Source organism: Apium graveolens, chromosome 8 (assembly GCF_009905375.1).
Source record: "Apium graveolens cultivar Ventura chromosome 8, ASM990537v1, whole genome shotgun sequence".
NCBI classification, from domain to species: Eukaryota; Viridiplantae; Streptophyta; class Magnoliopsida; order Apiales; family Apiaceae; genus Apium; species Apium graveolens.
The window spans coordinates 223,518,101-223,590,189 of record NC_133654.1 but is presented as its reverse complement, the minus strand read 5'-3'; the positions used below and the strand labels follow the sequence as shown (position 1 = coordinate 223,590,189).

The 72,089-nt window shown below is 36.2% G+C and overlaps 1 protein-coding gene, 1 non-coding gene and 1 pseudogene across 3 annotated transcripts; 1 reads left to right on the top strand and 2 right to left on the bottom strand.

Annotated features, from left to right (window-relative positions):
* The first annotated feature begins 34,496 nt into the window (after window positions 1–34,496).
* Window positions 34,497–38,242, top strand: LOC141676770 (putative receptor-like protein kinase At5g61350). Of its 2 annotated transcripts, XM_074482482.1 has the most exons (6): window positions 34,506–35,960; window positions 36,513–36,880; window positions 37,088–37,223; window positions 37,305–37,441; window positions 37,559–37,703; window positions 37,776–38,242. In XM_074482482.1, exons 1-6 carry the CDS (start codon window positions 34,598–34,600, stop codon window positions 38,102–38,104), a joined length of 2,478 nt encoding a protein of 825 aa, XP_074338583.1. In that variant the 5' UTR covers window positions 34,506–34,597; the 3' UTR covers window positions 38,105–38,242. The 2 variants fall into 2 exon arrangements, with proteins under 2 accessions (XP_074338584.1, XP_074338583.1); XM_074482483.1 differs by lacking the exon at window positions 37,776–38,242 and having other exon boundaries at window positions 34,497–35,960; window positions 37,305–37,451; window positions 37,559–37,696.
* An 11,108-nt stretch (window positions 38,243–49,350) lies between these two features.
* LOC141681573 (small nucleolar RNA R71) lies at window positions 49,351–49,457 on the bottom strand. The gene has a single exon (XR_012559001.1). It is a non-coding gene; the product is annotated as a small nucleolar RNA R71 (small nucleolar RNA).
* A 19,024-nt stretch (window positions 49,458–68,481) lies between these two features.
* Window positions 68,482–69,964, bottom strand: LOC141680374 (small ribosomal subunit protein mL103 (rPPR7)-like; annotated as a pseudogene).
* Between the last annotated feature and the right edge of the window lie 2,125 nt (window positions 69,965–72,089).

The window sequence follows — 72,089 nt, the reverse complement described above, 5'->3', positions numbered from 1 at the left end:
CTTATGAAGAATAAATCTAATTCTTTTGAAATGTTCAAAGAATATAAGGTTGAAGTAGAAAAACAAACAGAGGAAAGTATAAAAGTTCTACGATCAGATCGTGGTGGAGAATACTTAAGCCTCAATTTCAAGAGTTTCTTGAAGGAGTATGATAGTGTATCATAACTTACTCCTTCTGGAACACCTCAAAGGAATAGAGATTCTGAGAGGAGAAATCGTAACTTGTTGGACATAGTGCGGTCGATGATGAGTCAAGCGGATCTTCCATTCAGTTTCTAGGGTTATACTCTAGACTCGACTATATATACACTTAACCAAGTTCCGAATAAAGTGGTTCAAAATACTCCGTGTGAGATATAGAGTGATAAATGTCAAAGCATGTCATTTATGAAAATTTGGGGACGTGAAGCGTTTGTAAAACGTTTAGCCTCTGACAAGCTTGGACCAAAATTAGATAGATGCTATTTTGTGGGATACCCAAGTGAGACTAGGGTATAGTTTTTATAATCCTTTCGGGAACAAAGTGTTTGTTGCTCGGGCCGCTGTATTTCTTGAGGGAGAACTACTTTCTAAGAAAATCAGTGGGAGGATAATACATCTTGATGAAGATCGAGAACCACAAGATTACATTGAACCAGAGTTGGAATAAGATCAGGATGTACATCAAAATGTTAAAAGTAATCATGTCCAAGAAACACAGGTTATTCGTAGATCTAGTAGGATTCACCATGAATCCGAGAGAATTATGAATTTCTTTTGACTCAAGATGGTGATGTGATGCTTACGGATAATGATTAGCTTCTCACCTACCAAGATGCTATAAACAGTTTAGACTCCGAGAGATGGCTAGAGGCCATGAAATCCGAGATGTAATTCATGTGTGACGACTGAGAATTTTTCAACGTATTTAAGTCAATAAAGTATGCCTTATATGATGTGATTATAATTAGGTGACTAAGTGCTGATTAATTGTCTTTTCTGTATATTAGAATTTAGGAGCGTAAGTAAAAACGTTCCAATTTAAAGAGTCAGCTTAGGAGTTAAGCTGTGTCATCGGGCCGTCAGGTAGAACGGAACCCGTCCTAATAAGGAGATAAAGAATATAAAATATGAATTATGTGTGATTGAGTGAAATGAATAAAGTATTTCGTCCACAGTGACGTGTCGATTGATAATGATAATGAGAAGCGTAATTGAAACGCTGAGCGTCGGGCCGTCAGGCTGAACGTGACCCGATACGGGTAAAACGGGATAAAGATTAAAGAAGAATAAATTCTATGATCAGACCTGAGTCGTTATGTGATTGTATATGTGTGATTGCTTGTCTGTGTGCATGACTATGTGCTTTGTGACATTTTTATGAATTTAAAGGAACTAATTGATTTAAATAAAGGTTTATTTAACCTTCGCGCATTTTTATAAAATTATCTGAGTAAGATAAAAACATGGAAATTGTTTTGTTATCTTCGTAATAGTCCTAGTGACTTTTTAAAAATGATGAATGGATTTATTTGGTGGTCTTTGCATTTTAAATTGATATTTATGTGGAAAATGTTATTATTAAGGCGAGCTTGCGAAAATCATATAAAATCAACTGTACGCTCAAAATCTTATTATGAGTAATGGTTGGAAAGCTAATTTTGAGATCTACATTTTAAAATCGTCAATCGCTATAATTTCCAACTTTATGAGAGAGATATATTTATTTTTCCACCAATAATCTATGGGAGTAAAAAGAGAAAGGAAAATCACTTTATAAAAGAGAATTAGTAATGTATTAAATTACCCTTGATCTTGAGTGTGTATAAACTCATCCCCCCCTTTTCTCTTTTCTTTTTCCCGAGCACCTCAATCTCTCTTCTCTCTTTCTTTCTCACTCTCTCTCGGCTACTCTCTCTCTCTCTCTCTCTCTCTCTCTCTCTCTCTCTCTCTCTCTCTCTCTCGGTTCTTCTTCTTTTCTCTTGGTAAACTACTTGTTTCTTTGATAACTCTCACCAATCCTTCTCAAAATCTCTTGTTAAACACATATAAGTGGTTATTGGAGTGTGCATGTGTGAATATCGTGTTGCATACAAGCTCGATGTGTGTGTGTGTGTGTGTTCATGCTTGATGCGTGTGTATGTATGTATGTATGGTCTAATATGTGTTTAAGGAGGTGATTTTATGATTGAAAAATGATTTTCAAAGCCAAGTGAGTCTTGCATGTGCCTTGTGTGTGCATAATAGGAGGTTTCAAGGTTGGAAACCCCGAAATGGGGCACCACCGAGAAACCACCGCCACCGGTGATGAACTTCGGTGAACCGGTGGTGAGCAATGATGTTAAAAACTGAGCTATAGAATCTTTAAATCAAATATTTGTGTTTGCATGTGGTATTTTGATAAAAAGGCCGAATAGCCCTTACTAAATTTAGAAAATTATGTTGATTTTGTTACAATGAATGAGTTGTTGATTTGATGATTTGATTATGAGTTGACTTGTGATTTAAGGATTAAGAAAATCATTTGCATGTGTTGTTTTTTTGTAAAAACCCGAATGGGATCTTGGTTTTAAAAGATCAAAAATGATTTTTAGTAATGATCATGACTTGTTAATGTTCATTCTTGGAAATTAGTAAAGATTGGATGATAAGATTTCTTAATGTTTGCATGTACCAAAAAGGGTTATGTTCTTTTGTGATTTAAGTATGTTAACTAAGATTCTATGAGAATTGGACTTGTACATTTGTTTGGATGCAAAATTTGAGAATGCATGGTGAAGGTTTTGGTTCGACCTTGGGTTAATAAAAAGAAGAATTGATTTTTGTGACTTGATTTTGGTATAATTAAGGTTTAACTAGAAAGTAATAAGTTTGCATGTCGATTTAAAAGAGGATTTTTTAATGAATGTTTTGGTTTGATTATGATTGTGGTGAAGGCCGAATAGGCCAAAGAAATTCAAAGTCAAAAATCTGATTTTTGGTAAATGATAAAATGATTGAGTGTTTATGTGTGAAAACCTTTGAATTTTGCTTGTTCGATTGTGTTTTGGTTCGAATTATGGATAAAGAGAAATGGAATTGAGTTAATTGGGGTTAAAAGCTATAAGTAATAGATGTGCATGTCTTGTGTGTTTGTACGAGTTATAAATATTTGATTTGGGAAAAAAATCAAGGTTTAGAGAGTATATGTAAAGTGATATAAGGTTATGAGTAAAGAATGTGCTATGTGCTTATGTGTATAAGCTATACTCGTATATCTGAGACAAGAGTATAATCGAGCTATCGTAATTGAGTGATCGTTCCGGGAACGAGAGTTGATAAACTGATTAAGGTTTTGGTTTTATTGTAGATTCGGAGCGTGAGGGCATTCAGGCTAGGAAAGGAAAGGGTATACTAGGTGTCAGTAGTTCAACCTTCAGGAAAGCAAATACAGGAAAGTAACTCTGATTACTTGGGTAAATGATTATAAAGAGAATGTTGTTCATATCTTGTAGAGTATTGAACTGTTTAATTAGTAAAACCCTGATATTGATTTGAGATACCCTGCCTTTGATCTTGATAAACTGTTATTGTTAAGCTTACTGATTCAACCCCTTTGATAATCTGTCCTTTCTGTTCAAGTTATTTATTAAGCCATGAATTATATTGAACCCTATCATTATCCTTGTGAACCTTGTTTAATGATACCTTATGTTCTGATCACCCTATTGAACCCTAAACAGATGTTGATTTTTCTAACTTAAGTGCCTTGTTATCCTTGATACAGAATCCTTAAGAATTGTTCCTTGTTTATCCTTGAATCACTCCCTGAACTTTGTTTTTCTTAAAATCTGACTTAAGAATGAGTTTCGACTCGAAAGAGTCTGAATGATTTCATATTCTTGGTAATGATAAAATGGATTTTAGAAAACCTATTTGTTTTTCCAACTCAAGGTTTTCTAAACGAATTCCTGATGGATTGGATTGGGATGTAAGAGGCTAGTCGGACTAGTCCAGTCATGGTAAGAGGCTAGCGGGGCTAGTCCAACTTAAGGCTGAAATTATGTCGATTGGTACCTTAAAGACCAGATGAAGGTCGGTACGGGCTGATCATCCGTATTATAGTGAAATGGAAAGATAAAGTGATCCAATCAAGGGTTCTAAATGATTATTTAAAAGGGAACTGAAACTTTCTGTTCAGTAAATTGATTCTTGAAAATGAAAATGGTTTATATTGTTTTGAAAAGAGTTGATTATGTTAATGTGAAGCTTAAAGCCCGAGAACCCTGATTCTTAAATCTCTTGATCATATGATTGATTCCATATAATGAAATGTTGTTTCTTTCCTCTTTTTGAAAGATCTATTCTGATTTGTGATGAATGTCGGCTTTCGTCCTACGTTGAGCCTTGTTCCTTAAAAGCTCCATATTGTTCCTTCAAAACCTTTCCTTAACCTAAAAGCTGGAAATCTGCCACCTAGAACAAATAAAGTAGAATGCCCTGAGTTTGGTAAAGTACATTATGGAATTGATATTGTAGAACTGCTTTATAGTTACTTGTTGAGTTTTATACACATATGTTTCGTTTTAATCTAACCATAGCAGTTAAGCAAGAAGATGGCCAGGCTTAGGCGCACTGCTCATAAGAGCGTACCTGGTGATCCCTACCGTGTTGAGGGCTTCCAGTTGCCAGAGCAGGTAGTGGTATTTTTGAGTGAGCACGCGCCTAGAAGGAATCTGTAAAGATACAATGGGTTATCTGTCGGTTCCCAGCCGGAATCGATATTGTTTATTTAATAATATTTTGGGGTTGTAAGTTATATTTTATGATTGGTAGTTGTAATCTTGTCTCATACTTTATCCTGTTGATCTTGTTAGTAGTTAATTGGGGTTTATGCTTATTTAATTATTAGATTAAAGGTATGTGAGTCCTCATTTCCTAACCCCGAGATTGAGGGCGTCACAAGTTGGTATCAGAGCTACATGATCTAGTCCCTGAGACAAGTTAGGAATAAAAAGGGTATTTCGGGAATATATCTATATCGCGAGAGAGTTCGACTCATATAGAGTTGAGTTAGACTATTAGGTATAGTCTAAGGAAAGTGTGTATCATAGAGTGGAAACTAGAGTTAGGGTGTGAGTTAGCTGGAATCTTTATTTAACCCTAACATTGTTTCTTGGTTGTTGTTTTGTGTTTTCTCTCAGGATCCTAGTAGTGGTAGTGACTCAGACTCAAAGATTAGTTTGATTGGTACCCAAGTGGACCCCATTCCACCCTCTCCAGAGGAGCCTGTGTATGTTAGTTTAGACCCAGAGGAGGACCCTTCTGAGAGTAGTGAGATCCCTATGCAGATTTCACCCTTGAGGCCAGATTCAGAGACCCCTGCCCCTGAGCCAGAGTCTGAGATGCCTAAGAATGTACATGTCAGTGTTGGTGGCAAGTTAGCCCAGGATCGAGACTTTGTTTACTCCCGTATTCCTGAGTTGGGAGCTTTGGTGGATAGGCTAGCCAGAGAGTCTAGGCAGAGTGTTTCAGTTATGGATGATGAGTGGCGAGTTCGGGTGAAGATGGTGGAGCAGGTTGCCGGAAGGAGATTGGATGAGGGATCATCTACTAGTGATGCAGATGCTGAGGCCCGTAGGCTGCATAAGATCATTCGCTGGATGTTGGTTGTGTTGAGAGAGATTCTAGATGATTAGACGGGACTGTTGGTTGAGCCCGTAGATTGTTTTTTTTAGCGCCGGTAGGCTTTGGGATACTTGGTCAGATGCCGGGATCCCTTTTCATTTATCTTGTTGTATTTCAGAACTGTGTTATAGTAGTAGTTTTTGGAAGTTAGGGGTAGATAGGGGGATATTTTCCAGTTTTTCCTCTGTTTAACCCTGCTATATTATTGTACCTTATTTCAGAACTTCTGATAGCCAGACTTTTCTTTATGTACCCTTGTTTAAATAAATCCATTGTCTTGTTTTCCATTGTACACCTTAAATACCTCATAAACTGTTCTCAATATCATGTTTCTATACAACCACGTTTTCGTATGACCATGTTTAAAATTCGTAATACCCTACCTTGTGCCATGATAAAACAACACTGATGCGAGAATTATGAAGTAATAGGATTGCATGTGCAAATTGGGTAAAACTTAAAACCCACAAAAGAGATTTTATAGAAACTGTTGTTATATATATGCCATGCCATCGTATTGCTAAATAATTGCTCAATCAGGTTTGTAAGAAATGGCCAACTCACCAGATCACCAAGAAGAAATTCCCACCCAAGACCCAGAAATAAACCCAGAAACCACCATGATGAGCAGACTTGCTCAGCTTTTGCAACAACCCGTGGCCCCTAAAGTTGGAAATTTCAAACACTTTCAATCTGTTCATCCCCCAGAGTTCTTAGGTTTTCCAGACCCGATTAAAGCGCAGTCGTGGTTGAGAGAAATGGAAAAAGCTTTTGAGTTAGCAGAAGTTGAGGATGACAAGAAGGCTCAGTATGCAAGTTATTACCTGAAAGATGAAGCAAGTTTCTGGTGGGAGTCTTCAAAGGCGTTGTTGGAAGGCAAGGACTTAACATGGGAGAAGTTCACTGAGATGTTTCTGGAGAAGTATTTGCCGAGCTATATGCAAGATCAGTTGGAAATGAAATTTCTGGACCTTAGACAAGAGGATATGTCAGTAGCGGAATATGAAGTGAAGTTTTCGGAATTGTCTAGATTTGTACCTGAGTACGTGAATACGGAAGCGAAGAAGGCTAAGAGGTTCCAACAGGGACTTAAGTCGTGGATTAGGAGTCAAGTAGCATTGTTGGAGATTAAAAATTATGCTGCTTTGGTTCAAAAGGTAATGATAGTGGAAGGTGAGCGGGAAGCTGCAAGAAGAGAAAATGAAGGAAGAAAGAGGAAATTTGAAAGCTCAGAGCAAGAGCAAGGAAGTTCAAAGTTTAGAGGAAAATTTGGAAAGAATGGTAGAGGTCAGAACCAAAAGTTTCAGAAGTTTAGACCTGGTAACGGAGCTCAGAAGAACCATTTCCAGAAAACTGGACAACCGGGGAAAGACAACAGACCTCAGATTCAGGAATGCAAGAATTGTGGAAAGAGACACCCGGGAAGGGGTAATAAGTTGGATGTAACGTGTTTCAAGTGCAACCAGAAGGGACATTACTCTTCAAAATGCCCAAGTGGAGCGAGGAAGCCTGAGTTGGCTTGTTTCAAGTGTGGTAAAGTGGGCCATATGGCCAGAAATTGCAAGGAGCCTGTTCAGAAGGCTAATGTTCTTAGGATTGCTGGACTGCCGTCTCTCCCAGCACCATCAGCTCAACCCAGAGCTAGAACCTTTAACATGATAATGAAAGATGCGGTGCAAGATGTGGACGTGGTAGCAGGTATGCTTGTTATTAACTCAGTAGAAGTAAAAGTATTGATAGATTCCGGAGCAACTAGATCCTTTATTTTTGAAAGTATTCTTGATAAGTTAAATTGTGTTGCATACCCTCTGGAACCTAGTTTGATTATAGAGGTAGCGAATCAAGAGAAAGTTATTGTTAATAAGATTTGTCCCATTGTGATGTGACTATAGAAGATCGGCACTTTTCTGCTGACTTAATTCCCTTTAAGTTAGGAGAATTTGAGGTCATTCTAGGAATGGATTGGTTGTCAAACCATGAAGCACAAATAGAATGTAAAAGTAAGAAGGTGAAATTAAGAACCAAGGATGGTGAAGAGGTGATATTTAAAGGAAAGAGGCAAGAGAAGAAATTCCTAACGGCTATTGAGGTGAGAAGATTAATACGATAAGGATGCAAAGTTTATTTGGCTCATGTCATGGATGTGGAGAAAGAATCCGTAAGGATCGAGGATATTCCGATAGTACGAGATTTTCCGGATGTATTTCCTGATGAATTTCCTGGACTACCTCCAGAAAGAGAGATCGAGTTTATGATTAATTTGGCTCCTGGAACGGAACCAGTGTCGAAAGCTCCCTATCGTATGGCACAGTTGAAATGAAGGAATTGGTAGCTCAGTTGCAAGAATTGTTGGATAAAGGAGTAATTCGACCGAGTGTATCCCCGTGGGGCGCACCGGTGTTGTCTGTAAAGAAAAAGGATGAAAGTATGAGGTTGTGCATTGATTACCGGGAACTGAATAAATTGACGATTAAGAATAAGTACCCTCTACCGCGGATCGATGACCTGTTTGACCAGTTGAAAGGAGTTTCGTGTTTCTCCAAGATTGATTTAAGATCTGGGTATCATCAATTAAAAATTAAAGCAGAAGATATACCGAAGACAGCGTTCCGAACGAGATATGGGCACTATGAGTTTTTGGTAATGGCGTTTGGATTGACAAATGCGCCAGCCACATTTATAGATCTTATGAACAGAGTGTTCAAGCAATATTTGGATAAGTTTGTTATTGTATTTATCGACGATATACTGATTTACTCCAAGACGGAAGAAGATCATAAGGAGCATTTGAGGTTTTCCTTGGAAATTCTGAGGAAAGAGAAGCTATACGCTAAGTTTTCAAAGTGTGAATTTTGGTTAAAGGAAGTGCAATTTCTTGGTCATGTAGTTAATAAAGAAGGAATCAAAGTGGACCCAGCCAAGATAGAAGCTGTAATGAATTGGGAAAGACCCAAGACTCCTACGGAAGTCAGAAGTTTTCTGGGATTAGCCGGTTTATTTAGAACGAGAAGTTTGTCTGGACGGAAAAATGCGAGGAAAGTTTTCAAGAGGTAAAGAAGAGGTTGGTAACCGCCCCTGTGTTACTGTTACCAGATGAAAAAGGGGAATTTGTGATATTCAGTGATGCTTCATATAAAGGACTTGGATGTGTGTTAATGCAACACGGGAAGGTAATAGCATATGCGTCAAGGCAACTCAAGCCGCACGAGCAAAAGTATCTAACGCATGATTTGGAATTGGCAGCAATTGTGTTTGCCCTTAAGATTTGGAGGCATTATTTGTACGGGGAAAAGTGCGAGATTTATACGGATCATAAGAGTTTAAAGTATATCTTTACTCAGAAAGAATTGAATATGCGACAAAGAAGGTGGTTGGAATTGATCAAAGATTATGATTGTGCGATAAACTATCATCCTGGAAAGGCAAATACGGTAGCAGACGCTCTAAGTCGCAAGGAAAAGTTGAATATGTTAATGTCATCAGAAGAATTGATCAAGGATTTTGAAAAGATGGAAATAGAGGTGCAGACTCCATAATTTGGAGGTGAAGCTATTTATGCAATGTCATTTCAACCTGAAATTTTGGAAAAGATTCGATGCTGTCAAGAGCAAGTGATGAATCGCGAAAAGGATAAGTTGACAGGAGATGAAATTAAAGCTCAAAAAGATGGGAAAGGAATATACCGTGTTAACTCACGTATTTGGATACCTAATGTCATGGAGCTAAAGCACGAGATTTTACAAGAAGCGCATAACTCGAGATTTTCAATTCACCCTAGAAGTACGAAAATGTACCAGGATTTAAAAGAAAGTTATTGGTGGCCAAACATGAAAAAGGAAATTACGGAATGGATAAGTAAATGTTATACGTGCCAAAGAGTCAAAGCGAAACATTAAAGGCCGAGCGGATTGCTTTAGCCACTGGATATACCCGAATGGAAATGGGAACATATAGCGATGGATTTCGTGGTAGGATTACCTAAAACCAAGTCAAATCATGATGCGATTTGGATGGTAGTCGATCGGTTGACGAAGTCAGCACATTTCTTGCCGATAAATGAAAGGTTTTCGTTTGAAAAGTTGGTCAAATTGTATTTGGATGAGATTGTGATGCGTCATGGAGTTCCTGCATCTATCGTGTCTGATAGAGATCCAAGGTTTAACTCGCATTTTGGCGACAATTTCATGATCATTTGGGAACTAAGTTGAAAATGAGTACGGCATATCATCCGCAGACAGACGGACAAAGTGAAAGGACAATTCAGACAATTGAAGATATGTTGCAAACCTGCGCAATAAATTTCAAAGGAAATTGGGACGATCATTTGCCGTTAATTGAGTTTTCCTACAACAACAGTTATCACGCGAGTATTGGCATGTCGCCTTATAAAGTGTTGTATGGAAGAAAGTGTAGGTCCCCTACATATTGGGATGAAGTTGGTGAGCACAAATTAATTGGGCCAGAGCTAGTTCAACAAATGAAGGAAAAGGTAGAAATGATTCGAAAGAGATTAATTGCAGCTCAAGATCGACAAGCAAAGTACGCAAATCAAGAACGAAAAGTTGTGCAATTCGAATCTGGAGAAAAAGTCTTGTTAAAGATATCTCCTTGGAAAGGTTTAACCCGATTCGGAAAGAAAGGAAAGTTGAGTCGTAGGTATATCGGACCATTTGAAGTATTGCGTCGAGTTGGGAAAGTGGCATATGAGTTGGCGCTACCTCCACAAATGCAACATCTGCACAATGTATTTTGTAATAACCCCAAAATTTTTGAACTTTTAGTAACCCTTATGAATAGTGTTTTGCTGATTATGCTGAATAAGAAAACTTTCCATACCACACTATGTAGGGGTTCTTCTATTGTTATTCTGAGATCTTATTAGTACTTTATATGGGATATAAGTGTATGTAAAGATCGTCAGAATCCAAATTCGAACGCTTTGATTTTTCCCGAAAATCCACCAGATACCGAAAGAATTGAGTATAAGGGAACAGGATAAAAAGGATTTAAATTCAAGGATTATAAGAAAGGATCATAAAAGGAATATAATGTATTGAGAAAGGTTAAGGGAACCCAAGTAATAAGATCCCGGGTATGATCCCTCAAACGATAAACGAAAATGAAAGTTAAGCGAACCGTATAACAGATCAGCGATCATTAGCCAAGTAATTAGGAGCTAATCAAAGAGGTTAGTGAGGATGATGTCATCAAACCAATAAGAAGAGGAAAATCATGGGAAGATGACATAAGAATGATGACTTAAGCATGACCAAAAAGGAAGGAAGGTTAGTTGATTATAAACCACACAAAATTCACCATGGTTAAAAGGTAATAAATGAAAACAAAAGTGGATCAACCAAGCCAATCAAATCAAAAAAACACAAAAATAAAGTAGACTCTCATTATTCAAGAGAAGCTCTCGGCTTTTCATGTTTTTCAAAGAGGAAAATTTCAAAATCCAAGATCCAACCATTTTTAAATTACAAGGTAATTATCCAAGGCTTCTTATGATTAGTTATGGCTATCCTAGGAGTTTAAGCTCCAAATTCCTTCACAATCTCTTTCAATAAATCATTTAAGAAGAGAGTGAATAGGGTTTTCAAGAAATTTAAATTGTTTGATCTTGTGTTTTTGGTTAGATTAAGCTTTGGTAAGGACTTTCAAGGGTGATTCCAAGATCCTTAGTTACTCTTACTCACCAAGGATGGTATAATCTCTTAACCTAGCATTGTTATTCAATATTAAGAGCTTATTATGAGTAGGATAGTTCATGAGAAGCATGGTGATTGATTATGTAGAGATTAGTGGTTTTGTGATGTTTTTGGAGTTGTAAATCTTGGTTATTAGTTAATGAACTTAAGAATAGTTTTAGTTCATGTTTGAGAATAATATAAATTGGAGAACTTGAGGTGTTGGGCCAGTTTTAGTAATGTATGGATGGAGTTTGGTTGTATGGTTGAATTGTGGTTGATTGCGGATTGATTTGGAGTAGGATAAAATTTGGTAATCGCGTAAACATAGCCGTCGTAATGCCCGATTTACTTTAGACTGTTTTTGTTCTTAACATCAGGACCCATGAACTCACTGTTAGGTTCTGACCATTACCGTGATTAGATAGCTCATGTTACGAGCTTCGTTTTGATATGTGGTTCGTTTGAATCCGATGTACATTTTAGGAGAAACGACCGTTTTAAGTAACGGCGCTTCGCGACCGAACCATTACCCCTCGCCTTACTTTGAAACCTTGGTTAAAGACTTTAAATAACTAATTGGGGTATGAAACAATTATGTTAAGTGGATTAGGCAGTTGGTAAGGTACTCGCAAAAGAATCGCCTTAAAACTCTTAATGGTTAATTTATTAAAAATGGTGGAACCGAGGGTACTCGAGCGACTTAAGTGAATCGTTAAGCGCGAAAGCGAACATTAGGGCTCTAAATGGTTAAAGTCTAGTTTCTTAAGCGACCGTGGTTTAATTCCGGCTTATGTTGTTATTCATAGGTTACTCGACCCACTCTAAGCTTACGTCTACCCCGGAACACTCAGGCAAGTTTTCTACCCGTTATACAGTTGTTGTGATGTAAATATATGTATATACATTATCTTGTGATAAGTGCATGATTGTTATTAGAAAATTTTGCGATATATTGGAGCATGATGATATGGTATATATGCATGTCTGTTTCGTAATCTTGATATCTAATTGTTGATTCAATTGCTTATAAGTTGCATAATACCTATGCTAGAGATAAGCAGTAGTTGTGTATACCCTTAGTATAGGGGACCCAAAGGTGAACATTTTTCTAAACCGAGAGTCGATTTTCCCGAGTATAATATATATATATATATATGAATAGTTTTCAAAACCATTAATCGAATAAGGTTTATTCGATAAATTTATTTTAAATAATGAATATTAGTTTGAATATTCATTCGAGGACTTATGACTCCGTTTATTTTATTTAATGAATATTATTTTGAATATTCATTCGAGGACTTATCAATCTGCTTATTTTATTAAATAATATTCTTTATTTTATCAAAGAATAATGTTTCGATAATTCAACTTATTTTTGATTATTTAAATAAAGATCGTATATCTTTGGTTATTTATTATTCATTTCAAGTATAAGTTTTAAAAGTTTTACTTCAATTATTTTTATAAGGATTATCCTTTTGGGAATATTATTTAAATAATAATATTCAGATATTTTCTAATATATCGGGACTGATTTATTTCATTAAATCAGCATTACTCCAAACATTCTTAAAAATATTTTCGAGTCTTCAAAATGATTTTTAAAAGTTAGAGCGGATCCCAAAACTCATTTTTATATTTAAGATATTCATTTCGAAGGGGATTTAAATACTCGCTCAAAACCTGAGGGATCTGGCTCAGTGGTGTATTTTACATTCACAACAAGGTTGCTATTTTGAGAAAACATCTTGATTACTTGCCCATCGTTCGGGAAGTAAGTTCATCTATTTGAGTCGGCATAAGCAACATGGGCTCAATGGGCGTCCATGAAAGTGTAAGTGGCTCAGTGGGAGTCCATCAAATATGTAAATGGCTGAGTGGCAGTCCAGCATAAGGTCCTATTGCGGCCAGGGTGATGACCAGTGGGAAATTCGTCCATCTACTAGTAGAAAAGGTTACTTATTGGTATCTTTGCCTGATCAGCAAGATATCAGGTTTATGCCAAGGTTTTCTCCTTTCCAAATTCATTAGATATTACAACTCTGTTTATAATTTTCATAACAGAGGTTTTCAAGGAGTGTATGAAATGTATATATATATAGGTGTATATATATATCGGGACTTAATGAAGTATCTCGTAACTTTATTATTTATAATGATATTTCAAGGATTGAACCTATTCAAATCTTATCTTGTAGTCTCATCTATGTGATGAACTTTTGAAACGGATTATACCTCGAACGGTGGTAGTTCAAGTAGTATTCGGAAAAGATATAAGTATATTGGAGTATCTTGTAACTTCATCTTTTAAACTTATACCTAGTAAATAATTATCATGTGCATGTCAAAGATTTTCAGAAAAACGTTGAGACAAGGTTAGATATATGAGGTCACCTTGCAACGATATTTTTATACAGTTATAAACTGGAACTCTGTGTATATGATACCTGTCAGAGGATTTCAAAGATTGTGAAAAGTATATATGTATATATATATACTGAATATTTTGCGACTTGGTCGCGTTAAGATATCAGCTTGGTTCATTTCTTCTTGACCAAGACTTTCATGAGTACTATGAGAATGCTCATATATTGTTAATTATTATACCTTAAAAGGGTGGGCTTGTTGCTCACCCTTGCTTTCTTCTTTCATCACACAACAACAGATAGAAAAGATGAACAGGACCAAGCTTCCAATTCACAAGCGGTTAGGAAACGTTCCGCAGTTTTCTGGAAGCGTTGATGCCGCTGTAGCTGAGGTAGAAATTACCAATAGGCTAGGCTTTCAACTTCTGATGTACCAGACTTATGTATCTATATGAATTGTAATAATGGCAAAGAAATGTAAATTTATTCAGAAACCCTTTTAAGGTATAACGGTTTATAATTGTGGAATAAAATGACTTATGTTATTTTTGGTATTCATCTCTGAGACTATAACTTGTGGTGTGTGTGTGTGTATATTGTGGGGTCACAGTACTCAGTAGTTGGTTGACTGTTAAGATTAAGTATTGATAAGGGAAATGGAACTCGTGACAACCCGAATCCCCGACCCCGGATTTGGGGGTGTTACAGAAATGGTATCAGAGCCAAGTGTTATAAACCTCAGAGATGATGTGACGTTAAGATAATAAGTTCACTAAGAAAATAAGAACTCTTGCCAAGTTCATAGTCGGGCTACCTAACGTAGGACTGACAGTTAAAACCCTTACGGGAACCCTTATAAATATTATGATAGTAACATAGTTCGTTCTCATATAGGGCAGCGGGGCACCGAACCCTGAGGTTCAGGGGCATCAGTATGAGGATGTTTTATTTCATATTGGAGATCAAATTGCGAATCCAATAGAGTACCCTAACGAGGGACCGGATGAGATTCATATTGAGAATGTTGTGGTTGAGGATGTTATCCCAGAAGGGATTGTTGCTGAGGAGGATCTCGTGGAGGATCCTGACGAGAATGAAGAGAGGACCGCTGAGGAATTGATGACCGTAGTCAGGGCGACTACCAGAGCTAGAATGGCTGCGAGGGTGGCACTAGAGGATGAAGAGTTACCAAAGGCACAAAGGATAATGAGGGCAGAAGGAGTGGGGCCTTCCATGGCACCAATTATACCAGTGTCAAACCCTCTTCCAGAGGTTCCTGTAGACATCCATGAGGTTCCACCAATTCCTGTTCCCTCCCCTGTACAGAGCCCAACACCTACTGAGGAAATGCCACCTTTATCTCCTGCACCATTGTCACCTGATACCATGCTTGGTTATCCATTTGGATCTCCTGGGTCTGCACCACCTGCACCCCATGGACTGCTAGATGCTACCACTCAGGCTTCTCTTATCGTCGATTATCATATGACTCTGGGTGGCCTTTCTGAGGCCCGTAATGTTAGGAGTGATCTATTGGATTGACTTACTGCACCAAGGATTAAGGGCGGGGTACTTTCGGCAGGATTAGCTTATAGCATGGACAGGACTGAGGCTACCACCTGAATTACAGCTAGAGGCCATCTTGAGGGTCAGGTTGATCCAGATCTACTTGCGATTATCTTAGACCTCATCACCTCTGTGATGGAGCAGGTTAGGGATGTCATGCGTGCCCGCATTTCTTGATCCATGGTAGTGTGCAGAGCCAGAGCGATCAGACAAGGGTTTTATGTAGCACCGCTTTTGGAGGATTAGCCTAAGTTATGAATGATTAGTTTTAATGACTAGATGATTATCTATGGTAGTACTTTTGGCATAGAAGCGATCAGATCAAATGATGTAATTCTCTTTAATGTGTCAGTTGTTGTACCCTCGAACAAATGGTTATGTATATATTCGTTAATTTCAGTTCAGATCAGTTTGTTTGTGATAAGTTCATATTGTTAATTGCACTATTAACACTTAAGAGAATGTCATGAAGTTTATAGAACTTGAGAATTCATAATTTGCAATCATGCAAGGACTGAACGAGGGAAAGACTTAAGCAAAGTAAGTAAGACAAATATCCAAAGATTCTCAAAAATTTTCCAAGCATTATGCCCCCACGAGGAATAAGATTAGGGGCAAACCTTGAATGTGATAATCAGGGAGGTCGCAATTAAGATATAAGGAACCCAAAATATAATGAAGTGGAAAACAAGGATTTTAACGTATAAGATAACTCCAAGTATGGGAGAAGGATGAAACATTTCATACTAAGGAAACAGAAAGTCGAGTAAGGAAAGGAGACCCGAGACGGTACTCCTATACGGCAATTCATGGACCTGTCTAAAAAGAACTTAGACTATTATCCCCAACCACCACCCTAAGGAGACAGTGCAGTGGGAAATTCTTTCAGGAACTTTAAGTCGCTAAGCTCTCAGAATTTCCAAGGAACAAGCGAACTCAGTAGAGGAGAGAGCCTGGCTAAAGGAAATATGGGAATCATTTGAGATTCTAAATAATTGATGAAGCACAAAAGACTATTTTGTCACTTACCTTCCTAAGAGAGAGGCCACCCGCTGGTGGAAGGCTAAGGAAGATAGAGAGATAGTGTAAAAGCTTTAGAGCCAGAACAAAGGCGGACGAGTATGATGAATTATGAATCTAAGTTGTAAAAGTTGTAAAGATTCATTCCGAGGACAAGAATTCCAGAACGACGTGATGTTTGAAGTAAATAATTAGTGGGTTCATGAAATGATTGTAAGAGAAAGGAAAATAAAAAGAAACTGAAGTGGAAAGGAATATAAAGGCAATAGAGTTTGAGGAATGATCAGGGAGTTGGGTATGAGGAAACCCTAAAGAATCATAGTAATAGAAATAGAAAAGTATGTGATCGTCAGGATGAGGATGATTCACTATGAGTTAAAGTTGATGGTTGAAGGCATAAGAGATGTACATATTGTACTCCCTTTAAGTTGGGAGAATTCGAGGAAACCTTGAGATAGTTCGAAGGATAAATAATGAGACGCGGATAGACTGAGGAGACAAGAAAGTAGGAAATTAGGAAAATTGGATGAAGGAAGTGACCTTCAAGAATGTGAAGTGTAAGACCGGTGGCATGATACCCAGAAAGGGAGACGCCAGGTATGAAAGACATCCCAATATTGAGATGACTGTTGAGATAAATAACAAAAGTAAATGAGGAATTATTAAGAAGAAGTTCACGTTGAACATGACCAATATCTTCCAGGACATCCCTGTTGTCATTACCAAATTAGGAAAAAAAGCGGGTAACCATTGTTATCTTTTGAAGGCCATATGTGTTGACCTCAGTTTGAATAAGGATGCTATTGTGAAATTGGTATAGACTATCTGGGTGGGAATGATTGAATAAGACACCCTTATCAGGGATATATGACCTGATTTATCCATGGAAGGATGCATGTACCTTTTTAAAGGTGCAATTAAGGATACAACATCTGTAACTTAGAATGAATCCTAGGGGAATGCATAAAGGTTGGCATTTCACCCTTAATAGGGACAACATGAGTTTTGACAATATGAATTGGAAAGGATTAAGGTAACAACAACCTTTAAGGATCAGTGGAGAAATTTATCAGAAGTATATAGACAATGATTCTGGTATTAGTAAATGGTATCTTGATATGCCCTGTTCCTAGGGTGTACCTGATGAAGGATTTAAGGATGACCTTAGAGGTTTTACAAGGAGAAAGGTAATATTCAAAGTTCTCAAGAATAGAAATTTTGATGAAGGAAATATGACGTAATTATAATAATGCCAAGTGGGGCACGTGTTGAACCATAAGAAAGTATAGATCGATCCAATGAGGGTCGAGATTGGTGAAAATAAGAAGGACCCAAGATAAGAAACGTCCTAAGTATGATCGAGAGTCAGTCGTGGCAATGTTCACATCTAAAGACTAAGGCAATGACTTATGGAAAAATGGTGATTTTTTTTTCTCACCGGGACTTAAGAGAAGCATTTTCACATAAGCAGTGATTGAAATGAGGTAGAAAATTTAGTTGGAGGTGGTTAAAATGATATTGATTGTAAGAAAATTTTACTATCAGGAAAGGCCAAAGAGGTGGCCAACATTTTAAGTGTAAGAGGACAATTATCGGCGCTTGTGCCAGAGGAATACAGTGATAATGGTTAATTCTGTGAGGGTTGTATTATGGTGTGAAAGATTGACATTCCTTCTGATGACTATGCGGTACTCAACCGTAATAGTAGTTGGTAAAGATTTAATTCATGTAATCACCGTGAGCGGGCTTTCTATCTTCGAAGGTCCTATCTTGAGATAAGCCAGGATCATGTTACGAAATGACTAAATGAAACTTTGAGATACATGTCTCCCAATAAAGACATATGGTTAATAATGGTATTAACCTGCTATTGTTGCTTTCATTGAAACTTTTCTGCAATTTTATATGCTTCATGTCATGTATGTACGTCAGAATCAGGAGTGTTCTTCATGAATCATGAATGGTGATTATGTTAACTCCTTAAAAAGGTTTTGATACGGCAGATATGGACTCCGTATGATTAGATATTAAGATTCCGAGGAAAACAAATGACTACAATAGGTCAGCAATGGACCATAGCAATGCAACAATGATTCTGCGAGTAATGAGTCAATTACAACCGTAAGAGTTGTATTAGAATGGGTGTTGAGATTGAGTACCACTAATCGGGTCGTGGTGATGTATAAGTTATCATTGATAGACTAATTAAGTCGATTATCTACCTATTGAATACTTATTTCTTCTTATCAATAGAGAGTCGTATTACTATACGAGGAAGGTTGCAGTGCAAGCATAGAATTCTAGTAACGATGATGTCTAGAATGAGATCCCAGATTCAATTTTCGATGTCAAGGGAGTTTCAAAGGTGATTGTGTATAAGCTCGAGGAAGAGCATGGGTCCATAGAATGATGGACGGAATAGCAAAAATATTTAGGCATGTGAAATACGATGCTATAATACTTGATGTTGATATATATACATATATGTTTTGTTCTCCTATGACAAACCTCTATAGTTCAGAGGTAGATTCCAAGCCAGATATTTATGACAATAAAGTTTTTACGTATATACAATTCTCTTCAGTTCGCTCTTTTCTCTTCTTTTCATTTCATGTAAGCTGAGAAGAACAACCCTTCCAGAAGGGGAGGTATTTCCGAATGACTACATATCTGTGTGATAGAAGCCTAGTAGGATACCACGTGTTGTTTAATTGCTTGTCAAGTACTAAAGGCCGGCCACCTTTTGTACTAACTAAGTGATATAACAAGTGTTCATGATCATAGTGATCTCTCAATAAATTCTTTTACTTCTATATGATGGATCAAGCTTTCAAAGATAGAAGTAGCTAGAAAGGAGTAGTATCAGTGCGGTGGTATTCCGAATCTAACGCGTTCGCGATACTAAGGTTGACGCATTTATTAAAAGGTTATAGAATGCTAACGAGCAAAAGTGTAACCGGTATAGTATTATGTACGGAAGATAGTAATGACTACGAACTGGAAAAGAATGGGTATTGAGAAGCAAAAGCTATAATGCTAGAAGCTATGATGAGAGTCTGTGCAATAGACTTGAAAGAATTTGAAATGGTCACTTAACACGGATTGAGTTTTCTTACGATAATAGATCATATGTTAGTATTGAGATATCACCTTATGAGATCCTTGAGGGAAGACAATGTCGATCTCCCTTATGATAGGATGATGTTACAGAGCGCAAGATGCTCAAACCAGTAGTGATCCAAAGGACCAAGGATATAATAGATCTAATCAGAGGACGGCTGGTAGTAGCCCAAGGTGGACATAAAAAGTATGTTGATTTGACACGAAAGGATAGGGAATAGGAAATAGGGGACCTAGTAATGTTAAAGGTATCCCTTGGAAAGGATGGATGAGGTTCGGAAAGAAAGGAAAGCTAAGCCCATGAATTGTTGGACCCTTTGAGGTATTAAGACGTATTGGGAAGTTAGCATATGAGCTAGCCCTACCCCCGAACATGTAGCGAGTTCATAACCTATTCCACGTATCAATATTAAGGAAGTATAATTCGGATGCCAGAAAAATAGGGGCACATGAGCGCATAGACATGCAACCCGACGTAACCTATATGGAGCAATCAGGAAGGATTATAGATTGAAAAGGAACAAGTGCTTAGGAGAAGGGCTATCAAACTAATCAGAGTTTGATGGTAGAACCACAATGTGGGAAGATTGACTTGAGAGTTAGAAAGTGCAATGCTAAGAAAGTATCCCTATTCATTTTTCCTGATTCCGGGACGGAATCCTTTTAAGGAGGGGAGACTGTAATAACCCCAAAAATTTTGAACTTTTAGTAACCCTTATGAATAGTGTTTTGCTGATTATGTTGAATAAGAAAACTTTCCATGCCACACTATGTAGGGGTTCTTCTATTGTTATTCTGAGATCTTATTAGTACTTTATATGGGATATAAGTGTATGTAAAGATCGTCAGAATCGAAATTCGAACACTTTGATTTTTCCCAAAAATCCACCAGATACCGAAAGAATTGAGTATAAGGGAACAGGATAAAAAGGATTTAAATTCAAGGATTATAAGAAAGGATCATAAAAGGAATATAATGTATTGAGAAAGGTTAAGGGAACCCAAGTAATAAGATCTCGGGTATGATCCCTCAAACGATAAACGAAAATGAAAGTTAAGCGAACCGTATAACAGATCAGCGGTCATTAGCCAAGTAATTGGGAGCTAATCAAAGAGGTTAGTGAGGATGATGTCATCAAACCAATAAGAAGAGGACAAGCATAGGAAGATGACATAAGAATGATGACCTAAGCATGACCAAAAAGGAAGGAAGGTTGGTTGATTATAAACCACACAAAATTCACCATGGTTAAAAGGTAATAAATCAAAACAAAAGTGGATCAACCAAGCCAAACAAATCAAAAAAAACACAAAAACAAAGTTGACTCTCATTATTCAAGAGAAGCACTCGGCTTTTCTTGTTTTTCAAAGAGGAAAATTTCAAAATCCAAGATCCAACCATTGTTAAATTGTAAGGTAATTATCCAAGGTTCCTTATGATTAGTTATGGCTATCCTAGGAGTTTAAGCTCCAAATTACTTCACAATCTCTTTCAATAAATCATTTAAGAAGAGAGTGAATTGTGTTTTCAAGAAATTTAAATTGTTTGATCTTGTGTTTTTGGTTAGATTAAGCTTTGGTAAGGACTTTCAAGGGTGATTACAAGCTCCTTAGTTACTCTTACTCACCAAGGAAGGTATAATCTCTTAACCTAGCATTGTTATTGAATATTAATAGCTTATTATGAGTAGGATAGTTCATGAGAAGCATGGTGATTGATTATGTAGAGATTAGTGGTTTTGTGATGTTTTTGGAGTTGTAAATCTTGGTTATTAGTTAATGAACTTAAGAATAGTTTTAGTTCATGTTTGAGAATAATATAAATTGGAGAACTTGAAGTGTTGGGGCTGTTTTAGTAATGTATGGATGGAGTTTGGTTGTATGGTTGAATTGTGGTTGATTGTGGATTGATTTGGAGTAGGATAAAATTTGGTAATCGCGTAAACATAGCCGTTGTAATGCCCGATTTACTTTAGACTGTTTTTGTTCTTAACATCAGGACCCATGAACTCACTTTTAGGTTCTGACCATTACCATGATTAGATAGTTCATGTTACGAGCTTCTTTTTTATATGTGGTTCGTTTGAATCCGATGTACGGTTTAGGAGAAACGACCGTTTTAAGTAACGGCGCTTCGCGATCGAACCATTACCCCTCGCCTTACTTTGAAACCTTGTTTAAGGACTTTAAATGACTAATTGGGGTATGAAACAATTATGTTAAGTGGATTAGGCAGTTGGTAAGGTACTCGCGAAAAAATCTCCTTAATACTCTTAATGGTTAATTTATTAAAAATGGTGGAGCCAAGGGTACTCGAGCGACTTAAGTGAATCGTTAAGCGCGAAAGCGAACGTTAGGGCTCTAAATGGTTAAAGTCTAGTTTCTTAAGCGACCGTGGTTTAATTCTGGCTTATGTTGTTGTTCATAGGTTACCGGACCCACTCTAAGCTTACGTCTACCCCGGAACACTCAGGCAAGTTTTCTACCCGTTATACTGTTATTGTGATGTAAATATATGTATATGCATTATCTTGTAATAAGTGCATGATTGTTATTAGCAAATTTTGCGATATATTGGAGCATGCTGATATGGTATATATGCATGTCTGTTTCATAATCTTGATATCTAATTGTTGATTCAATTGCTTATAAGTTGCATAATACCTATGCTAGAGATAAGCAGTAGTTGTATATACCCTTAGTATAGGGGACCCAAAGGTGAACATTTTTCTAAACCGGGAGTCGATTTTCCCGAGTATAATATATATATATATATATATTTATATATATATATATATATATATATGAATAGTTTTCAAAACCATTAATCGAATAAGGTTTATTCGATAACTTTATTTTAATTAATGAATATTAGTTTGAATATTCATTCGAGGACTTATGACTCCGTTTATTTTATTTAATGAATATTATTTTGAATATTTATTCAAGGACTTATGACTCCGCTTATTTTATTAAATAATATTCTTTATTTTATTAAAGAACAATGTTTCGATAATCCAACTTATTTTTGATTATTTAAATAAAGATCGTATATCTTTATTTATTTATTATTCATTTCAAGTATAAGTTTTAGAACTTCTACTTCAATTATTTTTATAAGGATTATCCTTTTGGGAATATTATTTAAATAATAATATTCAGATATTTTATAATATATCGGGACTGATTTATTTCATTAAATCAGCATTACTCCAAACATTCTTAAAAATGTTTTCGAGTCTTCAAAATGATTTTTAAAAGTTAGAGCGGATCCCAAAACTCATTTTTATATTTAAGATCTTCCTTTCGAAGGGGATTTAAATACTCGCTCAAAACCTGAGGGATCCGGCTCAGTGGTGTATTTTACATTCGCAACGAGGTTGCTATTTTGAGAAAATATCTTGATTACTTGCCCATCGTTCGGGAAGTAAGTTCATCTATTTGAGTCGGCATAAGCAACATGGGCTCAGTGGGCTTCCATGAAAGTGTAAGTGGCTCAGTGGGAGTCCATCAAATGCGTAAGTGGCTGAGTGGCAGTCCAACATAAGGTCCTATTGCGGCCAGGGTGATGACCAGTGGGGAATTCGTCCATCTACTAGTAGAAAAGGTTACTTATTGGTATATTTTCCTGATCAGCAAGATATCAGGTTTATGTCAAGGTTTTCTCCTTTCCAAATTCATTGGATATTACAACTCTGTTTATAATTTTCATAACAGAGGTTTTCAAGGAGTGTATGAAATATATATATATATAGGTGTATATATATATCGGGACTTAATGAAGTATCTCGTAACTTCATTATTTATAATGATATTTCAAGGATTGAACCTATTCAAATCTTATCTTGTAGTGTCATCTATGTGATGAACTTTTGAAACGGGTTATACCTTGAACGGTGGTAGTTCAAGTAGTATTCGGAAAAGATATAAGTATATTGGAGTATCTTGTAGCTTCATCTTTTAAACTTATATCTAGTAAATGATTATCTTATGCATGTCAAAGATTTTCAGAAAAACGTTGAGACAAGGTTAGATATATGAGATCACCTTGCAACGATATTTTTATACAGTTATAAACTGGAACTCTGTGTATATTATACCTGTCAGAGGATTTCAAAGATTGTGAAAAGTATATATGTATATATATATATACTGAATATTTTGCGACTTGGTCGCGTTAAGATATCAGCTTGGTTCATTTCTTCTTGACCAAGACTTTTATGAGTACTATGAGAATGCTCATATATTGTTAATTATTATACATATTATTTCGGTGGGCTTGTTGCTCACCCTTGCTTTCTTCTTTTATCACACAACAACAGATAGAAAAGATGAACATGACCAAGCTTCCAATTCGCAAGCGGTTAGGAAACGTTCCGCAGTTTTCTGGAAGCGTTGATGCCGCTGTAGCTGAGGTAGAAATTACCAATAGGCTAGGCTTTCAACTTCTGATGTACCAGACTTATGTATCTATATGAATTATAATAATGGCAAAGAAATGTAAATTTATTCAGAAACCCTTTTAAGGTGTAACGGTTTATAATTGTGGAATAAAATGACTTGTGTTATTTTTGGTATTCATCTCTGAGACTATAACTTGTGGTGTGTGTGTGTGTGTGTATATTGTGGGGTCACAGTACTCAGTAGTTGGTTGACTGTTAAGATTAAGAATTTTTAAGGGAAATAGAACTCGTGACAACCCGAATCTCCGACCCCGGATTTGGGGGTGTTACATATTTCATGTATCTCTTCTGAAGAAATATAATGCCGATGCGAGCCATGTGATCGAGTTGGAACCAGTGGAAATCCAACCAGATTTGTCTTATGTGGAACAGCCAGTTCGAATTTTGGACCGAAAAGAGAGGACGCTCGGGAATAAAGTTGTACCTCTAGTTAGAGTGTTGTGGAGAAATCCATTAGTCGAAGAATTGACTTGGGAATTAGAAAGCGAAATGAAAGAAAAGTATCCCAATCTATTTGCTTAGATTAGATTCTGGGGACAGAATCCTTTTAAGGAGGGTAGAGTGTGACGACTGAGAATTTTTCGACGTATTTAAGTCAATAAAGTATGCCTTATATGATGTAATTATAATTATGTGACTAAGTGCTGATTAATTGTCTTTTCTGTATATTAGAATTTAGGAGCGTAAGTATAAACGTTCCAATTTAAAGAGTCAGCTTAGGAGTTAAGTTGTGTCGTCGGGCCGTCAGGTAGAACGGAACCCGTCCTAATAAGGAGATAAAGAATATAAAATGTGAATTATGTATGATTGAGTGAAATGAATAAAGTATTTCGTCCTCAGTGACGTGTCGATTGATAATGATAATGAGAAGCGTAATTGAAACGCTGAGCGTCGGGCCGTGAGGCTGAACGTGACCCGATACGCGTACAAAGGGATAAAGATTAAAGAAGAATAAATTCTATGATCAGATCTGAGTCGTTATGTGATTGTATATGTGTGATTGCTTGTCTGTGTGCATGACTATGTGCTTTGTGACATTTTTATGAATTTAAAGGAACTTATTGATTTAAATAAAGGTTAATTTAACCTTTACGCATTTTTATAAAAGTATCTGAGTAAGATAAAAATATGGGAATTGTTTTATTATCTTCGTAATAGTCCTAGTGACTTTTTAAAAATGATGAATGGATTTATTTGGTGGTCTTTGCATTTTAAATTGATTTTTATGTGGAAAATGTTATTATTAAGGCGAGCTTGCGAAAATCATATAAAATCAACCGTACGCTCAAAATCTTATTATGAGTAATGGTTGGAAAGCTAATTTCGAGATTTACGTTTTAAAATCATCAATCGCTATAATTTCCAACTTCCTGAGAGAGATATATTTATTTTTCCACCAATAATCTATGGGAGTAAAAAGAGAAAGGAAAATCACTTTATAAAAGGGAATTAGTAATGTACTAAATTACCATTGATCTTGCGTGTGTATAAACTCATCCCCCCTTTTCTCTTTTCTTTTTCCCGAGCACCTCAATCTCTCTTCTCTCTTTCTTTCTCACTCTCTCTCTCGGCTACTCTCTCTCTCGGTTCTTCTTCTTTTCTCTTGGTAAACTACTTGTTTCTTTGATAACTCTCACCAATCCTTCTCAAAATCTCTTGTTAAACACATATAAGTGGTTATTGGAGTGTGCATGTGTGAATATCTTGTTGCATGCAAGCTCAATGTGTGTGTGTGTGTTCATGCTTGATGTGTGTGTATGTATGTATGTATGGTCTAATATGTGTTTAAGGAGGTGATTTTATGATTGAAAAATGATTCTCAAAGCCAAGTGAGTCTTGCATGTGCCTTGTGTGTGCATAATCGGAGGTTTCAAGGTTGGAAACCCCAAAATGGGGCACCACCGAGAAACCACCGCCACCGGTGATGAACTCCGGTGAACCGGTGGTGAGCAATGATGTTAAAAACTGAGCTCTAGAATCTTTAAATCAAATATTTGTGTTTGCATGTGGTATTTTGATAAAAAGGCCGAATGGACATTACTAATTTTAGAAAATCATGTTGATTTTGTTACAATGAATGAGTTGTTGATTTGATGATTTGATTATGGGTTGATTTTTAATTTAAGGATTAAGAAAATCATTTGCATGTGTTGTTTTTTTGTAAAAACCCGAATGGGATCTTGGTTTTAAAAGATCAAAAATGATTTTTAGTAATGATCATGACTTGTTAATGTTCATTCTTGGAAATTAGTAAAGATCGGATGATATGATTTCTTAATGTTTGCATGTACCAAAAAGGGTTATGTTCTTTTATGATTTAAGTATGTTAACTAAGATTTTATGAGAATTGGACTTGTACATTTTTTTGGATGCAAAATTTGAGAATGCATGGTGAAGGTTTTTGTTCGACCTTGTGTTAATAAAAAGAAGAATTGATTTTTGTGACTTGATTTTGGTATAATTAAGGTTTAACTAGAAAGTGATAAGTTTGCATGTTGATTTAAAAGAGGAATTGTTAATGCATGTTTTGGTTTGATTATGATTGTGGTTAAGGCCGAATAGGCCAAAGAAATTCAAAGTCAAAAATCTGATTTTTGGTAAATGATAGAATGATTGAGTGTTTATGTGTGAAAACCTTTGAATTTTGCTTGTTGGATTGTGTTTTGGTTCGAATTATAGATAAAGAGAAAGGGAATTGAGTTAATTGGGGTTAAAATCTATAAGTAATAGTTGTGCATGTCATTGTGTGTTTGTACGAGTTATAAATATTTGATTTGGGAAAAAAATCAAGGTTTAGCGAGTATATGTAAAGTGATATAAGGTTATGAGTAAAGAATGTGTTATGTGCTTATGTGTATAAGCTATACTCGTATATCTGAGACAAGAGTATAATCGAGCTATCGTAATTGAGTGATCGTTCCGGGAACGAGAGTTGAGAAACTGATTAAGGTTTTGGTTTTATTGTAGATTCGGAGCGTGAGGGCATTCAGGCTAGGAAAGGAAAGGGTATACTAGGTGGCAGTAGTTCAACCTTCAGGAAAGCAAATACAGGCATGTAACTCTTATTACTTGGGTAAATGATTATAAAGAGAATGTTGTTCATACCATGTAGAGTATTGAACTGTTTAATAGGTAAAACCCTGATATTGATTTGAGATACCCTGCCTTTGATCTTGATAAACTGTTATTGTTAAGCTTACTGATTCAACCCCTTTGATAATCTATCCTTTCTGTTCAAGTTATTTATTAAGCCATGAATTATATTGAACCCTATCATTATCCTTGTGAACCCTGTTTAATGATACCTTATGTTCTGATCACCCTATTGATCCCTAAACAGATGTTGATCCTTCTAACTTAAGTGCCTTATTATCCTTGATACGGAATCCTTAATAATTGTTCCTTGTTTATCCTTGAATCACTCCCTGAACTTTGTTTTTCTTAAAATCTGACTTAAGAATGAGTTTCGACTCGAAAGAGTCTGAATGATTTCATATTCTTGGTAATGATAAAATGGATTTTAGAAAACCTATTTGTTTTTCCAACTCAAGGTTTTCCAAACGAATTCCTGATGGATTGGATTGGGGCGTAAGAGGCTAGTGGGACTAGTCCAGTCATGGTAAGAGGCTAGCGGGGCTAGTCCAACTTAAGGCTGAAATTATGCCGATTGCTACCTTAAAGACCAGATGGAGGTTGGTACGGGCTGATCACCCGTATTATAGTGAAATGGAAAGATAAAGTGATCCAATCAAGGGTTCTAAATGATTATTTAAAAGGGAACTGAAACTTTCTGTTCAGTAAATTGATTCTTGAAAATGAAAATGGTTTATATTGTTTTGAAAAGAGTTGATTATGTTAATGTGAAGCTTAAAGCTCAAGAACCCTGATTCTTAAATCTGTTGATCATATGATTGATTCCATATAATAAAATGTTGTTACTTTCCTCTTTTTGAAAGATCTATTCCGATCCTTTAATGATTTGTGATGAATGTCGGCTTTCGTCCTACGTTGAGCCTTGTTCCTTAAAAGCTCCATATTGTTCCTTCAAAACCTTCCCTTAACCCAAAAGCTGGAAATCTGCCACCTAGAACAAATAAAGTAGAATGCCCTGAGTTTGGTAAAGTACATTGTGGAATTGATATTGTAGAACTGCTTTATAGTTACTTGTTGAGTTTTATACTCATATGTTTCGTTTTAATCTAACCATGGCAGTTAAGCAAGAAGATGGCCAGGCTTAGGCACACTGCTCGTAAGAGCGTACCTGGTGGTCCCTACCGTGTTGAGGGCTTCCGGTTGCCAGAGCAGGTAGTGGTATTTTTGAGTGAGTACGCGCCTAGAAGGAATCTGTAAAGATACAATGGGTTATCTGTCGGTTCCCAGCCAGAATCGATATTGTTTATTTATTAATATTTTGGGGTTGTAAGTTATATTTTATGATTGGTAGTTGTAATCTTGTCTCATACTTTATCCTATTAATCCTATTAGTAGTTAATCGGGGTTTATGCTTATTTAATTATTAGATTAAAGGTGTATGAGTCCTCATTTCCTAACCCCGAGATTGAGGGCGTCACATCATGTATCAAAATAAAGTATTGACTTTAGTTGATCCACTCGAAGGGGTAAAAACCTATAGGGTGCAAGTGGGTTTTCAAGAAGAAAACTGATATGGATGGTAAAGTACAGACCTATAAGACGCGACTAGTGGCAAAAAGTTTCAAACAAATTCATGGTATAGACTATGATGAGACTTTTTCACCGGTTACTATGGTCAAGTCCATCAGGATTTTGTTAGCAATAGTTGCTTAATTTGACTATGAGATTTGGCAAATGGATGTCAAAACTGCTTTCTTATATGGGAGCCTTGAAGATGATGTATATATGATACAACCTGAGGGTTTTGTCGATCCAAAGTTTGCTAAGATAGTTTGTAAGTTGCTTTTATCTATTTATAGATTGAAGCAAGCCTCAAGGAGAATGAATATTCATTTTGATAGGTATAGTGATACTAAAGTCAAAAACACAGGCAGATATATATGTACATGGTGCTGGATAGACCCAATGTGAGATTCTACATGTCTGTTGTGTCATACGTAATTCTCACAGTGATAATGATGTAATGGTCCTTAGACCTGAAGTCATTATATTTCTATACGAGAATTAATATACATTGATTTTATTAAAAGTTATCCTTGACCGGATAATGATAAAAGTGGACATTGGTGATATTATGAATCGTATGAGAAGTATGAATGATCTAGATGGGATTTAACCCTCCTATTTTAGGAGTAATATTATTGGCCTCTTGTGTGAGCTAGACTATGAAATGCGTGGCCACGCTCAAATGTTGATTTGATATGATAGTCTACTCATTGATCAAGGAAACTTAGATTAAACTATGATGAGGATGACACATTACATGCCTCTAGTTTAATCTATAATATTAGGTTAAAGGGATTATATTACATTGTACATTATTCACAAAAGGTTTAATCGATCACCGATTCGATTATTATTACTTGGGTAGCAATGATGTATTACTAGATGTCGCTCATTGTTTACGATTTTAAATTAGATTTAAAATTTGTTACCAACATAATAACAACCTATAGGGTCACATACTAAGAATGCTTGAAGGATTATTTAATTTAAATTGGATTTAAATTATATTAAAGTAATTCAAATTATTTATAATATTAATTAAGTATAACTTAATTAATTAGATAAATATTGATATTCGAATTTACTAATATTAATTATGAAATTTATTTGTTAAATAATTAAGTGAGACTTAATTATAATAAAAGTAGGAATTTTGAATTAATAATAACTCCTAATTAGTTAAGAGTTATAATTCGTTTTTCTACTCTCTATATAATATCTCTTGTGTGGCTGATTTTGTGTGCAAGACTTTTACTAAAACCCTAGCCACCATGGGAGAAGATGGAGAGAGTAAGAAGAAACGAGTTTGTGCTAGTACACATTCAATCCTTGAGTTCAAGCATTCGTGTGGATACCGATAGAGCGTAGATCGCAAGAGTGGGATGCATGGTGATTGAACAAGCTATGGATCTCCATTAGTCAACCAATTGGTAAAGCTTCTTAAGGTAAACAATCTGATCTAAGAATTAAATATTTGTTTTTCGCATGGATCCTGTGGTGGGTTTTGAAAATTCTGATTTTTTACATTTTTAATTATTGTTTCCCTGCGTTTATGTGCTCGAAACCCAACATTAAATATCTTCGTGTGTGGGGGTGCCTTGCTAAGATGCTTGTCCCTGAACACAAGAGAAAGAAACTAGGTCCGAAAACTGTTGATTGTATCTTATGGGCTATCTTGAAACCACTACAGCTATGAGATTTTTAGTATTAAAATATGACATAGATGGTATAGTGGTAAATACGATAGTTGAATTTCGAGATGTTACATTCTTTGAGGACGTTTACCCTATCAAGACTGGAATGCCTGAAAAGACTTATGAGGAAGATCCTACTCACACATCGAGTTCTATTTCTGATCATATGGAAAAGATGACAAATATGGGGCGGAACCTAGTAGTAGCTCTACTCTTAAGGAATTAGAGGAACCAAGGAAGAAGTAAGCGTGCAAAGGTATATAAGGAATTTGGAGGTGATTTTAACACTTACAATGTCGAGGATGAACCTTTAACTTTCTGACAGGCTATGGATTCTTCAGAGTCTAGGCATTGGAAGGGAGATGTGAAGAGTGAAATTGAATCTATTGTTTCTAATGGAATATGGGGGTTGGTTGATCTCCCTCCTAGGTGTTCTACTATCGCGTGCAAGTGAGTCTTTAAAAGGTAGTTGAACCATGATGGCTCAATAGATAAGTACAAAGTTAGACTGATAGCTAAGGATTTTAAGCAAAAGGAAGGAATTGATTATATTGATACATACTCTCCAGTTGCAAGGATGCTAACAATCCGAATGCCTATAGAATTGGCTTCCGTCCATGGTCTTATCATCCATCAGATGGATGTAAAGAAAACTTTTTTTCAAGGTGAACTTGACAAAGAGATTTATATAGATCAGTTTGAGGGATTTATTACATCTGGAAATGAAAGGAAAGTATGTAAGCTGATCAAGTCCATCTATGGCTTGAAACAAGCTCCCAGGGATTGGCATAAAAAGTTTGATGAAACTGTATTGCCTTTCAGTTATATAATTAATGAAAGTGATAAGTGTGCCTACATCAAAGTTAAAGGTAGTGAGTGTGTCATCTTGTGCCTATATGTGGATGACATTTTATTGTTTGGAACCAATATTGAGATTATTAACGAGATAATTTTTTTTTTGAAAAGGAACTTAAAATGAAGGATATGGGTGAGGATAATGTGATTCTTGGAATCAAACTGATTCGGTCGGCTGAAGGAATAACTTGACACAATCTCATTATATAGAGAAATCTATACTTGAGAAATATTGTTATTCATAGTATAGAATCACTAGTACACCCTATTATCATAAAGTTTCCCTTGTCAAAAATGCTTCAGGAGTACTTGTGTCTCAGTTAAGGTATTCTCAGATTATTGGGAGCTTGCAGTATCTTGCTAACTGTACTAGACCAGATATTTCATATTGTCTGTCTAAGTTGGCTAGATATACAAGATGTCCAAACAGAACTCATTGGGATGCTCTTGATATATTACTTAGATATCTAAAAGGCACAATGTACCTTAGTTTACATTATAGGAGATTTTCTGGTGTACTTGAAGGGTACAGTGATGTAAGTTGGATAGCTAAGAAGTCTGATTCCAATGGAGTGACTGGATATGTATTCACCTTGGCAGGTGGAACAATATCCTGGAAGTCAAGCAGACAGACTATACTGACTCAGGCTATATTTGAAGCCGAGTTGTGTGCAGTTGATGCCACGGGGACGGAGGCTGAATGGTTACACGGATTATATTTACGATACCTGTAGTAAGCAGACCGCTTCCTGCTATTGCTATTTATTGTGATAGTTGAACAACTATTGATAAAATTAGTAGTAAAAAGCATAATGCTAAAATAAAGAGACAAATCCAAGTTTGACTCAAGTCTATAAGGTGTTTAGTGTGTGATAGGATTATAGCTATAGAGTTCATAGGAACTCAGAATAATATAGCTGATCCTTTGACTAAAGGACTGGAACCTGTAGTGGTCCTCAAGTCAAGGTTGGGGATGGGACTGTCAACCAATAATAGTTCATCAACAGTGGGAACCCAATACACATGAGAGGAGATCCCTCGAAGTGTATTCAATGTGGTAATAACAAGCTGTAAGGGTAAATTGGAAGTACTTTGCTACATAGATGATACTTTTGTATCCGAGTCTATCCCTTATAAACCTAGAAGGTATTGACACTGCTAGAAAAGCAAGAGTGTTAAAACTCTGAATGGGATCAAGTCATTCGACGAGATAGAAGCAGTATATCTCTGGAGATTCCAAGCTAAGCGAATGTAATTGTGAGGTCACAATTAGATGAAATAGTTATTCCTTGAAGCATTCAACGAACATGATCGGGACAAGACCATTAATGTCTCAAAGCCGTAGATTGGCACCATAGTCGTTGACTTGTCGTCATATATGGAACATGGTTACACTAAACGGATTAAGATTCAAGGTGAAATATTCCATCTGGATTCAGTAGCCATCGAAGTAGATGACTTAGAGGGTTCAAACCCGAAAGAGTGCCGACTCTGAAAAACAAGTCATGATGAGAAACCTAAACGCATTTATGTATGGATTTGTGGGGGATTGTTAGAAAAATAGACTTTTAGATTATAAGTTTTATTATGTTCTTGATGTTAATTTCAAAATCTAATGATTGTAAGTTGTTCCTTGATATGGGAACTTAAATTTTCATGTATGGATTTAAGAATTTTTCTTAATGAAATTCATAGAGCAATAGAGTTGAAACTAGTGGCTTGAAAGAGCTTCAAAAAGAGAATGTGTTATTTTGTCCCATTTTAAAATAAATAAAGGGTGGTGTTGGCTTTATATTGTATTACACCCATGGTTAGTATACAACTACTAAGGTGTGTAATGGTGCATGGTGTTCTTGCGTGTTGCACGCGCATACCGCCCCGCTCCGCCCTGCCACGCACCGGATCAGACCGGACCGGACCAGAGGGCGATTTGGGGGAATGTCTCAGCATTCACGAGATGACCTGGTTGAGGATTTTATTTATTTGTGATTTAATTTTAATTAGAATTAATTTATCAGTTGGGCTGGGTTATTATTTCTGTTGGGCCCAATGGGATTGGGCTGAGTCAGATTCATTGAACCTCGACATGTAATTGATAATATATATTTAAAATTAAAAAAATATTAAAATTGATTTAATGTGTGAATTAAATATATAAGTTGTTACATCTTATGTCAAATGAGCAGTTTTAAATTCTAATATTAATGCAGGGTGTATCAGTTACACTTAGCTTCTAGTATAAATAGAGATATAAGTTGCTGATTAGAATACACTACACCATTCTCTTCTTCCTCTTTATATTTTTGTGCTCTCCCAATATCATTCTCTTCTTCCTCTTTATATTTCTCTGCTCTCCCAATATCATATGAGTCAGTGGTTTCTCCGGCAATCATGAGGTGCCAGTTGTCGTTGAGTTTTGAAGGTGCTGTGAAACTCAAAAGCCGAAGCTATTTTATTCTGGAAGAGGTGTTGCAAGTATACCAACACAATAGATGGGGACAATTATCACTTTAAGAGGAGTCAGGATCTTTGAAGAGGCCTGATGATATTTTCTTGTTTATTTGTACCTGTTCATACCTATTGCTTCTGCTCCTCTGGTCGTTTATAACTCTGCTAAAGTTATGATGTCTGGTACAAATTCTGAACATTTTTATTTTTACAGTTACCGATATGCCTGCTTTTTACTTTTATATTTTGTTTCGTTAATTATTTATTGATATGGGCTTCTTAAATATTTTACATAACTGTTTTTATTTTGCTGTAATAGTTAATATTTAAACATGATGATTTGAAAGTGGCTGGGACCAAAATAATATAAGAGAAAAGTGAGTAAATGTAGCAGTTAAGAATACTTTCCCGATTAAATATTATATCCTGGTGCGAAATGCTGGCCAAATTGAATTAGGTGACTTCTCAAATGAAGAATATGTTAGATGTCGACTTCTGGTGGGTACAGATTCATCCATCAGTTAGGCCATTTATGAAGAGATGGTGCTATAAATGCTAAAACGGGACCTGAATTGTTTTGAATTGTCTTGCTCTATTTTGCTGTCACGACTATTTAAGACGACTCCTGCATTGACCGAGTGGGAAAATATAAATATACATGCAGATCAGGATGAGGCCGTCCAAAAATCTTGGCGTTGTTGGTAAAAAAATATAGAATAGTTCTAAGATTAAGAGTTAATTACTCTGTTTATGTGGTTGTTATAGTAAATATGGGTTAAAGATTGTTGAATGCTTGAAAATGAGTTTGACAAAAAACTTTAGAAGAAACATATAGCTGTATAGAACTTAAAATTTACACGGAAGTAGTTGTTCTTGCAATTTCATCTCTCCTCACTTAACGTAAATGGAACAATTTGCTTCTTAGCAAAAAATATTATATGTATTCAACAATACTGACTTTAACAGATGAGTCAACGCCACAAATGATATTTGTTTGGATATCTTGTATGACTATATGATGTAAATAACATTCGCAGTCAATAGACTCAGAACTGCAAAGAAACATGTTTCTTGCTCAAAAATTGAAGCATACCATCTTCATCTTGTTGCTCCACCATCCAATTTTTATCACAGCTAAAAATAAAGTTTACTTCTTTAAGGACAATAGCAAAGTGTCCAGTACTAAAGAGACGCCACCTTTTTGGTGTGATATTGTAACTTTGATGATAGTTGTATTCTCTATATTGAATATCATCGTTTACAAGCTCCGTAAACATCATGAGGCCAAAATTAGTGAAAATGACTTGTCATTTTCGCTTTCATTAGGGGAAATATGTCGCCGTTTTTCACTTGCTGAGATCTTGTTAGCAACACATAACTTTGATGATAAGTGTTTAATAGGCAAGGGAGGCTCAGCGAAAGTCTACAAAGGAGTAATTGATAATGGAGCGACTACTGTTGCCATAAAGAGATTGAGTTTCATCTCTAAACAGGCTGTAGGTGTAGGGTCGATGTTTAGGACAGAAATTGAAATGCTTTCCAAGTTCAGGCACGGTCACTTAGTGTCCCTTGTTGGTTATTGTCATGAATGGCATGAAATGATCCTCGTGTTTGAGTATATTCCCCATGGCACTTTATCTGATCATCTGCATCAAAGTTTTGTAATTGGTCATGACACCTTATCATGGATTCAGCGCTTAAGGATTTGTATTGGTGCTGCGCAGGGGTTGGACTACCTTCACACTGGTACTAGCATTCATCAAAGAGTGATACATCGTGATGTGAAGAGTACAAATATTTTGTTGGATGACAATTTGGAAGCTAAAATCACAGATTTTGGAATTTCCAAGATTGTGGCAGGCAATCAGGGATGCACTTATGTGAGTACAGCTGTCAGGGGGACGTTCGGATATATGGATCCAGCATACTTTTTGACTGGCAGACTGACAAGGAAATCCGATGTGTATGCATTTGGAGTTGTGCTGTTTGAAGTGTTGTCTGGAAGAAGAGCAGTGGATTTGAGTCATAATGACGAGCAATCAGGTTTAGCTGGATGGGCACAGAATTGTATCAAACAAGGAAGAATTGATGATATCATTGATTCTAGTCTGATTATGCAAATATCACAAAAATCTTTATTGGCTTTTGTAAAAATTGCATCCCAATGCTTAGATAGCCAGCCTAATTGTCGTCCTACAATGGCTGAAATTGTGGTAGTTCTTGAGTTTGCATTGTCATTGCAAAGAACTTCAGATTCTGCACAAGTTGAGGGGGCAATTATTGCAAGCGAAAGTGGACAATATTCTACAGCAATGGAGGTAGTATGTGGTAAAGATCATATGAAGCCGTTTGTAAATAATCATAAAAGGATAACATTCTCAAAGAAGGTCTGCAAGATTTTCTCAACCTCCATCCGGTCGTTATCTGGTTAGTATCTGCATATGTGTGTGCATATTCCTTTAAATATATTGGGTTGCACATGCACGTACTTGGCAGAGTGGTCTTTTTTTTTAAAAGATGATCACAATTCTGGGATTAACATAAATCTATTTCAATTACTCACATTTAGATAAACTTTTCAATTTAATCTATTTCTTGTTGGCAAAATGCGAGTTTTTACTTATTTCCATGCATGTATACTTCATTTTCCAGACAAGATTCCAGTGAAGTGCTATAGTTTAATTTTACAAAGAGCCATCATCTGCTAGTAATGCTACATATATTAATTAAATCAGTAAATTATTTGTAAGATCTAGAATGATAAGATTGACAACATGTTATTTGGTCAAATCCAGAATTTCAGATGAAATCCAAGGTCCCAAACGGACACTAGCATTAGCATCTCTTCATTTTATAGTTTTAGACTCTAGTCTTTGTTCTTTTTCTTTCCAATAGCAAATTTTGCATAGAATTAACCTTTCAGTCCTAATTTGATCTTAGAGTGCTAATCTGACCCAATTCTTTGCTATCCTTGTCCAGTGGTTATTAGCTCGCCTAAGAATTTATGCTACAATGGAAACAAAAACAGCAGTGTCCACAGCACAGTGAGCCAGAACAAAGCTGGCATTATTGCAGAGGCAAATAGCAGAATGAGGTTGAACAAAATTAGCATATTTCCAGAGGCAAAGGGCCTATTTGCGACTGAAAAATTAAAAATGTTTAGCTTAGCTGAACTGAGAATTGCTACAAGAGGCTTTAGTCCAGATATGATATTGGTCGAGAACCATTATGGAAGGGCATTCATTGGCTGGCTTGATGAAGACACGCTTGCTCCCTCAAGAATTGGCATTGGAATGGCAGTTAGCATAATGAGTTTGAATTCATATGGAAGATTCAGGGTTATGCAGGTAGTGATGAACTTGATGACCTGTTCTTCTTATAGAAAATAGTTTTTACTACGTCTATCTGACACTTCATTATGTAGTGATAAATGTTACTATTTCTAAGTCCATCTAAATATGTTGTTAGTGCAAGATTTCTTTAATTATTGAATTTAAAGAGTCGTCGATGTTGTTGAGGATTTTGTTGTTTTTTTTTAAATTTTGTGGTTGAAGGCAGAGGTGGATCTGTGTGGAAGATTTTACCATCCGAATGTAATTAAGCCTCTAGGCTTCTGTTCAGAAGGCCCGGAGTTGCTGTTTGTTTATGAATACACACAGAAGGGAAACTTAACAAGATACGCTTACAAAGGTGAGTCATGAGCACTGCATGTTAAGTTCCATGTCGTAATTAAATGAACTTTTCTACATTTGTTTTCCTATGTTAATGCAGATACAAGGAAATCACTTTCCTGGGTTGTTTGGCTCAAAATATTGATAGGAGCAGCAAGATATCTTGATTTTCTTCATTCCTCAAACGATCGGATCATCTTTGGCGACTTTACGCTTTCTAGTATATTGCTGGATTGGGTACATTAAAGTTTGTAATTTATTTACTCTACCTAAATCTAAAGCAGTTCTCACCGAAGGCCTGCATTGCTCTTTACTAATTTGCTATGTTTTTTTAAAATTTGATCATATCACAAGGATTTCAATGCAAAGGTTGGTGTAAGCGTGATCCCAAGATTTGGCCCTGAGGACGGTGATACGCTTGTAACAGACATTCCTAATCTGAATGCACAACATTGTGCAGTATCAGAAGGCTTTTTATCTCCAGAATACAAAGAAGCTGGTCAGTTATTTATATTTTGTTTACTGATGATAATAATTAGCAAGTTCTAATGTTCATACTCCAACTAATTAGGTCGTTTAAGCTCAAAGAACGATGTTTATGCTTTTGGCGTGGTGCTACTGGAAATACTGACTGGAATGCGGGTGATTGATGTTAACGCGAGAAATGAGAAGAGAAATTTGGTGGATAAAGCCAGACCTGTTCTAGAAAATGAAAGGAAGGTTAGAAGAGTAGTGAATCCAAAGCTGCTAGAGCGAGAGAATTGTCCAAAGGTTATAAAATCAATCTTATCAGATGTTCCAGCACTAGCATTGAAATGTCTCGATCTTGACCCTAAGAAAAGACCCTCAATGAGACAGGTTGTGGAGACCTTAGAAAGAGTAAATGCCATTATACAGTAAGTGATGTGCATTCAGATTAACCTTTGCATATTTAATTCAGATTATACAGTAAGTGTGAGTGTCATATTTAATTGTGTAAGGATACTGAATATTGATTAACTCTTCTAGTTAGAATGCATTATCTTTGAAGTCGTTAAACTTTCTTAATTTGAAGAATCAAGTTTAAGTAGTATTATCTACTTGCATGTTGCTACCTAACCATCCTATATGCAGAGGAAAAGTAATAACTTAAGATTCACTGGTTCAATATAAGTAAGATTTTTGCTACACGGCACTTAATAAATTTTCATTTTTTAAAATTATTTTATATTCTATAACTATTATTAAAATATTGAGAGAGGTGTTGATATATTCTTTCTGTTTTTTGTATTGTTCAATTTTTCAATTGATAATATAGTTTACGTGATTTTTTTCATTTTCTATATAATTTTTACGTGAATTTTTAAGTTTATAAACAGTTTTTTTACGTGGATATATTTTTTTACGTATATTGCAAAAATGTATTTAACACATTAAATATATGAATTTGAACTCAATATTACTCGGCGTCGCCTTACAGCGACACCTCGTACTTTAAACTTTGAAAAACTAAAAAATGTTATTATTTAATAAAATTATTTTTTAATATCTGTTAAATTGAAAATCACAATGTTACACCTTAATGTATAAAATCTGCAAAATGTAAAATTAGAGCATTAAGTTTACGCGAATTTTTCAGTTTACAAACATTTTTTAGCCGAATATATTTTCTTTGCATATATTTCAAGAATATATTTAACATATTAAATATATTAACTTGAACTCAATATTACTCGTCATAGCCTTATGGCGTCACCTCGCAACTTAAATTTTGAAAAAAATAAAAAATGTAAATACTTACCATAAATTATTTTAAAAGTTACAACTTAATGTCTAATTATTTCAACCAGCGTTACTCGACGTCGCTTCACGGCGCCGTCTCGCATTTTGTATAAGATAAATTTATATGGTTAAAGAGGTAGCGGGGGTGTTACAGTGAGTGAGGATTGAGGTTGTGAGTGAATTTAGGAAAAAGAAAATTTAATTGATTTATGTAATACTTTAATTAAAAATAATTTTATAAAAATAATTTGACCACAATTTCTTTCATGTGAAAATAGTAAATCTTGAGTAATTTGACATTTTTTTAAATCTTCAAAATTTTAATTTGACCACACTGCTCAAGTTGTTCAGAATGAAGAACAGCAAGTTACAGAAGAAACAACAAATTCTGATCAAGTTAATTTGGAAAAGATGACAATTGCTGATAAGAAGAAGCTGTTATGGAAGAAAGATACTCCAGTTGAACCAAAATTGTAATATCCGGATATATCGTGTAATTATTTTTGATATTATTATGTGTGCCCAGTATCTATTCTGTGAGTTAATTGTTAAGTGTTATCTGTACTTGAATATTCAAAAATAATATTAATTGAGTATTTTAATTTTTATATGTCCAAAATAAAATATAGATAATTATCATATCTTCCTAATTATTTTTATGTTGATTTATGGATTTATAAGAATCATATGAAATTTCTAAAATCTTTTTCCGGGTAATTAAAATCTATTTTATAAAAACGGGAACCAACCGACGTCAACCGTTGTTACGTTTTTGGAACCCGAAACTCTTCCGAGAACTCCTTCCTAACCTAATTGTAATATTCCGAGCATTTTCCATGTTTCGACTTTTTCGATCCGGCTTACGGTTTGTCCTGCGCGGGTCCCGGCGCAACATTTTCGATACAATATTCGTTTCGGTAAATCAATAAAACCCGTATTTTCGATAAACGGGAGCTTTTTATTAAACTATCCCAATTATCACTTCGTAATACGTGTAACCAGGCGCTGAGACCAAGACCGCAGTACAAATTGTACTAATTTGGATAATTATCCCGAAAACGGATACCGTTTGGATCAGTTTTTACAAATAAACGTACCGTTTTATATCCGGAATGATCCAACGGGATACAAATTTTCCATAATTATAAATAGCCTTTTACCGTATTTTATTTCGTATCAAAATCATTTGCAGATAGTTAATTATATAATTTTCAGAGAAAAGCCCTAATTTCTTAAAACTGTTCTAAGAATCAAACAGCAAAACGAAGGCGTTACCGATCTCTGTTTTCAAAGCTTGAGTAACCAAAACGAAGGATTTGAAGTGTTCTATCAGATTCTGAGCTTTGTTTCACTGCAGAAATCAAGGTTATTTTTCTAAAAATTTATTTATTTTCGAATTTATTTTATTAAAAATATGAATTTTTGTTCGGATGATTGTTTGTATGATTTGATGATTGCATGTTGTAGAGCTTGTTTTCCTGATGATTTTCATATGTCATACGTCTGATTTGGAGTTCAATAACATGTTCAAATTTGAGTTTGATTTTCGAATTTCAAAATTAGGGTTTATAACCCGTATGAATGTTCTTAATTGAAATTTGGGGGTTTCTTATTCTGTGATAGATTGATGATGTGTTATAGTGGGTTGAGTTCTCTGTGAAATTTGCAATTTAGTCGTATAAGTTTCATGAACCAACGAGGTCTGTAGAGAAGGGAGTTGTGTTTTGAAGTTTTCCGATGTTCGCCGGAAACTGGAAAACTTCACGGCCAAATTCCGGCCAACTCAGGGATTGTTAGGATGAATTGATTGCATGGTTGTGTTCCTGATGTTGTGTAGATGTGATCTGGAGGTGTTGGTGGGGTGAGGACGCCGGGAACGTGTTCTCCGGCGAACCCGACTGTTTTCCGGCGAAGAGCTGGAAAATTACAGTTTGGTACCCCAACTTTTGAAAACGATGCAGTTAGGTCCCTAAGGTTTCCAGACTTTGCAAATTTAGGATTCATGTTTATAAAATGTTTAAAAATCATATTTCTTATTTATTTTTATTATAAAAATTCGTTTTTAATTTCTGAAAATTCTAAAAATTATTATTTTAAATCTCAAAATTATTTTGAATTCACAAATAAATCTAAATTAATTAGTTAATTAATTTCAGTTAATTTATAATTGATTAATTGGTCAATTAATTCAAAAAATTAATTGATTAATTGATTTAATTAATTATTAATTGATTTTAATTAGTTATTTAATTAGAATTAATTATTTAAAAATGATTTAAAAATTCTGAAAAATAGTTTCGAGTTTTAAAATATTATTCTAAATTATTTCCAAGGCTCGATAATTATTTTAAAAATTATTTCGGAGCCAGAATGGGCCAACCGAACCCTGTTTATTAACCCGAAATTGATCCAACGACCCGTTTTAATTCCGAAAAATGTTTTAAAAATCATTTTAAATACCAGAAAGCCTATTTATGACCCGAGATTTCTTTATAAATAATATATCATTGATTACATGATGTATTATGTGCTACATGTGACTTGTTAATTGACTATCGGTCTATATATTCGGTGTTTACTTGATTATCGCATAACTTTCAATCCGTTAATCGGATTTGGGTAAAACGAAGGGTAGATAGAAGTATGTGTTGAATAAAATTCCGTGAGTAAATTATTGATAGATGCTTATGATATGTGAGCAGAAGAGGCAAGGCGTAGGAAAGGGAAACAGGTAGTTGAGGAGTAAGACGATTGTGATTGAAAGCAAGTGCAGGATAGTAAGCTAATATCAGGCAAGTGTTCTGAACTTTCTCGAGATATTATAATTCTTGATAGTCTTGTTGACATTGCAAGTGCTTTGAAACACGGAAACCTAAATCCTGATTTCAGTTATTGTTCTTGAGCTATGAACCATATTCTTTCTAATCCATTTATTATTGTATACCCAAACAAGAACCACAAATCTACGATACTACTCCACAAATACATACAAACTAAATACCAGACACTGAACTGAATTATTATATACTCAATCCATGATATCTTATGCTTTGAAAGACCAAATCCTTGAAACCCTGAAACGTTGTTTCCTTTGTTATCCAATTCTTTCATTACCCAGCATTTAAGCTTTAAAAGTACCTTGTTGATCCTTACAAGGATTTAAACCCTTTCATTGTTAAACATTTATTTTTGTTAATGATTTCGGTTATTGTTTATTATTGCATATTCTGTTATTATGTTAGAATTGGATTGTTTTTATAAAATTGTAGACCATATTCGTGGTCAGACCATATAATGGTCAAGTTAGGCCAATGTGTGCCTTGGATCCAGTAGTTAGAGCAATGCTGTGTGCCTTGCTCGTGGTTAGTGCGTGACTGATCAGCAGCCTAACCTTGGTTTTTAAATTAAAAGTATAATATCCAATTCTAAATCATAATCCATTGTTCACTTGATATCATAAACATATTCACCTGATGATCATTATTCTCAGTTTTGTTATTGTGACTTGCTGAGCTAGTTAGCTCATTTGTGCGATGTTGTTTATATTCTTTCCAGTTAAAAAGGAACCAGTTGGTAAAGAGGATCCCTAGTCCAGCGCGAGAGCTAGGGGTTCAGGTTGAGAAAGCTGAGCTAGTAGGCTTCTTTTGGAATAATTTAAGTTTGTAAAAGTTTGTAATAATGTTTAATACTCAGTTTGAATTTGAAATAGTTGGGATTTGAACGGTTTGTAATATATTAGTGTGTTTGGCTTGTGTGCATACTTTAACCTGTTGCGGTTCGTGGTGATTGGTAAGTAGGGTCATTGCATATATTATTATTATTATATTTATTATTGTTATAAGCAGGTTATAATTAAGGTGTTTGTGTGGACCCCAAACTTCTGACCCGGGTTTGGAGGGCGCCACAAAAATCCAATCTTATGTTGAATCAACTCGCAGCATTTGGGTTGAGATCTAAGCAGCCTAGAGATAAAGATGGATTAGGTTCTGATGAAGAGAAGATACAAACAGGAGTAAAAGTTACTCTAAGAGATCATTTCATGTTGACAGACAAACCATATGAACAAATCAAATAAAAGCACCTTGAGAAAGTGCTATCTGCTCAAATTATGATAGATGTTCATGATAAGGATAATATAAAGGAGAAATTGATTTTATTTCTCTATGACGGATTAACTTACAGACTAGCTGATACTGATGTGCTAAAGAAGTCTGTCAAAGAACTTCAACATATTCACTATCTTCTGGAAGTAAAATCTGATGTTACAAGAAGATGGTCAGAATTCATTTTGAAGGCTATAAGAGATTTATTTAGAATATCTGGTACAAAGACTTCTCAGTATATACCAATGATTACTGAAGGTGATGGAAGAGAAATTCATATGCTGAAGAACTCTGCTAAGGTGGAAGTTATTCTGAAAGGAAAATGTTTATGTTATAATGAAAACTCTTCACATCCTAGAGTTATCAGACTTGGTGATGGACTTGAAAGAACATCAATTCAAGCTCTCAAAACAGCCATTTATCAAATTGGTGATAGTAAAGATGAAGAACTGATGCAGGTCAAAGCACAGTTAGTTGAATTTCTGAGGAAAGCTGAAGACAAGCTGGTAAGAGATTTTGTTAAAAATCATTATGGATTCAGATTGATCCAGTGAAGTTGGTAAAGCTACAAGGACTGTAAGTTGTAGTTAATAGTCTTATTAAACTCTCATTGTATTTGAACTTAAATGTTTTTGACATTATCAAATCTATTAACTTGTATATTTTTGCACAATTTACAAGTTGGGGGAGATTGTTAGATATATTTGAGATGTCATGTCTAATATGTTTCATGTTTAGTTTTCAGATCTTAACAAACAGGAAATATCAGTACTTACTGGAATCAGTACTTACTGGAAGTCAGAACTTAAGGATATCAGAACTTAGATTATCATAAGATAAATATCAGAAGATGGATATCAGAACTTAAGTACGAGAGGACTAATAGTTAAGGAAGGAAGCTGATTCAAAGGAAAGAAGATCGAGACTAATATAAAAGAAGAAATGCATGGAAAGAGTTAGAGGACTGAAAGAATTGTATAAGATATCTGATTGATTTATTTTAGGAAACAGATTTATATTCCATATCAATTAGAAGTTATCTTGTAACTGTGTACTATATAAACACAGACATAGGTTTACACTATATGTGTTATCATTATCGAGAAGATCATATATTGTAACCTAGTAGCTCTCGTGATATTCATTCATCACTGAGAGAGAACAGTTCCATTGTAACAGAGTTTATTATATCAAATATATCTATTTACTGTTACTTGTGTTCGAAATCGATTTGATTGTATATTACACTGTATTCAACCCCCTTCTAAAGTGTTGTGTGACCTAACAAATTTATTTCAATATTACTCGACGTCGGCTTACGGCAAAACCTCACACTTTAAACTTTGAAAAAATAAAAAATATAAATACTTTATATAAGTTATTTTAAAATATGTTAATTGACAACCATTATGTTATATTTGATGTATACAATTTGCAAAAGTAAACATTAGCCCATTGAAATTATTTCGCTAATAGAGTTTTTTTTATTAAAAAATCATTTTAATCTTAGTGATAGTCACCTTAAAGTGACACCTCCTAATTTAAACATTATAAAATTAATTCTTCAAAAAAATTTATAATATTTCTTTTTTGAACAAAGTTTTCTCTAAAAAAATTTAAAATGACATAAACTTATTATAATTGTCAAAATATTTGAGTTATGGCGTACTATTGAAAATATCTCTTATTTATCAAGAGAATATAACTTGTCACTGATAATTGTAAAAATAAAAAAATTCATAACTTAGGATTCATGTTTGTTATATCATAAATTTTAAAATTTAAATACCAAAATATTGAGAAATATAAATATATATTTTATAATGTAAAAGATTATAAATTTTTTAGAAATTATGTGTGTACTTTTTTAAAATCCAAAAAGTATAATTAATCATTTACCGTTTTTATTTTAAAAAAATTAGATTAGAAAAGTGATCATATAATGAAACTATAAAAAACCGACTACAATCATTTATCTATAATAAATATTAGAATACGATAGCTTATTTACTTGTTGAATACATAACAGTTAATCGGACATAAAAATATTATACATGCCATTATACAAAGATAATTTATTTTAAAGTTGAATTAAATATTGGCATTGAAATATAATTATTCTATATAAAATATATAAATTTTTCTTTAAATAAATGGAAAATTTCTATAATTGATGTGCATAAAAATTTGTTTTAGAACTATATAGATTTAAAAATTTTAAAATTTTTGAAAATTGCTAAAATGAAAAATGTAATTAACAATATAAGTAATTTGAAACATAATAAAGTTAGAAGATTCAGTTATAAACTTTTCTAAGTCGCCCCACGGCCTCACATTTTAAATATTGTTAAATTAAAAAAATGTAATTATAGAATATATTATTAAATCGTGAGTTACATTTATGGTTTTCATTTCTTCATTTTTTTTATAGGGCCCCGGTTACATATTAGCAAAATAAAATTCAAAATTTTCAAATTATTAAATATATACTATAAACAAATGAAACTATATTGTTATTTCCAAACTTTGCATGTTACTAAATAAAATCTAAATTTGTATAATTGTAAAGAAAATGTAAAAGATGATAAGTAAATATAAAATTACAAAATTGTACTTTAATATGATTGAAAATACAAATCTTAGGTATGTTAATTTTATTATCCATATGCAATGCACTAATTTAAATGCATTGCACTAATCTATAATGATAATTCCTTTGTTAGATATATTTGATAATGTCATGGTTAATATGATTTATGTTTAGTTTTCAGATCTTACTTAAACAGGATAAATCAGTACTTACTGGAAGTCAGGACTTAAGGATATCAATACTTATATTATCAGGAGATAATCATCAGAAGATGGATATCAGAACTTAAGTGCTCAAGGACGTTCAGATAAGGACAGTAGCTGATTAAAGGAAAGAAGATCGAGATAAACATAAGAAGAGATATGCATGAAGAAGGAATTCTATGAAGAATAGAATACTTGGAAGAAAAGATATCTGATTGATATATTTTAGGAAGCAGAATTATATTCCATATCAATTAGATATTATCTTGTAACTGTGTAGTATATAAACACAGTCATAGGGTTTACATTATAAGTGTTATCATATTCGAGAAGATTATTCATTGTAACCCTAGCAGCTCTCGTGATATTTGTTCATCACTGAGAGGTAACAGTTCCATACTGTAACAGAGTTTATTGTTTCAATAAAGTTTGTTTTCTGTTACTTGAGATATTAAAGTTCGATTTGATTGTACTTTACACTGTATTCACCCCCTCTACAGTGTGTGTGACCTAACAAGTGGTATCAGAGCCTATCTGTTAACGCACATACAGTTAAAGATCCAAACACAATCATGTCTGACACAGGAACTCCAACTAAGCCTACCAAAACTGAAGAACCTCCAAAGACACAAATTCAAAGTCGGTATGAAACCATCAGAGTTCCCATACTGAGACCATCTGAATATGCCATATGGAAGGTGAGGATGACCATGTTTCTGGAAGCTACAGATCCTGAATATCTTGATAGAATCAAGGAAGGACCTCACAAACCAACCAAGCTCGCTGTTGCAGTTGCAGGTGAAGCAGCAAAGACCGTACCAAAGGAGAAGAGTGATTATACTACTGAAGATATCGCATCAATTGCTAAGGATGCTAAGGTACGACACTTACTGCATAGTGCCATTGATAATGTAATGTCAAACAGGGTAATTAACTGCAAGACTGCTAAGGAGATATGGGATGCTCTGGAAACAAGGTGTCAGGGAACTGATACAATTAAGAAGAACAGGAAGACAATACTCACTCAAGAGTATGAACACTTTGACTCAAAGGCTAATGAGTCATTGACTGATTTATATGATAGATTTTTCAAACTCTTGAATGATTCAGTCACTGGTTAATAAGGAGTATGATCTTGAAGATTCAAACCTTAAATTCCTGTTAGCTCTTCCTGAATGTTGGGATTTGAAGGCAACACCAATAAGAGACAACTACAGTCTTGATGAAACAACTCTTGATGAAATTTATGGAATGCTCAAGACTCATGAACTTGAGATGGAACAAAGAAGCAAGAGGAAAGGAGGAAAGTCAAGGACAGTTGCTCTTAAGGCTGAAGAAGAATCCCCCAAGGCAGCTACTGATAAGTGGCATTTTATACCACTTAGAACGTCTTAAAATGGCTTAAATTGGTGTCTTGAAATCAAGTATTTTGTGTATTTGATGCGTTTTTCTAGTGTTTATGCATTTCAGGGTATTAGTTGCATTTCGGAGGAGGAATCATCAAGAATAAGCCTTGGCATGTGTTCACCATTGCGAGAGGAAAAGAACGGGCAGATTACGGCGAAGAAACGGAGCAAACCTGGATTTTTTCCAGTAGAGGCCTGCGCGCCCGCGCAGCAATGCTGAGCGGCCGCGCAGCAGCCTTGCGCGCCCGCGCAGCTATGCTGAGCGGCTGCGCAGGGTCGGGGGAAAAAGATATATTATTTTAGACTTCTACTTCTGTTTGGCTTCCACTTCTATGTAATCTGAATTTTATGGGACTATTATATAGGTAGATTTGAGACGTTTTCACAGAGAATTAAGAGGAGATTATGTTTTAGATTGTGTTTTGTGCAAGAAGCGAAGGAGATAAGGAAGAAGACCGATTTAGCACACAGCAACGAAGAGGAAACATATACTCTTGTGATTCTTGTTTCGTTGTAACGTTGGATGCTAGTTTTCTTGCTTTGACTTATTTACTCTTGTGACGTACTCTATTTTAATATAATCAGTTTAGTTATTATTTTCTTGTGTTTGTTTATCATGATTTTATATGAACCCATGATGGCGATAAGTTCTATTATGGGCTAATCGTGATCATGGGGTTGCAACGGATTTATTATGGAATTCTTTAGTTAATTGTTTAATACTTTAGTATGTGATGATTGTATGATATCTAGTATTGGTTGTGCGTATTCATCTTATGTACGTCGCGAACATATAAGATAGGGTGTTAATCTCTTGTGAAGCGACGGTGGATCTTGAGATTTAGAACTTGCCATGCTAGCATAGGTTCATGTACATTGTGCATGATTAGTGGGTAACTCTAACAGTTTTATTTGCCCTATGTAATCAAAAAGGGATAACTTGTGCTTAAATCGTTGTGTTGTCAATTTCTGTAGACATATAGGAACTCAACATAATTGATGACTATTCAACTTCTATCTTAATTGTGGATGTTTGGTAGAATGGTATTAGTACAATGAAAGTTGGCTTTTATCAGTTTCGTGTTATTCGATTAATATCATCACTGTCACATGCTAAAGGTAATAACAATGGCTATAGAAGGAAGTAATAATGAAGTTGTGATCTCATGAGTGTTTTATATTTGATAATTTGAAGTGTTAGTTAAGTGTTTAATTAAGTAGTTAATTATAGTTAATATTTAATCAACAATTTTAAGTGTTATTATCTTAACATTGAGAAGTAGTCATACATTGGTGAGTGAGTTAAATTAGACAATAAATTAGTCTGAGTCTCTGAGGGAACGAACTAGAAAGTATTCTATATTACTTGCGAACGCGTATACTTGCGTGAATATTAGTGCGTGATTTCGCCCTAACAAGTTTTTGGCGCCGCTGCCGGGGACTCGGCGTATTTGTTTAGTTTATGTACTTACCATCATTGGTCATTAGGACTCAGTGATTAGGACGTAGTAGTTAATTACTCTTTTCGGTTGTGTTTCAGGTACTTTAGCTAGCGTTTATGCAAACTCGTTCTCGTGCTCGCAAGAGGACCTTAGATACAGCTGAGGAGAAAGACGAAGTTCTTGATACACCGGAGAAGTTAGATTTTGAGGATTCGGATTCAGGAACTGAGCAGAAAGAACCAGTAAACATGGGAGATCGTATTGAACAAGCTGATCCAGCTCTTATGGATTTTTCTCGGCCTAAAATTGATGACATTCAGTCAAGCATCCTTCATCCGGCTATTCAAGCTAACACCTTTGAAATCAAGCCGGGCACTATTCAGATGGTGCAGAATTCTGTTTCTTTTGGAGGAGCGGCAAATGAAGACCCCAACATGCACATAAGGAATTTTGTCGAGATCTGCAGCACTTTTAAGTATAATGGCGTGACTGATGAGGCTATCAAGTTGAGGCTTTTCCCATTCTCACTGAGGGATAAGGCTAAAGACTAGTTACATTCGGAACCAGCTGGGTCCATCACTACGTGGCAAGATCTTGCGCAAAAGTTTCTGGTGAAGTTTTATCCAATGGCAAAGACTGCTGCTATGAGGAGTGCTCTTACTCAGTTTGCGCAGCAACCTACAGAATCTATGTGCGAGGCTTGGGAACGCTACAAGGAAATGTTGAGAAAATGTCCACATCATGGAATGCCGGATTGGATGGTAATCACTGGTTTTTATAATGGTTTGGGGGCCCAATCTCGGCCCATGCTCGATGCAGCAGCTGGAGGCGCCTTATGGGCTAAAAGCTATACTGAGGCGTATAATCTTATCGAGACGATGGCTGCAAATGAGCATCAAAACCCAACTCAGAGGATGACGTCAGGCAAGGTCGCAGGTATTCTGGAAGTTGATGCAGCCACCGCTATTGCAGCCCAGCTCCAAGCGCTATCAATGAAGGTTGATTCTCTGGCTACGTATGGAGTTAATCAAATAGCTATGGTTTGTGAGCTTTGTGCAGGTTCTCATGCTACGGATCAGTGTTCTCTTGTCAACGAATCTGTTCAATATGTGAATAATTATCAGCGACAACAGCAGCCTGTGCCAGCGACCTATCATCCTAACAACAGAAATCATCCAAATTTCAGCTGGGGAAATAATCAGAATGCTATTCAGCCACCATATCAGCAAGGAGTAAGTAAACAGTTTAACCCACCTGGATTCCAGCAACCACAGCAGTATGCTACAAGGCAATCATATCCTCAACAGGGAAGTGCAGCTGCACCTACTAGTGCTGATTTTGAGGAACTTAAGCTGTTGTGCAAGAGTCAGGCGGTTTCTATCAAGACCTTGGAAAATCAAATCGGTCAATTAGCCAATGCAGTGCTCAATCGTCAACCTGGCACTCTTCCCAGTGACACGGAAGTACCAGGCAGGAAGGAAGCTAAAGAGCAAGTCAAGGCTATTACCTTAAGGTCTGGAAAAGTAGCTGATGCTGAAAAGGTAAAAGAAGTCGAAGCTGAAGTTAGAGATGAAGAATTTAAGCAAAAGGAGAAAGCGGCGGAACCAAGGAAGACTACTGTTGAACACACTCTGCCTGAGGCTAATACAGGGGAGAAACAGCTCTATCCTCCACCACCTTTCCCTAAGAGATTGCAGCAACAAAAGATGGATAGACAGTTCGAGAAGTTTCTGGAGGTGTTCAAGAAACTTCACATCAATATACCTTTCGCTGAGGCTCTGGAACAAATGCCTAGTTATGCGAAGTTTATGAAGACTATTCTTTCAAGGAAGGTGAAACTGGATGACCTTGAAACCGTTGCTCTCACGGAAGAATGCAGCGCTGTGCTGCAGCAAAAGTTACCACCAAAACTGAAAGATCCAGGAAGCTTCACCATTCCTTGCACCATTGGCAATCTAACTTTTGACAAGTGCCTTTGTGATTTGGGAGCAAGCATTAATCTGATGCCCTTGTCGATCTTTAAAAAGCTGGATCTGCCTGATCCAAAACCCACATACATGTCGCTACAATTGGCTGACCGTTCCATTACTTACCCAAGGGGCATAGTTGAGGATGTGCTCGTAAAGGTGGATAAGCTCTTCTTTCCTGCAGATTTTGTTATTCTGGATTTTGAGGAAGATAAGAAGATTCCCATAATCTTGGGGAGGCCTTTCTTGGCTACTGGCCGTACCTTGATAGATATGCAAAAAGGTGAACTTACTATGCGGGTCCAAGATCAGGATGTGACCTTCAACGTATTCAAGGCAATGAAATTCCCTACAGAAGATGAGAAGTGCTTAAAAGTGGATGTGATTGATTCCGCAGTTACTTCGGAACTCGAGCATATGCTAATGTCTGATGCATTGGAAAAGGCCTTAGTGGGGGAATTTGACAGTGATGATGAAGATAGCAACGAGCAATTACAATATCTGAACGCTTCTCCCTGGAAGCGAAAGCTGGACATACCATTTGAATCTCTTGGTACTTCTGACCTCAAGAACGCTGAAGGGAAGCTCAAACCATCAATAGAGGAAGCACCTACCTTAGAGCTCAAACCCTTACCTGAACACTTGAGGTATGCTTTTTTAGGTGATTCATCTACATTTCATGTTATTATTTCAGCTGACCTTTTAGGTAGTGAGGAAGACAAGCTCTTAAGGATTTTGAGAGAATTCAAATCGGCTATAGGATGGACCATAGCAGACATCAAGGGGATAAGTCCTTCATATTGTATGTATAAAATTCTGCTAGAGGAAGGTAGTAAGCCAACTGTGGAACAGCAACGAAGACTGAAAACCATCACGAAGGAGGTGGTGAAGAAAGAAATTCTGAAATGGCTAGACGCAGGCATCATTTATCCTATTTCTGACAGCTCGTGGGTAAGCCCCGTACAATGTGTTCCTAAGAAAGGAGGTATCACTGTGGTAGCAAATGAAAAAAATGAGCTCATCCCTACTCGAACAGTTACAGGATGGAGAGTATGCATGGATTACAGGAAATTGAACAAAGCCACAAGAAAGGATCACTTTCCTCTTCCATTTATTGATCAAATGCTTGACAGATTGGCGGGACATGAGTATTTTTGTCTTCTGGATGGTTATTCCGGGTATAATCAGATTTGTATTGCACCAGAGGATCAGGAAAAGACTACCTTCACCTGTCCATTTGGCACATTTGCTTTTCGTAGAGTTTCGTTTAGGTTATGTGGCGCCCCGGCCACCTTTCAGAGATGTATGATGGCTATATTCTCTGACATGATTGGAAATAACGTCGAGGTGTTCATGGATGACTTCTCCGTCTTTGGACACTCATATGATGAATGTTTGAATAATCTGCGCGCCGTACTCAAAAGATGCGTGGAAACTAATTTGGTGCTTAATTGGGAGAAATGTCATTTTATGGTGCGTGAAGGCATTATCCTTGGGCATAAGGTCTCTAGCAAGGGTCTGGAGGTGGACAAGGCCAAGGTGGGAGTCATTGAAAATCTTCCCCCACCTAATTTGGTGAAAGGAATCCGTAGTTTTCTCGGTCATGCGGGTGTTTATCGGCAATTCATCAAGGACTTTTCAAAGATATCTAAGCCGTTGTGCAATTTGCTTGAGAAAGAGGTGCCTTTCAAATTTGATGATGAATGTTTGGCAGCATTCGAGACTCTCAAGGAGAGTTTAATCACGGCACCAGTTATTACAACACCAGATTGGACAGATTCGTTTGAGATGATGTGTGATGCGAGTGATTATGCGGTATGTGCAGTTCTGGGACAGCGCAAGAAAAATCTCTTCCATGTGGTTTACTATGCGAGTAAGACTTTAAATGGGGCCCAATTGAACTACACCACTACTGAGAAGGAGCTTTTGGCTATAGTCTTTGGCTTTGAGAAATTTCAATCTTATCTGCTTGGTACGAAAGTGACAGTATTCACTGATCATGCAGCTATTCGCTATCTGGTTTCTAAGAAGGATTCGAAGCCAAGACTCATTCGTTGGGTGCTTTTACTTCAAGAATTTGAGTTAGAGATCAAAGATAGAAAAGGTACTGAGAATCAAGTAGCTGACCATCTCTCTAGGTTGGAGAATCCCGATTCTACTTCACAAGATAGGACGTTAATCAATGAATCTTTTCCGGATGAGCAGTTGTTTGCAATTCAGGAGGAAGAACCATGGTTTGCAGATATTGTAAACTATCTTGTCAGCAATATAATGCCTCCTAATTTGACATCCGCGCAAAAGAAGAAGTTTCTGCATGAGGTGAAGTGGTATATGTGGGATGAACCATATTTGTTTAGACAGGGAGCTGACCAGATCATCAGGAGATGTATCCCGTTCTGTGAGACGGAGGGGATATTACGAGACTGCCATTCCATGGTTTATGGTGGACACTATGGAGGTGAGAAGACGACAGCTCGTATTCTGCAAGCAGGTTTTTTCTGGCCTACCTTGTTCAAGGATGCTCATCAGTTTATTTTAAGGTGTGATCGTTGCCAAAAAGTGGGAAATTTGTCAAGGAAGGATGAGATGCCATTAAATGTGATGCTTGAAGTCGAGGTCTTTGATGTATGGGGAATCGATTTCATGGGGCCTTTTATCTCGTCTTGCAATAATTAGTACATCTTGCTGGCAGTCGATTATGTCTCAAAATGGGTCGAAGTTAAAGCTTTACCGACAAATGATGCAAAGGCAGTGCTAAATTTTCTTCATAAGCAAATTTTTACAAGGTTTAGAACACCTCGGGTAATCATAAGTGATGAAGGATCGCATTTTTACAACCGTAAGTTCACTTCTATGATGCAGCGTTATAATGTGAATCATCGAGTAGCTACTGCCTATCATCCGCAAACAAATGGTCAAGCGGAAGTGTCTAACAGAGAGATAAAGCGCATTCTAGAGAAGGTTGTTTATCCGTCAAGGAAGGATTGGTCTTTAAAGCTCGATGAAGCTGTTTGGGCTTACAGAACAGTATACAAAACTCCACTTGGGATGTCACCGTTTCAGTTGGTGTACGGCAAGGGATGTCATCTACCGGCGGAGCTTGAGCATAAGGCCTACTGGGCATTGAAGAAATTGAACCTGGATTTAGATGCAGCTGGTAAGAAAAGAATTCTTCAGCTCAATGAACTTGATGAATTTCGACTTCAAGCGTACGAGAATAACAAAATGTATAAGGAAAAGGTAAAGAGGTGGCACGATAGGAAGCTACATCCTAAGTTATTTGTGCCAGGGCAACAAGTTCTGTTATTCAACTCTCGGCTCCGACTTTTTCCTGGGAAGTTGAAATCAAGGTGGTCTGGACCTTTTATTGTCAAAACTGTGTTTCCACATGGAGCGGTGGAAATTTTTGAGAATGATTCGGACCAAGTATTCAAGGTTAACGGTCAGCGGTTGAAGCACTACTATGGGGACATGGCAAACCGAGAGGTGCTTAGTGCCATTTTGTTGACTACTTGAGAAAGATACGGAACGTCAAGCTAATGATGAAAAAGAAGCGCTGCGTGGGAGGCAACCCATGAATTGTTGTTACAGGAACCCTTAGAAGTTAATAACCTATCCAAAAACACAAAAAAATCAGAAAACAGGGGCTGAAAAAAAAAATTCCAGAGACCCTCTACGCGCCCGCGCAGCTTGCTGCGCGCCCGCGCAGAAATGCTGAGCGGCCGCGCAGGGGTCGAGTTCCAGAAATTTTTTTTACAGTTCAGGAAAAAAAAAACAAAAAACAAAAACACAAAAACCCATCACAGCCCATAAACCCACGAATTCTTTTCCCATTACTCCATGATTTTATCCCTCAAACCCACTCCTAATCTAATTTAACCTACTCCACACCCTATATATACATACACCTATCCTACATATCTCCCACAAACTTCCTACACTTAAACCCTCTCATAAACATCAAAAATTAGTTCTTACACACTTTTATTCACAAATCAATGGCACCCAAGAGAGCACGCACTATTGACAGCAGCAGCACAGTTCCTACTGCTGATTCATCAAGGGGTACTGCTGCAAGGCCTCGGTTAACTGACAGAGCTGCGGAGGAGGAGTACACTAGGCTGTTGGGGAAGCCGATTTTGAAGGAGAGGGGGTTTTTACCATCAGGGAGGGATGGTGAGTTGTTGCCCATGATTGCAGAGAAGGGGTGGATAGCTTTTTGTGAGTCGCCCGAAGCAGTACCGATGAGTGTTGTTCGCGAGTTCTACGCGAACGTGAAGGCTGAAAAGAATGGGTTTTCTGTAGTTCGTGGGCTGACGGTTGATTATCATCCTGCGGCGATTCGCCGTGTGATTGGACAGCGAGAGAGGAAGCCCGAGGAGGAGAACTGGAATGAAAAGACTGCTGAGGACTTTGACTTGGATTTGATTTGTGCGACTCTCTGTCGACCGGGCACAGTTTGGAACCGCAGTCCAGCCAATAATGAGTATCGTCACTTTCCGGCGATCGCCATGAACAGGTATGCCCGTGCATGGAATGCATTTATATGTGCTAATATTTTTCCTTCTTCACATGCACACGAGGTCACAGTTGAGAGAGCACAGCTGTTGTGGGGAATTCTGAATGAGGAATACTATGTGGACCTTGGTGAGTTTATCTACCAAGGAATTCTGAAGTTTTTGAGGGGAGCAAAGCATATGAACATCCCTTATGCATCCACGGTTACAAAGCTATGCCGAGCAGTAGGAGTGAACTGGCCGGCTCATGAGCAGTTGCAGTTGCCAGCAGCTCCGATAGATTCTGGCACTCTGAATGGGATGCAGGAGTGGACCGGTGGTGAGCCTGAGGAGCATGGGCTGGGTTATCGTCTTCCAGGAGGGCGTCCAGCACGAGGTGCTACTATGGCCAGGCCAGGGCGTGGTGAGGCTAGTTCTTCGAGAGCTCAGGAGGGTGCTGGGATGGGTGATGCCCAGTATAGGAGGCTTTCACGGCGGATGGATGCCATGTATGAGACGTAGAGCAGGTTTGCTCAGGAGCTCACTCTTGCGTTAGGGACTGCTTTTCGAGGCCTTGGAGCTGATATCCAGTGGCCAGTTTTTGGTGAGGACTCTGCATACCCGCCGCCTGATACTCCACCAACTGAGGGTGATGATGATGACTCCGAGTAGGTATAACCTGTGTTCCTTTCTACTACCTTCACTGGGGACAGTGAAGATTTTAAGTTTCGGGGTGGTAGTTAAGGAATATTTTGTGTGTGTCATATAGCTGCATATTCATGATAGTTAGTTCATATAGTTGCATAATTCTTGCCATATAGTTTTTTTTATATAGCTTTATTTGTTTGTCATATCATATAGCTCATGCATATACCATGATCCCTTTTGCAATGATTTATCGACTGAATTGTGATATTGATGCGAGTGTAGTGATAGCATTAAAGTGATATTAAGTTGTGTAGGTTGATATGCATGCTAGAAGCACTTGTATTTTCACTAAATCTTAGAGAATGCTTAAGGACTAGATTGTTGTTATGATCTGATTATTTTCGAGGATAATCTATTTATTATGCTTAGAATCTGATAATAGGTTCTTAGTGGTAAAGGCATGAAAAAGAAAAAAAATGGAGTAAAAATGGAATTTGTGGCTAGGCGTCAAATGGCTAGTAGCCGGCTCGCATGTTATGCGAGTAGTCTAGGGTTGAGCAAGATGGAGCGAAACGCACTTGCTCAGAGAAATTTTTTTTTTTTTTTTGCATAATTGATCAAGAGTGGGCTCTTTGGTATTCGAGTTATTAAGTTCTTGGGGGACTTTGTGCCTAGTGACCTAAGGCTTTTAGAGTCTGGGATCCGCTAACCTAACGCTCGTTACATGGATACCATTGTATAAGTCTTTTGTGGACCTCACTCATTGCACGGTCAAATAAGCATTTGAGTTGTAAATAAGAAGCACGATTCCGTAGTAAGCTCCAGAGTTCTTGTAGTGTTGTATATCACTTTGTGCCTAGAATTTTTATTCTTTGTCTAATCGTAGGATTGCCTTGAGGATAGTCTAGTCATAGTAATTGGTCTAGTTCCGAAGCATATCTGTTAAGCATTTGCACACACCACGTTTCTGGCTGTATGTCCGTTTGCATGAGTTTATTGATCTTTAGTGTCTAACTGCGTTCGTTGAGACGTGACAATTTGGTTGGTTAATTGTAGTAAGGGGGATCGTTGCATTGTCATATAGATTGCATTCATGCATATTTTTATTTGTTTTTGAGTCTGTGACGCTTGAGGACAAGCATCGATTTAAGTTTGGGGGTGTGATAAGTGGCATTTTATACCACTTAGAACGTCTTAAAATGGCTTAAATTGGTGTCTTGAAATCAAGTATTTTGTGTATTTGATGCGTTTTTCTAGTGTTTATGCATTTCAGGGTATTAGTTGCATTTCGGAGGAGGAATCATCAAGAATAAGCCTTGGCATGTGTTCACCATTGCGAGAGGAAAAGAACGGGCAGATTACGGCGAAGAAACGGAGCAAACCTGGATTTTTTCCAGTAGAGGCCTGCGCGCCCGCGCAGCAATGCTGAGCGGCCGCGCAGCAGCCTTGCGCGCCCGCGCAGCTATGCTGAGCGGCCGCGCAGGGTCGGGGGGAAAAGATATATTATTTTAGACTTCTACTTCTGTTTGGCTTCCACTTCTATGTAATCTGAATTTTATGAGACTATTATATAGGTAGATTTGAGACGTTTTCACAGAGAATTAAGAGGAGATTATGTTTTAGATTGTGTTTTGCGCAAGAAGCGAAAGAGATAAGGAAGAAGACCGATTTAGCACACAGCAACGAAGAGGAAGCATATACTCTTGTGATTCTTGTTTCGTTGTAACGTTGGATGCTAGTTTTCTTGCTTTGACTTATTTACTCTTGTGACGTACTCTATTTTAATATAATTAGTTTAGTTATTATTTTCTTGTGTTTGTTTATCATGATTTCATATGAACCCATGATGGCGATAAGTTCTATTATGGGCTAATCGTGATCATGGGGTTGCAACGGATTTATTATGGAATTCTTTAGTTAATTGTTTAATACTTTAGTATGTGATGATTGTATGATATCTAGTATTGGTTGTGCGTATTCGTCTTATGTGCGTCGCGAACATATAAGATAGGGTGTTAATCTCTTGTGAAGCGATGGTGGATCTTGAGATTTAGAACTTGCCATGCTAGCATAGGTTCATGTACGTTGTGCATGATTAGTGGGTAACTCTAACAGTTTTATTTGCCCTATGTAATCAAAAAGGGATAACTTGTGCTTAAATCGTTGTGTTGTCAATTTCTGTAGACATATAGGAACTCAACATAATTGATGACTATTCAACTTCTATCTTAATTGTGGATGTTTGGTAGAATGGTATTAGTACAATGAAAGTTGGCTTTTATCAGTTTCGTGTTATTCGATTAATATCATCACTGTCACATGCTAAAGGTAATAACAATGGCTATAGAAGGAAGTAATAATGAAGTTGTGATCTCATGAGTGTTTTATATTTGATAATTTGAAGTGTTAGTTAAGTGGTTAATTAAGTAGTTAATTATAGTTAATATTTAATCAACAATTTTAAGTGTTATTATCTTAATATTGAGAAGTAGTCATACATTGGTGAGTGAGTTAAATTAGACAATAAATTAGTTTGAGTCTCTGAGGGAACGAACTAGAAAGTATTCTATATTACTTGCGAACGCGTATACTTGCATGAATATTAGTGCGTGATTTCGCCCTAACAGCTACCTCAAGGAAAGACAAGGGTAAAGCTCTTTTCACAAAGTCTGATACTGAGTCATCAAGTTCTGAAAGTGATGATGACTCAGATTCTGAAAGCTTGCCTGAGACTGATGTTGATGAGGAGATGATGAAGCTGTGTGCTCTTATGGTGAAAGGGATCACAAAGATTGCATACAGAAAGTTCAGGAAGGGAAAGAAGTTTTCCAGGAAAGGCACAAGTTCTGATAAGAAGAATTTCAGAAGATCTGAGGGCAGAGGAGGAAAGTCTGATATAGGAGATTATACCAATGTCAAATGCTATAACTGTGGTGAGAAAGGCCACATATCTCCTGATTGTAAGAAAGTGAAGGGTGACAAAGGCAAGGCTCTTGTCACAAAGAAGAAAAGCTGGACAAACATCTCAGACTCTGAAAGTGAGGAGAACTATGCTTTGATGGCAAATGCTGATAAAGAAAGTGCTGAGAGCAGTTCTGAAGCTGCTGAAACAAAGGTACCTCAGACTACTTATGCTTTTCATACTGATGATATTAATGAGTTGAGAAGATATCTTAAAACCATGTTTGTTAGTTATAGAGATCAAACTTTAACATGTGAAAGATTAACTTCTAAAAATCTTGCTTTTAAGAAAAGAAATGATTTCTTAAAAAAAGAGTTAGTTATGTTCCATCAAACTCAGAAGGATAGAGATGATGCTTTTTATGTTAGGGATGAAGTGCTAAAAATGAATGAATCTCTAAAAACTGAGTTAGAAAAGGAAAGAGAGATAATCAGGACTTGGACTAACTCTGGCAGAACAACTCAAAATTTGCTAAGTAGTGAAAATTGGAAAGAGGGCTTAGGTTATGGAGAAGATAAGAATGATAAATGAACTGTAGAAATTAAGCCTGTTGTTAAGCAAAAGCCAAAATTAAAACCTGTTAAGTTTGTAACTGTAAAGTCTGATAATGAGAAATCAGAAGTTAAAGAGGGATTAACTTCTGACAAACTAAAACAGGAAAAGACAGCTGAAGTAAACATAGGCTTAATGACTAAGAAGCAGCTTAAGCATAAGCTGAAAGATGTTAAGAATACAAACAAGGTAAAATTACCTAGGAAAAATAGGAATGGAAAGGAAGGTGTGAATAAAAGCAATGATTATAAGCCTGTTCCTGAAGCTCCAAGGAAAACGTGTCATAACTATGGAAGTTCTAACCATCTGGCTTCTTTTTGCAGGAAGAATAAGAACATAAACTCCTTACTTTCAAAGTCAGGAGTTAAGAGTCAGTATGTTAGATATAAGCCACAAAATCCTTGTTTTCATTGTGGTAGTTTATGGCATTCCATTTATACTTGTAAGGAATATCATAGTTTGTACTATGATTATTATCAAACAAAACCTTCTTTAAAGAAAGTTTCCATTGTTCCTTCTAGTGTAAATTCTGATACAAAGTCTGATAGTGTAAATTCTGATATAAAAAATGTTAACATAAACTCTGATGCTAAATCCGCTGTAAATGTTAACAAACTTGATAAGGCCAAAAGATCCAAGCAAGTCTGGGTCCTTAAAACTAATCATTAGTGGTCTTTGTGATTGCAGGGCAACAGGAAATATATCCTAGTTCCGGATAGTGGATGTTCAGGACATATGACTGGAAATAAAGCCCTGCTATCAAACTTTATGGAGAAAGCTGGCCCAAGTGTTTCTTATGGAGATGGCAATATTGGAAAAACTTTGGGATATGGCAATATCAATCTTGGGAATGTCATCATTAAAGAAGTAGCTCTGGTATCAGGACTTAAACATAATCTGCTGAGTATAAGTCAAATCTGTGACAGAGGTTATCATGTTGATTTCTTTGAAGAACACTGTGAAGTTGTGAGTAAATCTAAAGGAAAAGTTATTCTGAAAGGATACAGGTGTGGTAACATTTATGAATCTAAGCTTTCAACAAGTACTGATGGTTCTGCAATCTGTCTGATGAGTAGAGCATCAATTGAAGAAAGCTGGAATTGGCACAAGAAACTCTCTCATTTAAATTTCAACAATATAAATGAGCTGGTCAAGAAAGATCTTGTGAGAGGACTGCCAAAGTCAGTATTTGCTCCTGATGGCCTTTGTGATTCTTGTCAGAAGGCCAAACAAAGAAAATCTTCATTCAAGAGCAAGACTGAATCATCAATTCTTGAGCCTTATCATCTACTACATGTTGATCTATTTGGTCCAATGAATGTCATGTCTATTGCAAAGAAGAAATATGCGTTCGTCACAGTGGATGAGTTCACGAGATACACATGGGTGTATTTCTTGCACACAAAAAGTGAAACTGCATCTATCTTGATTGATCATGTCAAACATTTGGATAAATTGGTCAAAGATTCTGTGAAAACCATAAGGAGTGATAATGGCACTGAGTTCAAGAATTTGATAATGGAAGAGTTCTGCAAAAACCATGGAATTAAGCAGGAATTTTCTGCTCCTGGAACTCCACAGCAAAATGGAGTTGTTGAAAGGAAGAATAGAACTCTCATTGAAGCTGCACGTACAATGCTTGAAGAAGCAAAGCTTCCAACCTATTTCCGGGCTGAAGCTGTGCAGACTGCTTGTTTTACTCAAAATGCAACACTCATTAACAAGCAAGGAAAGACACCATATGAGATGGTGAAGAAAAAGAAGCCAAATCTGAAGTATTTTCATGTATTTGGATGCAAGTGTTTTGTTCTCAAGACTCATCCTGAACAGCTATCCAAATTTGATCTAAAAGCTGATGAAGGAATCTTTGTTGGATATCCACTTTCCACAAAAGCCTTCAGAGTCTCTAATCTGAGAACAAGAATGGTCATGGAATCTATCAATGTCTCTTTTGATGACAAGAAGATTACTGGACTTGAAGATTTTATTGATCATGAACAGCTGAGATTTACAAATGAAGACTCAAATTCTGATACTGAAAATCCTGACAATCTAAGTTCTGATACTGTAAACTCTGATGGATTAAACTCTGATGTTATTAAAACTGTGGTGACTACGCCAAAGGAAGATGCACCTATGCAGGGGGAGCATACTCAAGATCTTACCACATCTCAAGAAGCATCAGAACATACATCTGGCTCTTCAAGTTCTGATTCGTCAAGTTCTGATAAGCCAAGTTCTGATAGTTCTGTAAATCTAAATTCTGAAGAATCCAACTCAGAGAGCATAGTTTCAGGGGGAGCATCATAAAATGAAGTTGAAGACAACATGAATCATGGGGGAGCATCCAGTTCTAGAGAAAACCTTCCATCTGCAAGGAAGTGGACTAAATCACATACACCTGATTTGATAATTGGAAATCCTGATGCAGGTGTCAGAACTAGAACAGGTACTTCAAACAAATGTCTTTACAATTCTTTTCTTTCTCAGACTGAGCCAAAGAAAGTGGAAGAAGCTCTTCAAGATGCTGATTGGGTGCAAGCAATGCAGGAAGAGTTAAATGAATTTGAAAGAAACAAAGTCTGGACCCTAGTGCCAAGACTAAAGAATAGATCTGTTGTTGGTACAAAGTGGGTGTTCAGAAACAAAACTGACAGTGATGGCATAATTATAAGGAATAAGGCAAGGCTGGTTACAAAAGGATATTCTCAATAGGAGGGAATTGATTATGATGAAACATTTGCACCAGTTGCTAGGTTAGAAGCCATAAGGATATTTTTGGCTTATGCTGCTCACAAAAAGTTTACTGTCTTTCAAATGGATGTGAAAGGTACTTTTCTCAATGGAGAATTGGAGGAGGAAGTATATGTTGAACAACCTCCAGGCTTTGTTGATTCCAAACATCCAGATTATGTCTACAGGCTTGATAAAGCACTTTATGGACTTAAGCAAGCTCCTAGAGCATGGTATGAGACTTTAGCTCAGTTTCTTCTGGAAAGTGGATTTAACAGAGGAACTATAGACAAAACACTGTTCTACCTCAACCATGGAAAGGACTTACTTCTGGTCCAGATTTATGTTGATGATATCATTTTGGGTCTACAAATGACAGACTTTGCAAGAAGTTTGCCAAACTGATGCAGTCAAGGTATCAGATGAGTATGATGGGGGAACTTAGCTATTTTCTGGGCCTTCAAGTCAAGCAGAATGAAGAAGGCACTTTTATTTGTCAAACTAAGTACACCAGAAACTTGCTGAAGAAATTTGGAAAGCAAGATTGTTCAAGTGCTTCCACTCCCATGGCCACTGCAACAAAACTGGACAAGGATATTGGTAAATCAGTAGATATTACTGATTACAGAGGTATGATTGGCTCTCTACTCTATCTAATTGCTAGTAGACCTGATATCATGTATGCTACCTGTCTTTGTGCAAGATTTCAAGAAGATCCAAGAGAACCTCACTTAACAGCTGTAAAAAGAATATTCAAGTATCTTAAGGGAACAGCTGATCTGGGATTGTGGTATCCCTAAGAATCAGATTTTAAACTAATAGGTTACTCAGATGCAGATTTTGCAGGTTGCAAAATTGACAGGAAAAGCACAAGTGGAAGCTGCCAATTTCTTGGAGGCAGATTGGTTTCTTGGTTTAGCAAGAAATAAAAGTCAATTTCCACATCAACTGCAGAAGCAGAATATATTGCTGCAGGAAGCTGTTGTGCACAGATTCTTTGGATGAAGAATCAGTTACTGGATTATGGGTTAACATATTTCAAAATCCCTATTTACTGTGATAATCAAAGTGCTATTGCTATGACAGGTAATCCAGTTCAACACTCTATGACAAAGCACATCAGCATCAGATATCACTTCAACAGGGAACATGTGGATGAAGGTACAGTGGAATTGCACTTTGTTCCAACAGATCAACAACTAGCAGATATCTTCACAAAACCATTGTGTGAAGCTACTTTTACAAGATTGGTAAATGAACTTTGAATGGTTTCAGGTTCTTTCTCTAAATCTGCTTAGTTTTGTTCTGATGCATCAGACTTTATGATCAGTATTTATAGAATTTACTCTCTTTGTGTATTCTGTGCTTAATTGAAAAATGTGCTTAAGTACTGACTGTTGTCTGATATATGTTTCTAAACTCTAAAAATGATATGTCTGTTTGTGTAACTATTCAATCCTATGAGGTTATCTGTGCTAAATACTGACTTAGTAGTCTTCAATAAACAAGGGATCCCATGTTAGAAGTAATTATTTCTGTGGAAATTCATTGACATAAGCAAATTCTGATATTGAGCTTAGTTGAGTTTACTTTGTTTATCTTATTACTAAGTCACAAACTAGAATATTGCTTCTCATCTGTTGAGTTCTGATGCTAGTAAATCTGTTTGGATGTACTAAGTGCTGATAAACCCCACTTATCAAAAGAAAAGGAAAAAGAATCAAGGATTAAACATCAGGTACTCCTTTGAGATCTAGAGTACAAATGTGGAAGGAATGACCCAAGTGCATTGCTGGTATTAAGTAAATATGCATCAGAAAAGCAAAATATTTTCTTGGTGACTTTTCACACTCTATGATTACTGGAGAAATACTCTGATAATAGCATAAATTCTGATAAGCAGTCGTGACTCACTTATACTGAGAAGCCACTGTAAACTGGAATTTAAAAAGATGCATAAAATTAGCACAAAATAGTTGAGGTGGACTCAAGCATGAACTCATTCAACAGTAGGTTTCAGCATAATGACAGCTCTTTAGCAAAGTTTTAGTTATGCCTTATTTCTAAGATGTACTGAAGTGAATCAGACTTTACTCCTTGTCTGATATTTAGCTTAATGCATACACTAAACACTCCATATGAATGATGAAAATCACTGTGGTGATCTATGTTGTGTTAGATGAACAGTTATTGTGTCACATTGCACAAATTCTGAGGACAAGTTCTGATTGCATGTTCTGATGATTAAGTTCTGAAGAATATAAATCAGAATTTATGTGAGGACTTACTAAGATAGGCATTCATTTTTCGAGTTAAGAAATTATGTTCTGATGACCGTTAAGTTCTGATATAAGTCTAAGTTCTGATATTAAAGTCTGATTCTTTACTTGACTTATTTGTGGATAAAATTTAAAAACAGTCTCAGTTTAAACCTGAATATGTTGAAGTGGAAGATTAACAGTCACTATATTTAGGGATAGTGGTACTTTACATGAACAGTCAACTTTTACTTGCTTCTTGTGCGCATTAAACCATGTTTTCCCTTTCCAATGAATGTTTTTCTTTTTCCAAGTCTGGGGAGACGAGGTAGAGTTAATTCTACCTGTCAGCATTAAATTTCTTTGCGTCTCCTGACATTCTCTTGCCTATATAAGCAACCACTTCACATCAGCCTTCCCATCAAATCTTTTATCACAAACTCACCTTCATGATCTTTATATCAAAAACATCATGGTCAATTACAATATGTTTTTGAACTACGAAACATTCAACATGGAGCTGAGCTGTGCCGATTGGCAGCAGGAATGGCACGTTACTGCCATTCCTGATGAGATATGGGACTCCGTTCCCCAGGAGGTACTTACCCACCTCCTGTTCTTCTACATGGACTACCATCGCCATCTGGAGCGATTGGAGGAGGAAAGGCTGGAAGCTCTCCGCCAGCAAGAGCGAATCATTCGACTCGCTATTCTGTTTGTTGATAGTAGGAAGAAGAAATGATTTCTTTTCTTCTTCCTGTTTTTCTTCATCATCAGCCTTGCCCTGCTTCTTGAGCTAGGACAAAGGCTGTTGACGTTAGGTTTAACAGCTTAGGGCAATCTTGTAAAAAGTTTTGATGTAATTTAAATTTCATGAATGTATTCTCTTGATATATTAACGAAATTTGTTTTTGTTTCAAGATCTTATCTCTGAGATAAATTGTAATGCATTGATAAATCTTGATACATATTCATATTCTGAAGACCATATAAATTCTGTTTTAACTTAAGTTCTGATTTTCCTTTATCAGTACTTACTCATCTGATTTATTATGGTCATTTTCACTCAAATTTAGAACCAGATCAGCAATTAGAGGATGCTGAAGCCTCCATTGCTACTCACACTGTTGTTTTATCAGAAGATACTGATTCTGTAAGTTCTGATGCTGCAAATGCTGGAGATACTGGTGATGCTGCTCCAAATGCAGATGCTGATGAAGCAGGTCCTTCAGGACATGTCCCTCCACAAACTATTCTTAAATCTGAACTTGTTAAGAAGTTTGTTACCGGAGAAGCACCAGTGCCTTGGAGTGAAACTCCTGTAGGACAGGAGTGGACTAAGAAATGGAACTCAGTTTCCTGTGTTCCAACTACAAAGCATCTTGCTGAGCACTTGACTAAAGCTGATGAGATGTTAATTACTGATGATTTCAAAACACAGCTTAGAGTCACTGCATTGAGTACTAAACATCTACAAGGTCTTCATTAAACTACTCATGCAGAGCTACACAAGATTCGGGAAGAATTTATCAAACAAGATCAAGTTCACAAGATTGATAAGAAACAGTTCTTCAAACCTACCTTTGATAGGATTGCTTATATTAAGAAGACTCAAGAGAAACAACAAGCTCAGATTGATGATATTCTGAAAAATCAAGCTTCTCAGCAATCTCAACTTACTGAAATCCAAGCCTCAGTGGAATTGCTTGTCTCTCTTCTACTACCTGCTGATGCCAAAAAGGGGGAGAAAGTAATTAAGTCCAAATGCAAGACTGACAAGACACTGAAAGGGAAGGATGATGAGAAGGATGATCAAGGAAACTCAGGAATGGGTAGAGGTCATAGTCAAGGTAGAGATTTCTCATCACGAAAAGCTGAAATCACAAGTCACAGGACAAGTTCTGATACTGGGAAAAGAATTAGTTCTGCTACTGGTAAAAGGATAAGTTCTGATGAACTTTTAGATCTTGATGAAGAAATGTCAAGACAGTTATTTCTTCAGGAAAATCCAGGAATGGACTTGGAGAGTTTAATAGAAGAAGAACCCAGACTTAAATCAGAGAAAGTCACATCTAAATCTGAAGCTTCTGGTAAAAAGATACTTCCAAAACTCAAAGAAAGAAAGGACAAATACTGAAGCAATATTGGCTAAATCACAACCGCAGATAGATCCAAGATCCAAGGGTAAAGAAAAGGTTGGTGAACCTATCAAGGTTTATGTGCCTCCTGTGAATGAAGAAATCACTGATGAAAAGGATGATCTTGCTCTGACTTCAAGAAAAGTTTTTAAGACAACCTCTGACATGGCTCAAGTTGTTCAGAGTCAAGAGACAGTAAGTTCTGATATTTTGAAGAAGCAAGTAACCTCTGACACAGCTCAAGTTAACTTGAAATCAGAAGATAGATCAAAGAAACTCCTACCAGGATTCACTAAAGCAAAACAGACTCAACCTTTGAAGACTGTTGCAAGTGGTTTTGAAGCAAGAGTAGTTACTGGAAAGGAAGCAAGAGATAAAACTGGATTGGGAAGTGCTGATGAAAGAAGAATACAGAACACTACCAATGATCCAACTTCCTTGAGTGAACCAGGTATTGGAGCAACTCCTGAGAGATTGAATCAACTGGAATCTGTACAAATGGTTTACCATACCTACTTGAAAGAACACATCTTGTTGTACTTCATGACAGATGGTAGGGTTTATCATATAAGGCAAAATGCCATTCCTTTGAAGTATTTTGAAGAATTGGAGCATGTACTATTCTTACTTCAAGTGGATGACAGATTGACAGAAAGTACTGCAAACTATTTGAAGGATCAGATTCAGAGACAGAAAAGGCTTTATCCTGTTAAGTCTGACAGCACATATGTTCCAAAGTACAGAGATCACAAGGGTGATATAGTTGAAATGAAGCCCAATACTGCTGAGATTATAACTACTTTTCTGGGTTACAGGGCTGTGGAATTCAATCTTGAGTCTGATAAAGCTTATTTGATCAGACTGGATCAGGATATAAGAAAAGCTAAGATTAATGATCTCAGGGCTGCAATCTTTCAAATTGGTGAAGATACTGCAGAGCTTAAAGATGCTAAAAGGAGGATGATTGATGAACTTAGATATGCTGAGAGATGTTTGTTGAAGAACTATCTCAGAACAACTCCTGACATCAGAGAGATCAGAAGATGAAGCCAAGTCAAGATCTACAACTGCTTAAATTCTGATATTTGTACAGACTGAAGCTGTTATCAGAAGTTAAATATTGGTAAAGCTTTAAGGACTGTAAGTTGTAGTTATATAGTCTAATTCTCATGCATTTGTACTTAATGTTTTTGACATCATCAAATATTTGTTAAACTTGTATATTATGCTAATTTACAAGTTGGGGGAGATTGTTAGATATATTTGATAATGTCATGGTTAATATGATTTATGTTTAGTTTTCAGATCTTACTTAAACAGGATAAATCAGTACTTACTGGAAGTCAGGACTTAAGGATATCAGTACTTATATTATCAGGAGATAATCATCAGAAGATGGATATCAGAACTTAAGTGCTTGAAGGACGTTCAGATAAGGACAGTAGCTGATTAAAGGAAAGAAGATCGAGATAAACATAAGAAGAGATATGCATGAAGAAGGAATTTTATGAAGAATAGAATACTTGGAAGAAAAGATATCTGATTGATATATTTTACGAAGCAGAATTATATTCCATATCAATTAGAGATTATCTTGTAACTGTGTAGTATATAAACATAGACATAGGGTTTACACTATAAGTGTTATCATATTCGAGAAGATTATTCATTGTAACCCTAGCAGCTCTCGTGATATTTGTTCATCACTGAGAGGTAACAGTTCCATACTGTAACAGAGTTTATTGTTTCAATAAAGTTTGTTTTCTGTTACTTGAGATATTAAAGTTCGATTTGATTGTACTTTACACTGTATTCACCCCCTCTACAATGTGTGTGACCTAACATCCTTAATAACCTAAACTTGCATAAAATCTATTTATGTAACAATCTATACTCCTTATACACATTTTTTAGCCCTTATTAAAGATTCAACTTGTTAAATAATGACATAGCTAAACTTACACAGTATAAAAAAGAAGCAGCAGGTATATCTAGACCAATAAGTACTCTTATAAATTTACAGTTGAATTCTGCATAGTTAGCCGCCTTAGCATCTTCTATAATGCTTGAACTTTGATATGAGATCAACATACCTCCCCTTTCTCACCATAACTCTTATAACTTCATTAGTTTCAGAAATCTTTCCAGCATTCCGCAAGTAACTAACCAGGGTATTATACACGAGAAAATTTAGATTACACCCTCTGGATTCCATATCTTCAAGCATCATACAGGCCTCCTTAAACATCCCTGCCATGCAAAGCACACGGATCATTGAATTGTAGGTAAAGACATTTGGGACGTGGCCTTTGACAATCATCTTAGTAAAATATTTCTGATTGTCTCCAGCTCTCCTGCGACAATAAAATCTTGTAATAATAACAGTGTAATTAACAAATCACATCTGGTGAACATCCATATTTAGTAATCTCAGTAAAAAAATATTTGCACGTATCCAAATTTCCAGCTCTACTCATCCCATCTATCAATGTAGTGAAGTGAAGAACACTTGCATCAGTGCCAACTTCCTTCATTTGGTTCAAAAGATTAAGTGATGCGAGTGGTTTGTCACCTTTTCCAAGAACATGAAGAAGGATGTTAAATGTATAATAATCAGGAGAAAATCCATTCCTACCCATTTCTTCTAGTAGTCTGTGGAATTGTTCAAGCTTCTCGAGCCTATATTTTGCAACCATTAAAACATTATAAGTCAATGTATCCAAATCATGACCTTCGATCAACATCTGCTGGTACACCCACTCAATCAATTTGTACTGTTTCACTATAATAAGGGAGTATAAAATTGCATTGAAAGAATGCTTAAATGGCCTATAACTAAATGACTTCAACTTAACAAATCTTTCTAAGTTTTTCTAACTAAACTTGCTTCACCACAGGTACATATTACAATGTTGAACGTTCGTGCAGTTGTCGGTAATCCTTTCTCGATCATTTCATCAACTAATCTGCACAGCTTTATATTCCTCAGAATCGCAAAAAAATTCATCATCAAATGATACGATTTCACTGTATGCGGAAAGTTTTCTTGTTTACCAGCCCACATAAAGAACTTCTAACCCATTTTTGCGTACCTGGTTTTATTGGCATAATTAATATTCGTCAATATCCCTAAACAGGCCTACTAAATACATATCTGCAACATTCAAATTATGAAATACTAAACAGGCCAGAAAACTATTCAACTTATTAAGATCGTGTTATGTCATAATAAAAAATTAACAAATTTTAGCACAATTATTTTATAAAAATAGCAGCCCAGACAACTATTCAACTTACTAAATACTAAATTTTATAAGTAAAATCACCCAAGTATCTTAAATAGTGAGTCCTAAGATCCACTGCTTCAGTTTTGCTATCTGTTACTCTTAGAGCGACTCTTGCTGAGCACAAGTTCACACTGGTAAGGATCAAAGAATACAAATGAATACAGAAAAATCACATGAAAGTATGTTTCAAAAAAATATATTCAACCAGATCCATTTATTCCATTGCAATATTTTTCAGAATTTTCAACCTCTTGTTCCTCAAAGTGTGGTATAAAGTGTGGTTGGCATCTCAAAGTCGGCATCTAATATTTTTCAGAATTTTCATAAGCCCCCAACCTCTTGTTCCTTACTGAATTTTCAAAAGAAGGGGAAAGTGTCACAATTATTTAATAAAAATCATATGAATATCGGATACCTGAAAGAGTGGAGATAGTCTTCATGGTCTTCTTCTTATCTTTGACATCTTGCACCTCCAATTTCAGAATGAATTTCTAGTGAAAATAAAAACAGGAAAAACTATATCTTTATACCAGTATATAATATATTTACAAACAACCATCAACTCAATATCTATTATGTGTTCAACCATATAAAAATAATCAATATCACTTATTAGGATTATACAAATGCTGTAGCTAATGATTAACCAGCAAAGTGTCTCTAAACGTTTGCCTATATGCATGTATGTGTAACCAGATTACCAAACCAAGTTGACATAAGTCTTCACTGAGCTGGTGAGGTACTTGAGAATATGAACGATATTGGCATTTACAGTGGGCTGCAACAATGGACCAAGCACCAGAACTGGACCGATCACCACCATGTCTACTCCTCTTTCTTTTGCCTCCTCCGAGGCAGACTTTTCTGCCACTGCTTTTCCGTAGCAGACCAGTTCTGGATAATAAAAATCAGTTTACAACCAAATGAACTAAACCTACTGGTTTATCAATTTACACATATGTATCTAATGATTAATCATCAAAGTGTCTCTGAACATTTTCCTATATGCATGTAGCGTAACCAGATTACCAGAATGAGTTGACATAAGTCTTGGCTGAGCCGGTGAGGTACTTGAGAATATGAACGATGCTGGATTTTACAGTGGGCTGCAGCAATAGACCAAGCACCAAAACTGGACTGGTCACCACCATGTCTACTCCTCTCTATTTTGCCTCCTCCCATGCAGACTTTTCTGCCACTGCTTTTCCGTAGCGGTACCGGTTCTGCATAATAAAACTCAATTTACAACCAAATGAAATAAACCTACTGGTTTATCACGATGTTATACTGAAAAACAGATCATGACACTAAAGTTTAATTACCTTGATGGATTGCAGAATTCAAGATCACTCCAGCAATCTTCATTAATGACCTCATCAGGGTCTCTGTTAGGGTACATGTAAACTGCTCCAATTGATGAAGTGAAGACTACTCGTCGTGCTTTTGTTTCCGCGGATGCAACAATCACATTTCTGGTTCCAATAAAAGATGGTCCATCATTTGTTCCTGCACACATAATGTCACCACCATTATCAGGCCAGATCATCATCAAAATCTTTAAAAATTAAATATGCACGTACATGATCATCGGTGATAGGAGAAGCATAGTGGAAAACACCATCACAACCACTAATGGCGTTGCTTAAACTCTCATAATCAAGAAGATCATCTATGCATAACATCAACCTATCATTTGCACCTTCCAGCTCTCTTAAATGGCCATTCTTCGGATCATCTGATAAAAATACAAACCACATAAGTACTCAAATTTTTGTAACCGAGATGTTTGAGATATAAAATCAAACAGTTGGTGTACATACCTTCATTCGTGATTCTATAACCACTGCTATAGAATTAATCAACCCATATTTATTTTTTGCCTAAACTAATATATGTACAGAATAATAGTACAAACATATTATCAATATAAAAACAATATTAAAATTACATAAAGAATGGAGTTCAGAGACGAATTAAATGAAAAACGGAAAAAGAAAAAATATGATGTACTAACCGGTTTGTTCATTGTGTTGCATTAACAAATGAAACTCAATTAAAATCTACATGTAACCTGCAAAAAGGAGAGAGAAAATGAGATTCTGAGATTTGAAATTTGAGAGAAGAAGGGTAACTGACGTGTATATCAATCTAATTTAACTCAATTTAGAAATCAAGGAGTGGTAATTTCTATAGATAAGTAATTTGAAATCTAAAATTTAAAAATATAGTAAATAAAGGAGCAGATCATGTATGATTTGATTTTGTTGGTTTTACTTATAATGAGGAAGTTACCAAAATATGAGAGAGATGTGGAGGAGATTGAGCGAGAGAGAAAGAGA

What these genes read in the sequence shown, in the direction of transcription:
- LOC141676770 (XM_074482482.1), top strand. Translation starts at nt 34,598, where the DNA reads ATGTTTCTTGCTCAAAAATTGAAGCATACCATCTTCATCTTGTTGCTC. An exon ending in CTCCATCCGGTCGTTATCTG is followed by an intron (nt 35,961 to 36,512) that starts GTTAGTATCTGC and finishes ATCCTTGTCCAG; the next exon opens with TGGTTATTAGCTCGCCTAAG. An exon ending in TCCAGAATACAAAGAAGCTG is followed by an intron (nt 37,704 to 37,775) that starts GTCAGTTATTTA and finishes CCAACTAATTAG; the next exon opens with GTCGTTTAAGCTCAAAGAAC.